Source organism: Narcine bancroftii, unplaced genomic scaffold (genome assembly GCF_036971445.1).
Source record: "Narcine bancroftii isolate sNarBan1 unplaced genomic scaffold, sNarBan1.hap1 Scaffold_205, whole genome shotgun sequence".
NCBI classification, from domain to species: domain Eukaryota; kingdom Metazoa; phylum Chordata; class Chondrichthyes; order Torpediniformes; family Narcinidae; genus Narcine; species Narcine bancroftii.
The window spans coordinates 33,764-105,852 of NW_027211940.1; positions in this window are offsets into that span (position 1 = coordinate 33,764).

Below are 72,089 nucleotides of genomic sequence, written 5' to 3' on the forward strand. Positions count from 1 at the left end.
ACTCGTGAATCAAGCTTTCGTGGAGCAACTCGTAAACCAAGCTAACCTACGAACGGCAATGCAGCAGAAGGACTGGGCAACTCATGAACCAAACGGACGTGGGGCAATTCGTGAACCAGGCAGACGTGGGGCAACTCGTGAACCAGACGGACAGGCAACTCGTGCATCAAGCTTTCGTGGGGCAACCCGTAAACCAAGCTGACCTACGAACGGCAATTAGTTAAGCAGAAGTGCCGGGCAACTCGTCAACCAAATGGACGTGGAGCAATTAGTGAAGCAAGCAGACCTGTGGCAACTCGTGAACCAGACGGCCAGGGAACTCGTGAATCAAGCTTTCGTGGAGCAACTCGTAAACCAAGCTGACCTACGAACGGCAATGCACCAGAAGGACTGGGCAACTCATGAACCAAACGGACGTGGGGCAATTCGTGAACCAGGCAGACCTGGGGCAACTCGTGAACCAGTCGGACAGGCAACTCGTGAACCAAGCAGACGTGGGGCAACTCGTGAACCAGACGGCCAGGGAACTCGTCAATCAAGCTTTCCTGGAGCAATTCGTAAACCAAGCTGACCTACGAACGGCAATTAGTTAAGCAGAAGGGCCGGGCAACTCGTCAACCAAATGGACGTGGGGCAATTCGTGAACCAAGCAGACGTGGGGCAACTCGTGAACCAGACGGCCAGGGAACTCGTGAATCAAGCTTTCGTGGAGCAACTCGTAAACCAAGCTGACGTACGAACGGCAATTCACCAGAAGGACTGGGCAACTCATGAACCAAATGGACGTGGGGCAATTCGTGAACCAGGCAGACGTGGGGCAACTCGTGAACCAGACGGACAGGCAACTCGTGAATCAAGCTTTCGTGGGGCAACTCGTAAACCAAGCTGACCTACGAACGGCAATTAGTTAAGCAGAAGTGCCGGGCAACTCGTCAACCAAATGGACGTGGAGCAATTAGTGAAGCAAGCAGACGTGGGGCAACTCGTGAACCAGACGGCCAGGGAACTCGTGAATCAAGCTTTCGTGGAGTAACTCGTAAACCAAGCTGACCTACGAACGGCAATGCACCAGAAGGACTGGGCAACTCATGAACCAAACGGACGTGGGGCAATTCGTGAACCAGGCAGACGTGGGGCAACTCGTGAACCAGACGGACAGGCAACTCGTGAGTCAAGCTTTCGTGGGGCAACCCGTAAACCAAGCTGACCTACGAACGGCAATTAGTTAAGCAGAAGTGCCGGGCAACTCGTCAACCAAATGGACGTGGAGCAATTAGTGAAGCAAGCAGACCTGGGGCAACTCGTGAACCAGACGGCCAGGGAACTCGTGAATCAAGCTTTCGTGGAGCAACTCGTAAACCAAGCTGACCTACGAACGGCAATTAGTTAAGCAGAAGGGCCGGGCAACTCGTCAACCAAACGAACGTGGGGCAACTCGTGAACCAAGCAGACGTGGGGCAACTCGTGAACCAGACGGCCAGGGAACTCGTGAATCAAGCTTTCCTGGAGCAATTCGTAAACCAAGCTGACGTACGAACGGCAATGCACCTGAAGGACTGGGCAACTCATGAACCAAATGGACGTGGGGCAATTCGTGAACCAGGCAGACGTGGGGCAACTCGTGAACCAGACGGACAGGCAACTCGTGAATCAAGCTTTCGTGGAGCAACTCGTAAACCAAGCTAACCTACGAACGGCAATGCACCAGAAGGACTGGGCAACTCATGAACCAAACGGACGTGGGGCAATTCGTGAACCAGGCAGACGTGGGGCAACTCGTGAACCAGACGGACAGGCAACTCGTGCATCAAGCTTTCGTGGGGCAACCCGTAAACCAAGCTGACCTACGAACGGCAATTAGTTAAGCAGAAGTGCCGGGCAACTCGTCAACCAAACGGACGTGGGGCAACTCGTGAAGCAAGCAGACGTGGGGCAACTCGTGAACCAGACGGCCAGGGAACTCGTGAATCAAGCTTTCGTGGAGCAACTCGTAAACCAAGCTAACCTACGAACGGCAATGCACCAGAAGGACTGGGCAACTCATGAACCAAACGGACGTGGGGCAATTCGTGAACCAGGCAGACGTGGGGCAACTCGTGAACCAGACGGACAGGCAACTCGTGCATCAAGCTTTCGTGGGGCAACCCGTAAACCAAGCTGACCTACGAACGGCAATTAGTTAAGCAGAAGTGCCGGGCAACTCGTCAACCAAACGGACGTGGGGCAACTCGTGAAGCAAGCAGACGTGGGGCAACTCGTGAACCAGACGGCCAGGGAACTCGTGAATCAAGCTTTCGTGGAGCAACTCGTAAACCAAGCTAACCTACGAACGGCAATGCACCAGAAGGACTGGGCAACTCATGAACCAAACGGACGTGGGGCAATTCGTGAACCAGGCAGACGTGGGGCAACTCGTGAACCAGACGGACAGGCAACTCGTGCGTCAAGCTTTCGTGGGGCAACCCGTAAACCAAGCTGACCTACGAACGGCAATTAGTTAAGCAGAAGTGCCGGGCAACTCGTCAACCAAACGGACGTGGGGCAACTCGTGAAGCAAGCAGACGTGGGGCAACTCGTGAACCAGACGGCCAGGGAACTCGTGAATCAAGCTTTCGTGGAGCAACTCGTAAACCAAGCTAACCTACGAACGGCAATGCACCAGAAGGACTGGGCAACTCATGAACCAAACGGACGTGGGGCAATTCGTGAACCAGGCAGACGTGGGGCAACTCGTGAACCAGACGGACAGGCAACTCGTGCATCAAGCTTTCGTGGGGCAACCCGTAAACCAAGCTGACCTACGAACGGCAATTAGTTAAGCAGAAGTGCCGGGCAACTCGTCAACCAAACGGACGTGGGGCAACTCGTGAAGCAAGCAGACGTGGGGCAACTCGTGAACCAGACGGCCAGGGAACTCGTGAATCAAGCTTTCGTGGAGCAACTCGTAAACCAAGCTAACCTACGAACGGCAATGCACCAGAAGGACTGGGCAACTCATGAACCAAACGGACGTGGGGCAATTCGTGAACCAGGCAGACGTGGGGCAACTCGTGAACCAGACGGACAGGCAACTCGTGCATCAAGCTTTCGTGGGGCAACCCGTAAACCAAGCTGACCTACGAACGGCAATTAGTTAAGCAGAAGTGCCGGGCAACTCGTCAACCAAATGGACGTGGAGCAATTAGTGAAGCAAGCAGACCTGTGGCAACTCGTGAACCAGACGGCCAGGGAACTCGTGAATCAAGCTTTCGTGGAGCAACTCGTAAACCAAGCTGACCTACGAACGGCAATGCACCAGAAGGACTGGGCAACTCATGAACCAAACGGACGTGGGGCAATTCGTGAACCAGGCAGACCTGGGGCAACTCGTGAACCAGTCGGACAGGCAACTCGTGAACCAAGCAGACGTGGGGCAACTCGTGAACCAGACGGCCAGGGAACTCGTCAATCAAGCTTTCGTGGGGCAACCCGTAAACCAAGCTGACCTACGAACGGCAATTAGTTAAGCAGAAGTGCCGGGCAACTCGTCAACCAAATGGACGTGGAGCAATTAGTGAAGCAAGCAGACCTGGGGCAACTCGTGAACCAGACGGCCAGGGAACTCGTGAATCAAGCTTTCGTGGAGCAACTCGTAAACCAAGCTGACCTACGAACGGCAATGCACCAGAAGGACTGGGCAACTCATGAACCAAACGGACGTGGGGCAATTCGTGAACCAGGCAGACCTGGGGCAACTCGTGAACCAGTCGGACAGGCATCTCGTGAACCAAGCAGACGTGGGGCAACCCGTAAACCAAGCTGACCTACGAACGGCAATTAGTTAAGCAGAAGTGCCGGGCAACTCGTCAACCAAATGGACGTGGAGCAATTAGTGAAGCAAGCAGACCTGGGGCAACTCGTGAACCAGACGGACAGGCAACTCATGAATCAAGCTTTCGGTGGGCAACTCGTAAACCAAGCTGACCTACGAAAGGCAATTAGTTAAGCAGAAGGGCCGGGCAACTCGTGAACCAAGCTCGCCGGAGCTTGACGAATCCAAATCCCAACTCTCACCCTTGCCTGACCTCTAAACCTGACCGATACGCTGCTGCCTGCCCAAATCCTGTCCCTAATGCCAAATCGAGACCAGGCCCTCACCTGAAGCCGAAGAATCAGCTTGCCGTCAACACCAGCCACAACCCTGAGTCTTATCCTAACCCTAACCCTAACCCTAATCGCTACCCCCACCTCATCCCTAACCCTAACCCCCACCCCAACCCTAACCCTAACCCCCACCCCAACCCTAACCCTAATCCAAACCCCAAACCGGAACCAAATATTAACTCTGAGCTTAAACGTACCCCTCACCCAAACCTTGTGTCTATCCCTAAACCTGACCCTAGCCTTCAACTCTCACTCTAACACTAACACTCTAAAACTAACCAGAGGCCTATCTTTTATGTGCTCACCCATTGCTGAAGCCCTAAGCTATCCCCATGCCCCTCAGCCCAGTGCAACACTCACCCTCAGCCACTGGACTGCACTTGGCCATTGCCTGCACAAGGTCACCCACTTCATCCTGGTGTGCAACACCTGATCCTAAACTAAGCTTTGACAAACGGACCTTAGGCACTGAAAGGAACCTGGGAACATACCCGACGGTTGGCTCCAGTGCTTTGGCCATATTCTGACGATCGACCTGCCGACTGAATCTAAAGATCACCGCGATGCACCCGTCATCACGCCAAGAGATGGGGACATCCATCTGGGCAAGGCATCGGAAAGTGCGTGTGACTCGATCCAAAGGGCAACAGAGAGAGAGAGAGAGAGAGAGAGAGAGAGAGAGAGAGAGAGAGAGAGAGAGAGAGAGAGAGAGAGAGAGAACAACTCGTAAACCAAGCTGACCTACGAACGGCAATTAGTTAAGCAGAAGGGCCGGGCAACTCGTCAACCAAATGGACGTGGGGCAATTCGTGAACCAAGCAGACGTGGGGCAACTCGTGAACCAGTCAGACAGGCAACTCGTGAACCAAGCAGACGTGGGGCAACTCGTGAACCAGACGGCCAGGGAACTCGTGAATCAAGCTTTCCTGGAGCAATTCGTAAACCAAGCTGACGTACGAACGGCAATGCACCTGAAGGACTGGGCAACTCATGAACCAAATGGACGTGGGGCAATTCGTGAACCAGGCAGACGTGGGGCAACTCGTGAACCAGACGGACAGGCAACTCGTGAATCAAGCTTTCGTGGAGCAACTCGTAAACCAAGCTAACCTACGAACGGCAATGCACCAGAAGGACTGGGCAACTCATGAACCAAACGGACGTGGGGCAATTCGTGAACCAGGCAGACGTGGGGCAACTCGTGAACCAGACGGACAGGCAACTCGTGCATCAAGCTTTCGTGGGGCAACCCGTAAACCAAGCTGACCTACGAACGGCAATTAGTTAAGCAGAAGTGCCGGGCAACTCGTCAACCAAACGGACGTGGGGCAACTCGTGAAGCAAGCAGACGTGGGGCAACTCGTGAACCAGACGGCCAGGGAACTCGTGAATCAAGCTTTCGTGGAGCAACTCGTAAACCAAGCTAACCTACGAACGGCAATGCACCAGAAGGACTGGGCAACTCATGAACCAAACGGACGTGGGGCAATTCGTGAACCAGGCAGACGTGGGGCAACTCGTGAACCAGACGGACAGGCAACTCGTGCGTCAAGCTTTCGTGGGGCAACCCGTAAACCAAGCTGACCTACGAACGGCAATTAGTTAAGCAGAAGTGCCGGGCAACTCGTCAACCAAACGGACGTGGGGCAACTCGTGAAGCAAGCAGACGTGGGGCAACTCGTGAACCAGACGGCCAGGGAACTCGTGAATCAAGCTTTCGTGGAGCAACTCGTAAACCAAGCTAACCTACGAACGGCAATGCACCAGAAGGACTGGGCAACTCATGAACCAAACGGACGTGGGGCAATTCGTGAACCAGGCAGACGTGGGGCAACTCGTGAACCAGACGGACAGGCAACTCGTGCATCAAGCTTTCGTGGGGCAACCCGTAAACCAAGCTGACCTACGAACGGCAATTAGTTAAGCAGAAGTGCCGGGCAACTCGTCAACCAAACGGACGTGGGGCAACTCGTGAAGCAAGCAGACGTGGGGCAACTCGTGAACCAGACGGCCAGGGAACTCGTGAATCAAGCTTTCGTGGAGCAACTCGTAAACCAAGCTAACCTACGAACGGCAATGCACCAGAAGGACTGGGCAACTCATGAACCAAACGGACGTGGGGCAATTCGTGAACCAGGCAGACGTGGGGCAACTCGTGAACCAGACGGACAGGCAACTCGTGCATCAAGCTTTCGTGGGGCAACCCGTAAACCAAGCTGACCTACGAACGGCAATTAGTTAAGCAGAAGTGCCGGGCAACTCGTCAACCAAATGGACGTGGAGCAATTAGTGAAGCAAGCAGACCTGTGGCAACTCGTGAACCAGACGGCCAGGGAACTCGTGAATCAAGCTTTCGTGGAGCAACTCGTAAACCAAGCTGACCTACGAACGGCAATGCACCAGAAGGACTGGGCAACTCATGAACCAAACGGACGTGGGGCAATTCGTGAACCAGGCAGACCTGGGGCAACTCGTGAACCAGTCGGACAGGCAACTCGTGAACCAAGCAGACGTGGGGCAACTCGTGAACCAGACGGCCAGGGAACTCGTCAATCAAGCTTTCGTGGGGCAACCCGTAAACCAAGCTGACCTACGAACGGCAATTAGTTAAGCAGAAGTGCCGGGCAACTCGTCAACCAAATGGACGTGGAGCAATTAGTGAAGCAAGCAGACCTGGGGCAACTCGTGAACCAGACGGCCAGGGAACTCGTGAATCAAGCTTTCGTGGAGCAACTCGTAAACCAAGCTGACCTACGAACGGCAATGCACCAGAAGGACTGGGCAACTCATGAACCAAACGGACGTGGGGCAATTCGTGAACCAGGCAGACCTGGGGCAACTCGTGAACCAGTCGGACAGGCATCTCGTGAACCAAGCAGACGTGGGGCAACCCGTAAACCAAGCTGACCTACGAACGGCAATTAGTTAAGCAGAAGTGCCGGGCAACTCGTCAACCAAATGGACGTGGAGCAATTAGTGAAGCAAGCAGACCTGGGGCAACTCGTGAACCAGACGGACAGGCAACTCATGAATCAAGCTTTCGGTGGGCAACTCGTAAACCAAGCTGACCTACGAAAGGCAATTAGTTAAGCAGAAGGGCCGGGCAACTCGTGAACCAAGCTCGCCGGAGCTTGACGAATCCAAATCCCAACTCTCACCCTTGCCTGACCTCTAAACCTGACCGATACGCTGCTGCCTGCCCAAATCCTGTCCCTAATGCCAAATCGAGACCAGGCCCTCACCTGAAGCCGAAGAATCAGCTTGCCGTCAACACCAGCCACAACCCTGAGTCTTATCCTAACCCTAACCCTAACCCTAATCGCTACCCCCACCTCATCCCTAACCCTAACCCCCACCCCAACCCTAACCCTAACCCCCACCCCAACCCTAACCCTAATCCCAACCCCAAACCGGAACCAAATATTAACTCTGAGCTTAAACGTACCCCTCACCCAAACCTTGTGTCTATCCCTAAACCTGACCCTAGCCTTCAACTCTCACTCTAACACTAACACTCTAAAACTAACCAGAGGCCTATCTTTTATGTGCTCACCCATTGCTGAAGCCCTAAGCTATCCCCATGCCCCTCAGCCCAGTGCAACACTCACCCTCAGCCACTGGACTGCACTTGGCCATTGCCTGCACAAGGTCACCCACTTCATCCTGGTGTGCAACACCTGATCCTAAACTAAGCTTTGACAAACGGACCTTAGGCACTGAAAGGAACCTGGGAACATACCCGACGGTTGGCTCCAGTGCTTTGGCCATATTCTGACGATCGACCTGCCGACTGAATCTAAAGATCACCGCGATGCACCCGTCATCACGCCAAGAGATGGGGACATCCATCTGGGCAAGGCATCGGAAAGTGCGTGTGACTCGATCCAAAGGGCAACAGAGAGAGAGAGAGAGAGAGAGAGAGAGAGAGAGAGAGAGAGAGAGAGAGAGAGAGAGAGAGAGAGAACAACTCGTAAACCAAGCTGACCTACGAACGGCAATTAGTTAAGCAGAAGGGCCGGGCAACTCGTCAACCAAATGGACGTGGGGCAATTCGTGAACCAAGCAGACGTGGGGCAACTCGTGAACCAGTCAGACAGGCAACTCGTGAACCAAGCAGACGTGGGGCAACTCGTGAACCAGACGGCCAGGGAACTCGTGAATCAAGCTTTCCTGGAGCAATTCGTAAACCAAGCTGACGTACGAACGGCAATGCACCTGAAGGACTGGGCAACTCATGAACCAAATGGACGTGGGGCAATTCGTGAACCAGGCAGACGTGGGGCAACTCGTGAACCAGACGGACAGGCAACTCGTGAATCAAGCTTTCGTGGAGCAACTCGTAAACCAAGCTAACCTACGAACGGCAATGCACCAGAAGGACTGGGCAACTCATGAACCAAACGGACGTGGGGCAATTCGTGAACCAGGCAGACGTGGGGCAACTCGTGAACCAGACGGACAGGCAACTCGTGCATCAAGCTTTCGTGGGGCAACCCGTAAACCAAGCTGACCTACGAACGGCAATTAGTTAAGCAGAAGTGCCGGGCAACTCGTCAACCAAACGGACGTGGGGCAACTCGTGAAGCAAGCAGACGTGGGGCAACTCGTGAACCAGACGGCCAGGGAACTCGTGAATCAAGCTTTCGTGGAGCAACTCGTAAACCAAGCTAACCTACGAACGGCAATGCACCAGAAGGACTGGGCAACTCATGAACCAAACGGACGTGGGGCAATTCGTGAACCAGGCAGACGTGGGGCAACTCGTGAACCAGACGGACAGGCAACTCGTGCGTCAAGCTTTCGTGGGGCAACCCGTAAACCAAGCTGACCTACGAACGGCAATTAGTTAAGCAGAAGTGCCGGGCAACTCGTCAACCAAACGGACGTGGGGCAACTCGTGAAGCAAGCAGACGTGGGGCAACTCGTGAACCAGACGGCCAGGGAACTCGTGAATCAAGCTTTCGTGGAGCAACTCGTAAACCAAGCTAACCTACGAACGGCAATGCAGCAGAAGGACTGGGCAACTCATGAACCAAACGGACGTGGGGCAATTCGTGAACCAGGCAGACGTGGGGCAACTCGTGAACCAGACGGACAGGCAACTCGTGCATCAAGCTTTCGTGGGGCAACCCGTAAACCAAGCTGACCTACGAACGGCAATTAGTTAAGCAGAAGTGCCGGGCAACTCGTCAACCAAATGGACGTGGAGCAATTAGTGAAGCAAGCAGACCTGTGGCAACTCGTGAACCAGACGGCCAGGGAACTCGTGAATCAAGCTTTCGTGGAGCAACTCGTAAACCAAGCTGACCTACGAACGGCAATGCACCAGAAGGACTGGGCAACTCATGAACCAAACGGACGTGGGGCAATTCGTGAACCAGGCAGACCTGGGGCAACTCGTGAACCAGTCGGACAGGCAACTCGTGAACCAAGCAGACGTGGGGCAACTCGTGAACCAGACGGCCAGGGAACTCGTCAATCAAGCTTTCCTGGAGCAATTCGTAAACCAAGCTGACCTACGAACGGCAATTAGTTAAGCAGAAGGGCCGGGCAACTCGTCAACCAAATGGACGTGGGGCAATTCGTGAACCAAGCAGACGTGGGGCAACTCGTGAACCAGACGGCCAGGGAACTCGTGAATCAAGCTTTCGTGGAGCAACTCGTAAACCAAGCTGACGTACGAACGGCAATTCACCAGAAGGACTGGGCAACTCATGAACCAAATGGACGTGGGGCAATTCGTGAACCAGGCAGACGTGGGGCAACTCGTGAACCAGACGGACAGGCAACTCGTGAATCAAGCTTTCGTGGGGCAACTCGTAAACCAAGCTGACCTACGAACGGCAATTAGTTAAGCAGAAGTGCCGGGCAACTCGTCAACCAAATGGACGTGGAGCAATTAGTGAAGCAAGCAGACGTGGGGCAACTCGTGAACCAGACGGCCAGGGAACTCGTGAATCAAGCTTTCGTGGAGTAACTCGTAAACCAAGCTGACCTACGAACGGCAATGCACCAGAAGGACTGGGCAACTCATGAACCAAACGGACGTGGGGCAATTCGTGAACCAGGCAGACGTGGGGCAACTCGTGAACCAGACGGACAGGCAACTCGTGAGTCAAGCTTTCGTGGGGCAACCCGTAAACCAAGCTGACCTACGAACGGCAATTAGTTAAGCAGAAGTGCCGGGCAACTCGTCAACCAAATGGACGTGGAGCAATTAGTGAAGCAAGCAGACCTGGGGCAACTCGTGAACCAGACGGCCAGGGAACTCGTGAATCAAGCTTTCGTGGAGCAACTCGTAAACCAAGCTGACCTACGAACGGCAATTAGTTAAGCAGAAGGGCCGGGCAACTCGTCAACCAAACGAACGTGGGGCAACTCGTGAACCAAGCAGACGTGGGGCAACTCGTGAACCAGACGGCCAGGGAACTCGTGAATCAAGCTTTCCTGGAGCAATTCGTAAACCAAGCTGACGTACGAACGGCAATGCACCTGAAGGACTGGGCAACTCATGAACCAAATGGACGTGGGGCAATTCGTGAACCAGGCAGACGTGGGGCAACTCGTGAACCAGACGGACAGGCAACTCGTGAATCAAGCTTTCGTGGAGCAACTCGTAAACCAAGCTAACCTACGAACGGCAATGCACCAGAAGGACTGGGCAACTCATGAACCAAACGGACGTGGGGCAATTCGTGAACCAGGCAGACGTGGGGCAACTCGTGAACCAGACGGACAGGCAACTCGTGCATCAAGCTTTCGTGGGGCAACCCGTAAACCAAGCTGACCTACGAACGGCAATTAGTTAAGCAGAAGTGCCGGGCAACTCGTCAACCAAACGGACGTGGGGCAACTCGTGAAGCAAGCAGACGTGGGGCAACTCGTGAACCAGACGGCCAGGGAACTCGTGAATCAAGCTTTCGTGGAGCAACTCGTAAACCAAGCTAACCTACGAACGGCAATGCACCAGAAGGACTGGGCAACTCATGAACCAAACGGACGTGGGGCAATTCGTGAACCAGGCAGACGTGGGGCAACTCGTGAACCAGACGGACAGGCAACTCGTGCATCAAGCTTTCGTGGGGCAACCCGTAAACCAAGCTGACCTACGAACGGCAATTAGTTAAGCAGAAGTGCCGGGCAACTCGTCAACCAAACGGACGTGGGGCAACTCGTGAAGCAAGCAGACGTGGGGCAACTCGTGAACCAGACGGCCAGGGAACTCGTGAATCAAGCTTTCGTGGAGCAACTCGTAAACCAAGCTAACCTACGAACGGCAATGCACCAGAAGGACTGGGCAACTCATGAACCAAACGGACGTGGGGCAATTCGTGAACCAGGCAGACGTGGGGCAACTCGTGAACCAGACGGACAGGCAACTCGTGCGTCAAGCTTTCGTGGGGCAACCCGTAAACCAAGCTAACCTACGAACGGCAATGCACCAGAAGGACTGGGCAACTCATGAACCAAACGGACGTGGGGCAATTCGTGAACCAGGCAGACGTGGGGCAACTCGTGAACCAGACGGACAGGCAACTCGTGCGTCAAGCTTTCGTGGGGCAACCCGTAAACCAAGCTGACCTACGAACGGCAATTAGTTAAGCAGAAGTGCCGGGCAACTCGTCAACCAAATGGACGTGGAGCAATTAGTGAAGCAAGCAGACCTGTGGCAACTCGTGAACCAGACGGCCAGGGAACTCGTGAATCAAGCTTTCGTGGAGCAACTCGTAAACCAAGCTGACCTACGAACGGCAATGCACCAGAAGGACTGGGCAACTCATGAACCAAACGGACGTGGGGCAATTCGTGAACCAGGCAGACCTGGGGCAACTCGTGAACCAGTCGGACAGGCAACTCGTGAACCAAGCAGACGTGGGGCAACTCGTGAACCAGACGGCCAGGGAACTCGTCAATCAAGCTTTCCTGGAGCAATTCGTAAACCAAGCTGACCTACGAACGGCAATTAGTTAAGCAGAAGGGCCGGGCAACTCGTCAACCAAATGGACGTGGGGCAATTCGTGAACCAAGCAGACGTGGGGCAACTCGTGAACCAGACGGCCAGGGAACTCGTGAATCAAGCTTTCGTGGAGCAACTCGTAAACCAAGCTGACGTACGAACGGCAATTCACCAGAAGGACTGGGCAACTCATGAACCAAATGGACGTGGGGCAATTCGTGAACCAGGCAGACGTGGGGCAACTCGTGAACCAGACGGACAGGCAACTCGTGAATCAAGCTTTCGTGGGGCAACTCGTAAACCAAGCTGACCTACGAACGGCAATTAGTTAAGCAGAAGTGCCGGGCAACTCGTCAACCAAATGGACGTGGAGCAATTAGTGAAGCAAGCAGACGTGGGGCAACTCGTGAACCAGACGGCCAGGGAACTCGTGAATCAAGCTTTCGTGGAGTAACTCGTAAACCAAGCTGACCTACGAACGGCAATGCACCAGAAGGACTGGGCAACTCATGAACCAAACGGACGTGGGGCAATTCGTGAACCAGGCAGACGTGGGGCAACTCGTGAACCAGACGGACAGGCAACTCGTGAGTCAAGCTTTCGTGGGGCAACCCGTAAACCAAGCTGACCTACGAACGGCAATTAGTTAAGCAGAAGTGCCGGGCAACTCGTCAACCAAATGGACGTGGAGCAATTAGTGAAGCAAGCAGACCTGGGGCAACTCGTGAACCAGACGGCCAGGGAACTCGTGAATCAAGCTTTCGTGGAGCAACTCGTAAACCAAGCTGACCTACGAACGGCAATTAGTTAAGCAGAAGGGCCGGGCAACTCGTCAACCAAACGAACGTGGGGCAACTCGTGAACCAAGCAGACGTGGGGCAACTCGTGAACCAGACGGCCAGGGAACTCGTGAATCAAGCTTTCCTGGAGCAATTCGTAAACCAAGCTGACGTACGAACGGCAATGCACCTGAAGGACTGGGCAACTCATGAACCAAATGGACGTGGGGCAATTCGTGAACCAGGCAGACGTGGGGCAACTCGTGAACCAGACGGACAGGCAACTCGTGAATCAAGCTTTCGTGGAGCAACTCGTAAACCAAGCTAACCTACGAACGGCAATGCACCAGAAGGACTGGGCAACTCATGAACCAAACGGACGTGGGGCAATTCGTGAACCAGGCAGACGTGGGGCAACTCGTGAACCAGACGGACAGGCAACTCGTGCATCAAGCTTTCGTGGGGCAACCCGTAAACCAAGCTGACCTACGAACGGCAATTAGTTAAGCAGAAGTGCCGGGCAACTCGTCAACCAAACGGACGTGGGGCAACTCGTGAAGCAAGCAGACGTGGGGCAACTCGTGAACCAGACGGCCAGGGAACTCGTGAATCAAGCTTTCGTGGAGCAACTCGTAAACCAAGCTAACCTACGAACGGCAATGCACCAGAAGGACTGGGCAACTCATGAACCAAACGGACGTGGGGCAATTCGTGAACCAGGCAGACGTGGGGCAACTCGTGAACCAGACGGACAGGCAACTCGTGCATCAAGCTTTCGTGGGGCAACCCGTAAACCAAGCTGACCTACGAACGGCAATTAGTTAAGCAGAAGTGCCGGGCAACTCGTCAACCAAACGGACGTGGGGCAACTCGTGAAGCAAGCAGACGTGGGGCAACTCGTGAACCAGACGGCCAGGGAACTCGTGAATCAAGCTTTCGTGGAGCAACTCGTAAACCAAGCTAACCTACGAACGGCAATGCACCAGAAGGACTGGGCAACTCATGAACCAAACGGACGTGGGGCAATTCGTGAACCAGGCAGACGTGGGGCAACTCGTGAACCAGACGGACAGGCAACTCGTGCGTCAAGCTTTCGTGGGGCAACCCGTAAACCAAGCTGACCTACGAACGGCAATTAGTTAAGCAGAAGTGCCGGGCAACTCGTCAACCAAACGGACGTGGGGCAACTCGTGAAGCAAGCAGACGTGGGGCAACTCGTGAACCAGACGGCCAGGGAACTCGTGAATCAAGCTTTCGTGGAGCAACTCGTAAACCAAGCTAACCTACGAACGGCAATGCACCAGAAGGACTGGGCAACTCATGAACCAAACGGACGTGGGGCAATTCGTGAACCAGGCAGACGTGGGGCAACTCGTGAACCAGACGGACAGGCAACTCGTGCATCAAGCTTTCGTGGGGCAACCCGTAAACCAAGCTGACCTACGAACGGCAATTAGTTAAGCAGAAGTGCCGGGCAACTCGTCAACCAAACGGACGTGGGGCAACTCGTGAAGCAAGCAGACGTGGGGCAACTCGTGAACCAGACGGCCAGGGAACTCGTGAATCAAGCTTTCGTGGAGCAACTCGTAAACCAAGCTAACCTACGAACGGCAATGCACCAGAAGGACTGGGCAACTCATGAACCAAACGGACGTGGGGCAATTCGTGAACCAGGCAGACGTGGGGCAACTCGTGAACCAGACGGACAGGCAACTCGTGCATCAAGCTTTCGTGGGGCAACCCGTAAACCAAGCTGACCTACGAACGGCAATTAGTTAAGCAGAAGTGCCGGGCAACTCGTCAACCAAATGGACGTGGAGCAATTAGTGAAGCAAGCAGACCTGTGGCAACTCGTGAACCAGACGGCCAGGGAACTCGTGAATCAAGCTTTCGTGGAGCAACTCGTAAACCAAGCTGACCTACGAACGGCAATGCACCAGAAGGACTGGGCAACTCATGAACCAAACGGACGTGGGGCAATTCGTGAACCAGGCAGACCTGGGGCAACTCGTGAACCAGTCGGACAGGCAACTCGTGAACCAAGCAGACGTGGGGCAACTCGTGAACCAGACGGCCAGGGAACTCGTCAATCAAGCTTTCGTGGGGCAACCCGTAAACCAAGCTGACCTACGAACGGCAATTAGTTAAGCAGAAGTGCCGGGCAACTCGTCAACCAAATGGACGTGGAGCAATTAGTGAAGCAAGCAGACCTGGGGCAACTCGTGAACCAGACGGCCAGGGAACTCGTGAATCAAGCTTTCGTGGAGCAACTCGTAAACCAAGCTGACCTACGAACGGCAATGCACCAGAAGGACTGGGCAACTCATGAACCAAACGGACGTGGGGCAATTCGTGAACCAGGCAGACCTGGGGCAACTCGTGAACCAGTCGGACAGGCATCTCGTGAACCAAGCAGACGTGGGGCAACCCGTAAACCAAGCTGACCTACGAACGGCAATTAGTTAAGCAGAAGTGCCGGGCAACTCGTCAACCAAATGGACGTGGAGCAATTAGTGAAGCAAGCAGACCTGGGGCAACTCGTGAACCAGACGGACAGGCAACTCATGAATCAAGCTTTCGGTGGGCAACTCGTAAACCAAGCTGACCTACGAAAGGCAATTAGTTAAGCAGAAGGGCCGGGCAACTCGTGAACCAAGCTCGCCGGAGCTTGACGAATCCAAATCCCAACTCTCACCCTTGCCTGACCTCTAAACCTGACCGATACGCTGCTGCCTGCCCAAATCCTGTCCCTAATGCCAAATCGAGACCAGGCCCTCACCTGAAGCCGAAGAATCAGCTTGCCGTCAACACCAGCCACAACCCTGAGTCTTATCCTAACCCTAACCCTAACCCTAATCGCTACCCCCACCTCATCCCTAACCCTAACCCCCACCCCAACCCTAACCCTAACCCCCACCCCAACCCTAACCCTAATCCCAACCCCAAACCGGAACCAAATATTAACTCTGAGCTTAAACGTACCCCTCACCCAAACCTTGTGTCTATCCCTAAACCTGACCCTAGCCTTCAACTCTCACTCTAACACTAACACTCTAAAACTAACCAGAGGCCTATCTTTTATGTGCTCACCCATTGCTGAAGCCCTAAGCTATCCCCATGCCCCTCAGCCCAGTGCAACACTCACCCTCAGCCACTGGACTGCACTTGGCCATTGCCTGCACAAGGTCACCCACTTCATCCTGGTGTGCAACACCTGATCCTAAACTAAGCTTTGACAAACGGACCTTAGGCACTGAAAGGAACCTGGGAACATACCCGACGGTTGGCTCCAGTGCTTTGGCCATATTCTGACGATCGACCTGCCGACTGAATCTAAAGATCACCGCGATGCACCCGTCATCACGCCAAGAGATGGGGACATCCATCTGGGCAAGGCATCGGAAAGTGCGTGTGACTCGATCCAAAGGGCAACAGAGAGAGAGAGAGAGAGAGAGAGAGAGAGAGAGAGAGAGAGAGAGAGAGAGAGAGAGAGAGAGAGAGAGAACAACTCGTAAACCAAGCTGACCTACGAACGGCAATTAGTTAAGCAGAAGGGCCGGGCAACTCGTCAACCAAATGGACGTGGGGCAATTCGTGAACCAAGCAGACGTGGGGCAACTCGTGAACCAGTCAGACAGGCAACTCGTGAACCAAGCAGACGTGGGGCAACTCGTGAACCAGACGGCCAGGGAACTCGTGAATCAAGCTTTCCTGGAGCAATTCGTAAACCAAGCTGACGTACGAACGGCAATGCACCTGAAGGACTGGGCAACTCATGAACCAAATGGACGTGGGGCAATTCGTGAACCAGGCAGACGTGGGGCAACTCGTGAACCAGACGGACAGGCAACTCGTGAATCAAGCTTTCGTGGAGCAACTCGTAAACCAAGCTAACCTACGAACGGCAATGCACCAGAAGGACTGGGCAACTCATGAACCAAACGGACGTGGGGCAATTCGTGAACCAGGCAGACGTGGGGCAACTCGTGAACCAGACGGACAGGCAACTCGTGCATCAAGCTTTCGTGGGGCAACCCGTAAACCAAGCTGACCTACGAACGGCAATTAGTTAAGCAGAAGTGCCGGGCAACTCGTCAACCAAACGGACGTGGGGCAACTCGTGAAGCAAGCAGACGTGGGGCAACTCGTGAACCAGACGGCCAGGGAACTCGTGAATCAAGCTTTCGTGGAGCAACTCGTAAACCAAGCTAACCTACGAACGGCAATGCACCAGAAGGACTGGGCAACTCATGAACCAAACGGACGTGGGGCAATTCGTGAACCAGGCAGACATGGGGCAACTCGTGAACCAGACGGACAGGCAACTCGTGCGTCAAGCTTTCGTGGGGCAACCCGTAAACCAAGCTGACCTACGAACGGCAATTAGTTAAGCAGAAGTGCCGGGCAACTCGTCAACCAAACGGACGTGGGGCAACTCGTGAAGCAAGCAGACGTGGGGCAACTCGTGAACCAGACGGCCAGGGAACTCGTGAATCAAGCTTTCGTGGAGCAACTCGTAAACCAAGCTAACCTACGAACGGCAATGCAGCAGAAGGACTGGGCAACTCATGAACCAAACGGACGTGGGGCAATTCGTGAACCAGGCAGACGTGGGGCAACTCGTGAACCAGACGGACAGGCAACTCGTGCATCAAGCTTTCGTGGGGCAACCCGTAAACCAAGCTGACCTACGAACGGCAATTAGTTAAGCAGAAGTGCCGGGCAACTCGTCAACCAAATGGACGTGGAGCAATTAGTGAAGCAAGCAGACCTGTGGCAACTCGTGAACCAGACGGCCAGGGAACTCGTGAATCAAGCTTTCGTGGAGCAACTCGTAAACCAAGCTGACCTACGAACGGCAATGCACCAGAAGGACTGGGCAACTCATGAACCAAACGGACGTGGGGCAATTCGTGAACCAGGCAGACCTGGGGCAACTCGTGAACCAGTCGGACAGGCAACTCGTGAACCAAGCAGACGTGGGGCAACTCGTGAACCAGACGGCCAGGGAACTCGTCAATCAAGCTTTCCTGGAGCAATTCGTAAACCAAGCTGACCTACGAACGGCAATTAGTTAAGCAGAAGGGCCGGGCAACTCGTCAACCAAATGGACGTGGGGCAATTCGTGAACCAAGCAGACGTGGGGCAACTCGTGAACCAGACGGCCAGGGAACTCGTGAATCAAGCTTTCGTGGAGCAACTCGTAAACCAAGCTGACGTACGAACGGCAATTCACCAGAAGGACTGGGCAACTCATGAACCAAATGGACGTGGGGCAATTCGTGAACCAGGCAGACGTGGGGCAACTCGTGAACCAGACGGACAGGCAACTCGTGAATCAAGCTTTCGTGGGGCAACTCGTAAACCAAGCTGACCTACGAACGGCAATTAGTTAAGCAGAAGTGCCGGGCAACTCGTCAACCAAATGGACGTGGAGCAATTAGTGAAGCAAGCAGACGTGGGGCAACTCGTGAACCAGACGGCCAGGGAACTCGTGAATCAAGCTTTCGTGGAGTAACTCGTAAACCAAGCTGACCTACGAACGGCAATGCACCAGAAGGACTGGGCAACTCATGAACCAAACGGACGTGGGGCAATTCGTGAACCAGGCAGACGTGGGGCAACTCGTGAACCAGACGGACAGGCAACTCGTGAGTCAAGCTTTCGTGGGGCAACCCGTAAACCAAGCTGACCTACGAACGGCAATTAGTTAAGCAGAAGTGCCGGGCAACTCGTCAACCAAATGGACGTGGAGCAATTAGTGAAGCAAGCAGACCTGGGGCAACTCGTGAACCAGACGGCCAGGGAACTCGTGAATCAAGCTTTCGTGGAGCAACTCGTAAACCAAGCTGACCTACGAACGGCAATTAGTTAAGCAGAAGGGCCGGGCAACTCGTCAACCAAACGAACGTGGGGCAACTCGTGAACCAAGCAGACGTGGGGCAACTCGTGAACCAGACGGCCAGGGAACTCGTGAATCAAGCTTTCCTGGAGCAATTCGTAAACCAAGCTGACGTACGAACGGCAATGCACCTGAAGGACTGGGCAACTCATGAACCAAATGGACGTGGGGCAATTCGTGAACCAGGCAGACGTGGGGCAACTCGTGAACCAGACGGACAGGCAACTCGTGAATCAAGCTTTCGTGGAGCAACTCGTAAACCAAGCTAACCTACGAACGGCAATGCACCAGAAGGACTGGGCAACTCATGAACCAAACGGACGTGGGGCAATTCGTGAACCAGGCAGACGTGGGGCAACTCGTGAACCAGACGGACAGGCAACTCGTGCATCAAGCTTTCGTGGGGCAACCCGTAAACCAAGCTGACCTACGAACGGCAATTAGTTAAGCAGAAGTGCCGGGCAACTCGTCAACCAAACGGACGTGGGGCAACTCGTGAAGCAAGCAGACGTGGGGCAACTCGTGAACCAGACGGCCAGGGAACTCGTGAATCAAGCTTTCGTGGAGCAACTCGTAAACCAAGCTAACCTACGAACGGCAATGCACCAGAAGGACTGGGCAACTCATGAACCAAACGGACGTGGGGCAATTCGTGAACCAGGCAGACGTGGGGCAACTCGTGAACCAGACGGACAGGCAACTCGTGCATCAAGCTTTCGTGGGGCAACCCGTAAACCAAGCTGACCTACGAACGGCAATTAGTTAAGCAGAAGTGCCGGGCAACTCGTCAACCAAACGGACGTGGGGCAACTCGTGAAGCAAGCAGACGTGGGGCAACTCGTGAACCAGACGGCCAGGGAACTCGTGAATCAAGCTTTCGTGGAGCAACTCGTAAACCAAGCTAACCTACGAACGGCAATGCACCAGAAGGACTGGGCAACTCATGAACCAAACGGACGTGGGGCAATTCGTGAACCAGGCAGACGTGGGGCAACTCGTGAACCAGACGGACAGGCAACTCGTGCGTCAAGCTTTCGTGGGGCAACCCGTAAACCAAGCTGACCTACGAACGGCAATTAGTTAAGCAGAAGTGCCGGGCAACTCGTCAACCAAACGGACGTGGGGCAACTCGTGAAGCAAGCAGACGTGGGGCAACTCGTGAACCAGACGGCCAGGGAACTCGTGAATCAAGCTTTCGTGGAGCAACTCGTAAACCAAGCTAACCTACGAACGGCAATGCACCAGAAGGACTGGGCAACTCATGAACCAAACGGACGTGGGGCAATTCGTGAACCAGGCAGACGTGGGGCAACTCGTGAACCAGACGGACAGGCAACTCGTGCATCAAGCTTTCGTGGGGCAACCCGTAAACCAAGCTGACCTACGAACGGCAATTAGTTAAGCAGAAGTGCCGGGCAACTCGTCAACCAAACGGACGTGGGGCAACTCGTGAAGCAAGCAGACGTGGGGCAACTCGTGAACCAGACGGCCAGGGAACTCGTGAATCAAGCTTTCGTGGAGCAACTCGTAAACCAAGCTAACCTACGAACGGCAATGCACCAGAAGGACTGGGCAACTCATGAACCAAACGGACGTGGGGCAATTCGTGAACCAGGCAGACGTGGGGCAACTCGTGAACCAGACGGACAGGCAACTCGTGCATCAAGCTTTCGTGGGGCAACCCGTAAACCAAGCTGACCTACGAACGGCAATTAGTTAAGCAGAAGTGCCGGGCAACTCGTCAACCAAATGGACGTGGAGCAATTAGTGAAGCAAGCAGACCTGTGGCAACTCGTGAACCAGACGGCCAGGGAACTCGTGAATCAAGCTTTCGTGGAGCAACTCGTAAACCAAGCTGACCTACGAACGGCAATGCACCAGAAGGACTGGGCAACTCATGAACCAAACGGACGTGGGGCAATTCGTGAACCAGGCAGACCTGGGGCAACTCGTGAACCAGTCGGACAGGCAACTCGTGAACCAAGCAGACGTGGGGCAACTCGTGAACCAGACGGCCAGGGAACTCGTCAATCAAGCTTTCGTGGGGCAACCCGTAAACCAAGCTGACCTACGAACGGCAATTAGTTAAGCAGAAGTGCCGGGCAACTCGTCAACCAAATGGACGTGGAGCAATTAGTGAAGCAAGCAGACCTGGGGCAACTCGTGAACCAGACGGCCAGGGAACTCGTGAATCAAGCTTTCGTGGAGCAACTCGTAAACCAAGCTGACCTACGAACGGCAATGCACCAGAAGGACTGGGCAACTCATGAACCAAACGGACGTGGGGCAATTCGTGAACCAGGCAGACCTGGGGCAACTCGTGAACCAGTCGGACAGGCATCTCGTGAACCAAGCAGACGTGGGGCAACCCGTAAACCAAGCTGACCTACGAACGGCAATTAGTTAAGCAGAAGTGCCGGGCAACTCGTCAACCAAATGGACGTGGAGCAATTAGTGAAGCAAGCAGACCTGGGGCAACTCGTGAACCAGACGGACAGGCAACTCATGAATCAAGCTTTCGGTGGGCAACTCGTAAACCAAGCTGACCTACGAAAGGCAATTAGTTAAGCAGAAGGGCCGGGCAACTCGTGAACCAAGCTCGCCGGAGCTTGACGAATCCAAATCCCAACTCTCACCCTTGCCTGACCTCTAAACCTGACCGATACGCTGCTGCCTGCCCAAATCCTGTCCCTAATGCCAAATCGAGACCAGGCCCTCACCTGAAGCCGAAGAATCAGCTTGCCGTCAACACCAGCCACAACCCTGAGTCTTATCCTAACCCTAACCCTAACCCTAATCGCTACCCCCACCTCATCCCTAACCCTAACCCCCACCCCAACCCTAACCCTAACCCCCACCCCAACCCTAACCCTAATCCCAACCCCAAACCGGAACCAAATATTAACTCTGAGCTTAAACGTACCCCTCACCCAAACCTTGTGTCTATCCCTAAACCTGACCCTAGCCTTCAACTCTCACTCTAACACTAACACTCTAAAACTAACCAGAGGCCTATCTTTTATGTGCTCACCCATTGCTGAAGCCCTAAGCTATCCCCATGCCCCTCAGCCCAGTGCAACACTCACCCTCAGCCACTGGACTGCACTTGGCCATTGCCTGCACAAGGTCACCCACTTCATCCTGGTGTGCAACACCTGATCCTAAACTAAGCTTTGACAAACGGACCTTAGGCACTGAAAGGAACCTGGGAACATACCCGACGGTTGGCTCCAGTGCTTTGGCCATATTCTGACGATCGACCTGCCGACTGAATCTAAAGATCACCGCGATGCACCCGTCATCACGCCAAGAGATGGGGACATCCATCTGGGCAAGGCATCGGAAAGTGCGTGTGACTCGATCCAAAGGGCAACAGAGAGAGAGAGAGAGAGAGAGAGAGAGAGAGAGAGAGAGAGAGAGAGAGAGAGAGAGAGAGAGAGAGAACAACTCGTAAACCAAGCTGACCTACGAACGGCAATTAGTTAAGCAGAAGGGCCGGGCAACTCGTCAACCAAATGGACGTGGGGCAATTCGTGAACCAAGCAGACGTGGGGCAACTCGTGAACCAGTCAGACAGGCAACTCGTGAACCAAGCAGACGTGGGGCAACTCGTGAACCAGACGGCCAGGGAACTCGTGAATCAAGCTTTCCTGGAGCAATTCGTAAACCAAGCTGACGTACGAACGGCAATGCACCTGAAGGACTGGGCAACTCATGAACCAAATGGACGTGGGGCAATTCGTGAACCAGGCAGACGTGGGGCAACTCGTGAACCAGACGGACAGGCAACTCGTGAATCAAGCTTTCGTGGAGCAACTCGTAAACCAAGCTAACCTACGAACGGCAATGCACCAGAAGGACTGGGCAACTCATGAACCAAACGGACGTGGGGCAATTCGTGAACCAGGCAGACGTGGGGCAACTCGTGAACCAGACGGACAGGCAACTCGTGCATCAAGCTTTCGTGGGGCAACCCGTAAACCAAGCTGACCTACGAACGGCAATTAGTTAAGCAGAAGTGCCGGGCAACTCGTCAACCAAACGGACGTGGGGCAACTCGTGAAGCAAGCAGACGTGGGGCAACTCGTGAACCAGACGGCCAGGGAACTCGTGAATCAAGCTTTCGTGGAGCAACTCGTAAACCAAGCTAACCTACGAACGGCAATGCACCAGAAGGACTGGGCAACTCATGAACCAAACGGACGTGGGGCAATTCGTGAACCAGGCAGACGTGGGGCAACTCGTGAACCAGACGGACAGGCAACTCGTGCGTCAAGCTTTCGTGGGGCAACCCGTAAACCAAGCTGACCTACGAACGGCAATTAGTTAAGCAGAAGTGCCGGGCAACTCGTCAACCAAACGGACGTGGGGCAACTCGTGAAGCAAGCAGACGTGGGGCAACTCGTGAACCAGACGGCCAGGGAACTCGTGAATCAAGCTTTCGTGGAGCAACTCGTAAACCAAGCTAACCTACGAACGGCAATGCAGCAGAAGGACTGGGCAACTCATGAACCAAACGGACGTGGGGCAATTCGTGAACCAGGCAGACGTGGGGCAACTCGTGAACCAGACGGACAGGCAACTCGTGCATCAAGCTTTCGTGGGGCAACCCGTAAACCAAGCTGACCTACGAACGGCAATTAGTTAAGCAGAAGTGCCGGGCAACTCGTCAACCAAATGGACGTGGAGCAATTAGTGAAGCAAGCAGACCTGTGGCAACTCGTGAACCAGACGGCCAGGGAACTCGTGAATCAAGCTTTCGTGGAGCAACTCGTAAACCAAGCTGACCTACGAACGGCAATGCACCAGAAGGACTGGGCAACTCATGAACCAAACGGACGTGGGGCAATTCGTGAACCAGGCAGACCTGGGGCAACTCGTGAACCAGTCGGACAGGCAACTCGTGAACCAAGCAGACGTGGGGCAACTCGTGAACCAGACGGCCAGGGAACTCGTCAATCAAGCTTTCCTGGAGCAATTCGTAAACCAAGCTGACCTACGAACGGCAATTAGTTAAGCAGAAGGGCCGGGCAACTCGTCAACCAAATGGACGTGGGGCAATTCGTGAACCAAGCAGACGTGGGGCAACTCGTGAACCAGACGGCCAGGGAACTCGTGAATCAAGCTTTCGTGGAGCAACTCGTAAACCAAGCTGACGTACGAACGGCAATTCACCAGAAGGACTGGGCAACTCATGAACCAAATGGACGTGGGGCAATTCGTGAACCAGGCAGACGTGGGGCAACTCGTGAACCAGACGGACAGGCAACTCGTGAATCAAGCTTTCGTGGGGCAACTCGTAAACCAAGCTGACCTACGAACGGCAATTAGTTAAGCAGAAGTGCCGGGCAACTCGTCAACCAAATGGACGTGGAGCAATTAGTGAAGCAAGCAGACGTGGGGCAACTCGTGAACCAGACGGCCAGGGAACTCGTGAATCAAGCTTTCGTGGAGTAACTCGTAAACCAAGCTGACCTACGAACGGCAATGCACCAGAAGGACTGGGCAACTCATGAACCAAACGGACGTGGGGCAATTCGTGAACCAGGCAGACGTGGGGCAACTCGTGAACCAGACGGACAGGCAACTCGTGAGTCAAGCTTTCGTGGGGCAACCCGTAAACCAAGCTGACCTACGAACGGCAATTAGTTAAGCAGAAGTGCCGGGCAACTCGTCAACCAAATGGACGTGGAGCAATTAGTGAAGCAAGCAGACCTGGGGCAACTCGTGAACCAGACGGCCAGGGAACTCGTGAATCAAGCTTTCGTGGAGCAACTCGTAAACCAAGCTGACCTACGAACGGCAATTAGTTAAGCAGAAGGGCCGGGCAACTCGTCAACCAAACGAACGTGGGGCAACTCGTGAACCAAGCAGACGTGGGGCAACTCGTGAACCAGACGGCCAGGGAACTCGTGAATCAAGCTTTCCTGGAGCAATTCGTAAACCAAGCTGACGTACGAACGGCAATGCACCTGAAGGACTGGGCAACTCATGAACCAAATGGACGTGGGGCAATTCGTGAACCAGGCAGACGTGGGGCAACTCGTGAACCAGACGGACAGGCAACTCGTGAATCAAGCTTTCGTGGAGCAACTCGTAAACCAAGCTAACCTACGAACGGCAATGCACCAGAAGGACTGGGCAACTCATGAACCAAACGGACGTGGGGCAATTCGTGAACCAGGCAGACGTGGGGCAACTCGTGAACCAGACGGACAGGCAACTCGTGCATCAAGCTTTCGTGGGGCAACCCGTAAACCAAGCTGACCTACGAACGGCAATTAGTTAAGCAGAAGTGCCGGGCAACTCGTCAACCAAACGGACGTGGGGCAACTCGTGAAGCAAGCAGACGTGGGGCAACTCGTGAACCAGACGGCCAGGGAACTCGTGAATCAAGCTTTCGTGGAGCAACTCGTAAACCAAGCTAACCTACGAACGGCAATGCACCAGAAGGACTGGGCAACTCATGAACCAAACGGACGTGGGGCAATTCGTGAACCAGGCAGACGTGGGGCAACTCGTGAACCAGACGGACAGGCAACTCGTGCATCAAGCTTTCGTGGGGCAACCCGTAAACCAAGCTGACCTACGAACGGCAATTAGTTAAGCAGAAGTGCCGGGCAACTCGTCAACCAAACGGACGTGGGGCAACTCGTGAAGCAAGCAGACGTGGGGCAACTCGTGAACCAGACGGCCAGGGAACTCGTGAATCAAGCTTTCGTGGAGCAACTCGTAAACCAAGCTAACCTACGAACGGCAATGCACCAGAAGGACTGGGCAACTCATGAACCAAACGGACGTGGGGCAATTCGTGAACCAGGCAGACGTGGGGCAACTCGTGAACCAGACGGACAGGCAACTCGTGCGTCAAGCTTTCGTGGGGCAACCCGTAAACCAAGCTGACCTACGAACGGCAATTAGTTAAGCAGAAGTGCCGGGCAACTCGTCAACCAAACGGACGTGGGGCAACTCGTGAAGCAAGCAGACGTGGGGCAACTCGTGAACCAGACGGCCAGGGAACTCGTGAATCAAGCTTTCGTGGAGCAACTCGTAAACCAAGCTAACCTACGAACGGCAATGCACCAGAAGGACTGGGCAACTCATGAACCAAACGGACGTGGGGCAATTCGTGAACCAGGCAGACGTGGGGCAACTCGTGAACCAGACGGACAGGCAACTCGTGCATCAAGCTTTCGTGGGGCAACCCGTAAACCAAGCTGACCTACGAACGGCAATTAGTTAAGCAGAAGTGCCGGGCAACTCGTCAACCAAACGGACGTGGGGCAACTCGTGAAGCAAGCAGACGTGGGGCAACTCGTGAACCAGACGGCCAGGGAACTCGTGAATCAAGCTTTCGTGGAGCAACTCGTAAACCAAGCTAACCTACGAACGGCAATGCACCAGAAGGACTGGGCAACTCATGAACCAAACGGACGTGGGGCAATTCGTGAACCAGGCAGACGTGGGGCAACTCGTGAACCAGACGGACAGGCAACTCGTGCATCAAGCTTTCGTGGGGCAACCCGTAAACCAAGCTGACCTACGAACGGCAATTAGTTAAGCAGAAGTGCCGGGCAACTCGTCAACCAAATGGACGTGGAGCAATTAGTGAAGCAAGCAGACCTGTGGCAACTCGTGAACCAGACGGCCAGGGAACTCGTGAATCAAGCTTTCGTGGAGCAACTCGTAAACCAAGCTGACCTACGAACGGCAATGCACCAGAAGGACTGGGCAACTCATGAACCAAACGGACGTGGGGCAATTCGTGAACCAGGCAGACCTGGGGCAACTCGTGAACCAGTCGGACAGGCAACTCGTGAACCAAGCAGACGTGGGGCAACTCGTGAACCAGACGGCCAGGGAACTCGTCAATCAAGCTTTCGTGGGGCAACCCGTAAACCAAGCTGACCTACGAACGGCAATTAGTTAAGCAGAAGTGCCGGGCAACTCGTCAACCAAATGGACGTGGAGCAATTAGTGAAGCAAGCAGACCTGGGGCAACTCGTGAACCAGACGGCCAGGGAACTCGTGAATCAAGCTTTCGTGGAGCAACTCGTAAACCAAGCTGACCTACGAACGGCAATGCACCAGAAGGACTGGGCAACTCATGAACCAAACGGACGTGGGGCAATTCGTGAACCAGGCAGACCTGGGGCAACTCGTGAACCAGTCGGACAGGCATCTCGTGAACCAAGCAGACGTGGGGCAACCCGTAAACCAAGCTGACCTACGAACGGCAATTAGTTAAGCAGAAGTGCCGGGCAACTCGTCAACCAAATGGACGTGGAGCAATTAGTGAAGCAAGCAGACCTGGGGCAACTCGTGAACCAGACGGACAGGCAACTCATGAATCAAGCTTTCGGTGGGCAACTCGTAAACCAAGCTGACCTACGAAAGGCAATTAGTTAAGCAGAAGGGCCGGGCAACTCGTGAACCAAGCTCGCCGGAGCTTGACGAATCCAAATCCCAACTCTCACCCTTGCCTGACCTCTAAACCTGACCGATACGCTGCTGCCTGCCCAAATCCTGTCCCTAATGCCAAATCGAGACCAGGCCCTCACCTGAAGCCGAAGAATCAGCTTGCCGTCAACACCAGCCACAACCCTGAGTCTTATCCTAACCCTAACCCTAACCCTAATCGCTACCCCCACCTCATCCCTAACCCTAACCCCCACCCCAACCCTAACCCTAACCCCCACCCCAACCCTAACCCTAATCCCAACCCCAAACCGGAACCAAATATTAACTCTGAGCTTAAACGTACCCCTCACCCAAACCTTGTGTCTATCCCTAAACCTGACCCTAGCCTTCAACTCTCACTCTAACACTAACACTCTAAAACTAACCAGAGGCCTATCTTTTATGTGCTCACCCATTGCTGAAGCCCTAAGCTATCCCCATGCCCCTCAGCCCAGTGCAACACTCACCCTCAGCCACTGGACTGCACTTGGCCATTGCCTGCACAAGGTCACCCACTTCATCCTGGTGTGCAACACCTGATCCTAAACTAAGCTTTGACAAACGGACCTTAGGCACTGAAAGGAACCTGGGAACATACCCGACGGTTGGCTCCAGTGCTTTGGCCATATTCTGACGATCGACCTGCCGACTGAATCTAAAGATCACCGCGATGCACCCGTCATCACGCCAAGAGATGGGGACATCCATCTGGGCAAGGCATCGGAAAGTGCGTGTGACTCGATCCAAAGGGCAACAGAGAGAGAGAGAGAGAGAGAGAGAGAGAGAGAGAGAGAGAGAGAGAGAGAGAGAGAGAGAGAGAGAGAGAACAACTCGTAAACCAAGCTGACCTACGAACGGCAATTAGTTAAGCAGAAGGGCCGGGCAACTCGTCAACCAAATGGACGTGGGGCAATTCGTGAACCAAGCAGACGTGGGGCAACTCGTGAACCAGTCAGACAGGCAACTCGTGAACCAAGCAGACGTGGGGCAACTCGTGAACCAGACGGCCAGGGAACTCGTGAATCAAGCTTTCCTGGAGCAATTCGTAAACCAAGCTGACGTACGAACGGCAATGCACCTGAAGGACTGGGCAACTCATGAACCAAATGGACGTGGGGCAATTCGTGAACCAGGCAGACGTGGGGCAACTCGTGAACCAGACGGACAGGCAACTCGTGAATCAAGCTTTCGTGGAGCAACTCGTAAACCAAGCTAACCTACGAACGGCAATGCACCAGAAGGACTGGGCAACTCATGAACCAAACGGACGTGGGGCAATTCGTGAACCAGGCAGACGTGGGGCAACTCGTGAACCAGACGGACAGGCAACTCGTGCATCAAGCTTTCGTGGGGCAACCCGTAAACCAAGCTGACCTACGAACGGCAATTAGTTAAGCAGAAGTGCCGGGCAACTCGTCAACCAAACGGACGTGGGGCAACTCGTGAAGCAAGCAGACGTGGGGCAACTCGTGAACCAGACGGCCAGGGAACTCGTGAATCAAGCTTTCGTGGAGCAACTCGTAAACCAAGCTAACCTACGAACGGCAATGCACCAGAAGGACTGGGCAACTCATGAACCAAACGGACGTGGGGCAATTCGTGAACCAGGCAGACATGGGGCAACTCGTGAACCAGACGGACAGGCAACTCGTGCGTCAAGCTTTCGTGGGGCAACCCGTAAACCAAGCTGACCTACGAACGGCAATTAGTTAAGCAGAAGTGCCGGGCAACTCGTCAACCAAACGGACGTGGGGCAACTCGTGAAGCAAGCAGACGTGGGGCAACTCGTGAACCAGACGGCCAGGGAACTCGTGAATCAAGCTTTCGTGGAGCAACTCGTAAACCAAGCTAACCTACGAACGGCAATGCAGCAGAAGGACTGGGCAACTCATGAACCAAACGGACGTGGGGCAATTCGTGAACCAGGCAGACGTGGGGCAACTCGTGAACCAGACGGACAGGCAACTCGTGCATCAAGCTTTCGTGGGGCAACCCGTAAACCAAGCTGACCTACGAACGGCAATTAGTTAAGCAGAAGTGCCGGGCAACTCGTCAACCAAATGGACGTGGAGCAATTAGTGAAGCAAGCAGACCTGTGGCAACTCGTGAACCAGACGGCCAGGGAACTCGTGAATCAAGCTTTCGTGGAGCAACTCGTAAACCAAGCTGACCTACGAACGGCAATGCACCAGAAGGACTGGGCAACTCATGAACCAAACGGACGTGGGGCAATTCGTGAACCAGGCAGACCTGGGGCAACTCGTGAACCAGTCGGACAGGCAACTCGTGAACCAAGCAGACGTGGGGCAACTCGTGAACCAGACGGCCAGGGAACTCGTCAATCAAGCTTTCCTGGAGCAATTCGTAAACCAAGCTGACCTACGAACGGCAATTAGTTAAGCAGAAGGGCCGGGCAACTCGTCAACCAAATGGACGTGGGGCAATTCGTGAACCAAGCAGACGTGGGGCAACTCGTGAACCAGACGGCCAGGGAACTCGTGAATCAAGCTTTCGTGGAGCAACTCGTAAACCAAGCTGACGTACGAACGGCAATTCACCAGAAGGACTGGGCAACTCATGAACCAAATGGACGTGGGGCAATTCGTGAACCAGGCAGACGTGGGGCAACTCGTGAACCAGACGGACAGGCAACTCGTGAATCAAGCTTTCGTGGGGCAACTCGTAAACCAAGCTGACCTACGAACGGCAATTAGTTAAGCAGAAGTGCCGGGCAACTCGTCAACCAAATGGACGTGGAGCAATTAGTGAAGCAAGCAGACGTGGGGCAACTCGTGAACCAGACGGCCAGGGAACTCGTGAATCAAGCTTTCGTGGAGTAACTCGTAAACCAAGCTGACCTACGAACGGCAATGCACCAGAAGGACTGGGCAACTCATGAACCAAACGGACGTGGGGCAATTCGTGAACCAGGCAGACGTGGGGCAACTCGTGAACCAGACGGACAGGCAACTCGTGAGTCAAGCTTTCGTGGGGCAACCCGTAAACCAAGCTGACCTACGAACGGCAATTAGTTAAGCAGAAGTGCCGGGCAACTCGTCAACCAAATGGACGTGGAGCAATTAGTGAAGCAAGCAGACCTGGGGCAACTCGTGAACCAGACGGCCAGGGAACTCGTGAATCAAGCTTTCGTGGAGCAACTCGTAAACCAAGCTGACCTACGAACGGCAATTAGTTAAGCAGAAGGGCCGGGCAACTCGTCAACCAAACGAACGTGGGGCAACTCGTGAACCAAGCAGACGTGGGGCAACTCGTGAACCAGACGGCCAGGGAACTCGTGAATCAAGCTTTCCTGGAGCAATTCGTAAACCAAGCTGACGTACGAACGGCAATGCACCTGAAGGACTGGGCAACTCATGAACCAAATGGACGTGGGGCAATTCGTGAACCAGGCAGACGTGGGGCAACTCGTGAACCAGACGGACAGGCAACTCGTGAATCAAGCTTTCGTGGAGCAACTCGTAAACCAAGCTAACCTACGAACGGCAATGCACCAGAAGGACTGGGCAACTCATGAACCAAACGGACGTGGGGCAATTCGTGAACCAGGCAGACGTGGGGCAACTCGTGAACCAGACGGACAGGCAACTCGTGCATCAAGCTTTCGTGGGGCAACCCGTAAACCAAGCTGACCTACGAACGGCAATTAGTTAAGCAGAAGTGCCGGGCAACTCGTCAACCAAACGGACGTGGGGCAACTCGTGAAGCAAGCAGACGTGGGGCAACTCGTGAACCAGACGGCCAGGGAACTCGTGAATCAAGCTTTCGTGGAGCAACTCGTAAACCAAGCTAACCTACGAACGGCAATGCACCAGAAGGACTGGGCAACTCATGAACCAAACGGACGTGGGGCAATTCGTGAACCAGGCAGACGTGGGGCAACTCGTGAACCAGACGGACAGGCAACTCGTGCATCAAGCTTTCGTGGGGCAACCCGTAAACCAAGCTGACCTACGAACGGCAATTAGTTAAGCAGAAGTGCCGGGCAACTCGTCAACCAAACGGACGTGGGGCAACTCGTGAAGCAAGCAGACGTGGGGCAACTCGTGAACCAGACGGCCAGGGAACTCGTGAATCAAGCTTTCGTGGAGCAACTCGTAAACCAAGCTAACCTACGAACGGCAATGCACCAGAAGGACTGGGCAACTCATGAACCAAACGGACGTGGGGCAATTCGTGAACCAGGCAGACGTGGGGCAACTCGTGAACCAGACGGACAGGCAACTCGTGCGTCAAGCTTTCGTGGGGCAACCCGTAAACCAAGCTGACCTACGAACGGCAATTAGTTAAGCAGAAGTGCCGGGCAACTCGTCAACCAAACGGACGTGGGGCAACTCGTGAAGCAAGCAGACGTGGGGCAACTCGTGAACCAGACGGCCAGGGAACTCGTGAATCAAGCTTTCGTGGAGCAACTCGTAAACCAAGCTAACCTACGAACGGCAATGCACCAGAAGGACTGGGCAACTCATGAACCAAACGGACGTGGGGCAATTCGTGAACCAGGCAGACGTGGGGCAACTCGTGAACCAGACGGACAGGCAACTCGTGCATCAAGCTTTCGTGGGGCAACCCGTAAACCAAGCTGACCTACGAACGGCAATTAGTTAAGCAGAAGTGCCGGGCAACTCGTCAACCAAACGGACGTGGGGCAACTCGTGAAGCAAGCAGACGTGGGGCAACTCGTGAACCAGACGGCCAGGGAACTCGTGAATCAAGCTTTCGTGGAGCAACTCGTAAACCAAGCTAACCTACGAACGGCAATGCACCAGAAGGACTGGGCAACTCATGAACCAAACGGACGTGGGGCAATTCGTGAACCAGGCAGACGTGGGGCAACTCGTGAACCAGACGGACAGGCAACTCGTGCATCAAGCTTTCGTGGGGCAACCCGTAAACCAAGCTGACCTACGAACGGCAATTAGTTAAGCAGAAGTGCCGGGCAACTCGTCAACCAAATGGACGTGGAGCAATTAGTGAAGCAAGCAGACCTGTGGCAACTCGTGAACCAGACGGCCAGGGAACTCGTGAATCAAGCTTTCGTGGAGCAACTCGTAAACCAAGCTGACCTACGAACGGCAATGCACCAGAAGGACTGGGCAACTCATGAACCAAACGGACGTGGGGCAATTCGTGAACCAGGCAGACCTGGGGCAACTCGTGAACCAGTCGGACAGGCAACTCGTGAACCAAGCAGACGTGGGGCAACTCGTGAACCAGACGGCCAGGGAACTCGTCAATCAAGCTTTCGTGGGGCAACCCGTAAACCAAGCTGACCTACGAACGGCAATTAGTTAAGCAGAAGTGCCGGGCAACTCGTCAACCAAATGGACGTGGAGCAATTAGTGAAGCAAGCAGACCTGGGGCAACTCGTGAACCAGACGGCCAGGGAACTCGTGAATCAAGCTTTCGTGGAGCAACTCGTAAACCAAGCTGACCTACGAACGGCAATGCACCAGAAGGACTGGGCAACTCATGAACCAAACGGACGTGGGGCAATTCGTGAACCAGGCAGACCTGGGGCAACTCGTGAACCAGTCGGACAGGCATCTCGTGAACCAAGCAGACGTGGGGCAACCCGTAAACCAAGCTGACCTACGAACGGCAATTAGTTAAGCAGAAGTGCCGGGCAACTCGTCAACCAAATGGACGTGGAGCAATTAGTGAAGCAAGCAGACCTGGGGCAACTCGTGAACCAGACGGACAGGCAACTCATGAATCAAGCTTTCGGTGGGCAACTCGTAAACCAAGCTGACCTACGAAAGGCAATTAGTTAAGCAGAAGGGCCGGGCAACTCGTGAACCAAGCTCGCCGGAGCTTGACGAATCCAAATCCCAACTCTCACCCTTGCCTGACCTCTAAACCTGACCGATACGCTGCTGCCTGCCCAAATCCTGTCCCTAATGCCAAATCGAGACCAGGCCCTCACCTGAAGCCGAAGAATCAGCTTGCCGTCAACACCAGCCACAACCCTGAGTCTTATCCTAACCCTAACCCTAACCCTAATCGCTACCCCCACCTCATCCCTAACCCTAACCCCCACCCCAACCCTAACCCTAACCCCCACCCCAACCCTAACCCTAATCCCAACCCCAAACCGGAACCAAATATTAACTCTGAGCTTAAACGTACCCCTCACCCAAACCTTGTGTCTATCCCTAAACCTGACCCTAGCCTTCAACTCTCACTCTAACACTAACACTCTAAAACTAACCAGAGGCCTATCTTTTATGTGCTCACCCATTGCTGAAGCCCTAAGCTATCCCCATGCCCCTCAGCCCAGTGCAACACTCACCCTCAGCCACTGGACTGCACTTGGCCATTGCCTGCACAAGGTCACCCACTTCATCCTGGTGTGCAACACCTGATCCTAAACTAAGCTTTGACAAACGGACCTTAGGCACTGAAAGGAACCTGGGAACATACCCGACGGTTGGCTCCAGTGCTTTGGCCATATTCTGACGATCGACCTGCCGACTGAATCTAAAGATCACCGCGATGCACCCGTCATCACGCCAAGAGATGGGGACATCCATCTGGGCAAGGCATCGGAAAGTGCGTGTGACTCGATCCAAAGGGCAACAGAGAGAGAGAGAGAGAGAGAGAGAGAGAGAGAGAGAGAGAGAGAGAGAGAGAGAGAGAGAGAGAGAGAACAACTCGTAAACCAAGCTGACCTACGAACGGCAATTAGTTAAGCAGAAGGGCCGGGCAACTCGTCAACCAAATGGACGTGGGGCAATTCGTGAACCAAGCAGACGTGGGGCAACTCGTGAACCAGTCAGACAGGCAACTCGTGAACCAAGCAGACGTGGGGCAACTCGTGAACCAGACGGCCAGGGAACTCGTGAATCAAGCTTTCCTGGAGCAATTCGTAAACCAAGCTGACGTACGAACGGCAATGCACCTGAAGGACTGGGCAACTCATGAACCAAATGGACGTGGGGCAATTCGTGAACCAGGCAGACGTGGGGCAACTCGTGAACCAGACGGACAGGCAACTCGTGAATCAAGCTTTCGTGGAGCAACTCGTAAACCAAGCTAACCTACGAACGGCAATGCACCAGAAGGACTGGGCAACTCATGAACCAAACGGACGTGGGGCAATTCGTGAACCAGGCAGACGTGGGGCAACTCGTGAACCAGACGGACAGGCAACTCGTGCATCAAGCTTTCGTGGGGCAACCCGTAAACCAAGCTGACCTACGAACGGCAATTAGTTAAGCAGAAGTGCCGGGCAACTCGTCAACCAAACGGACGTGGGGCAACTCGTGAAGCAAGCAGACGTGGGGCAACTCGTGAACCAGACGGCCAGGGAACTCGTGAATCAAGCTTTCGTGGAGCAACTCGTAAACCAAGCTAACCTACGAACGGCAATGCACCAGAAGGACTGGGCAACTCATGAACCAAACGGACGTGGGGCAATTCGTGAACCAGGCAGACGTGGGGCAACTCGTGAACCAGACGGACAGGCAACTCGTGCGTCAAGCTTTCGTGGGGCAACCCGTAAACCAAGCTGACCTACGAACGGCAATTAGTTAAGCAGAAGTGCCGGGCAACTCGTCAACCAAACGGACGTGGGGCAACTCGTGAAGCAAGCAGACGTGGGGCAACTCGTGAACCAGACGGCCAGGGAACTCGTGAATCAAGCTTTCGTGGAGCAACTCGTAAACCAAGCTAACCTACGAACGGCAATGCAGCAGAAGGACTGGGCAACTCATGAACCAAACGGACGTGGGGCAATTCGTGAACCAGGCAGACGTGGGGCAACTCGTGAACCAGACGGACAGGCAACTCGTGCATCAAGCTTTCGTGGGGCAACCCGTAAACCAAGCTGACCTACGAACGGCAATTAGTTAAGCAGAAGTGCCGGGCAACTCGTCAACCAAATGGACGTGGAGCAATTAGTGAAGCAAGCAGACCTGTGGCAACTCGTGAACCAGACGGCCAGGGAACTCGTGAATCAAGCTTTCGTGGAGCAACTCGTAAACCAAGCTGACCTACGAACGGCAATGCACCAGAAGGACTGGGCAACTCATGAACCAAACGGACGTGGGGCAATTCGTGAACCAGGCAGACCTGGGGCAACTCGTGAACCAGTCGGACAGGCAACTCGTGAACCAAGCAGACGTGGGGCAACTCGTGAACCAGACGGCCAGGGAACTCGTCAATCAAGCTTTCCTGGAGCAATTCGTAAACCAAGCTGACCTACGAACGGCAATTAGTTAAGCAGAAGGGCCGGGCAACTCGTCAACCAAATGGACGTGGGGCAATTCGTGAACCAAGCAGACGTGGGGCAACTCGTGAACCAGACGGCCAGGGAACTCGTGAATCAAGCTTTCGTGGAGCAACTCGTAAACCAAGCTGACGTACGAACGGCAATTCACCAGAAGGACTGGGCAACTCATGAACCAAATGGACGTGGGGCAATTCGTGAACCAGGCAGACGTGGGGCAACTCGTGAACCAGACGGACAGGCAACTCGTGAATCAAGCTTTCGTGGGGCAACTCGTAAACCAAGCTGACCTACGAACGGCAATTAGTTAAGCAGAAGTGCCGGGCAACTCGTCAACCAAATGGACGTGGAGCAATTAGTGAAGCAAGCAGACGTGGGGCAACTCGTGAACCAGACGGCCAGGGAACTCGTGAATCAAGCTTTCGTGGAGTAACTCGTAAACCAAGCTGACCTACGAACGGCAATGCACCAGAAGGACTGGGCAACTCATGAACCAAACGGACGTGGGGCAATTCGTGAACCAGGCAGACGTGGGGCAACTCGTGAACCAGACGGACAGGCAACTCGTGAGTCAAGCTTTCGTGGGGCAACCCGTAAACCAAGCTGACCTACGAACGGCAATTAGTTAAGCAGAAGTGCCGGGCAACTCGTCAACCAAATGGACGTGGAGCAATTAGTGAAGCAAGCAGACCTGGGGCAACTCGTGAACCAGACGGCCAGGGAACTCGTGAATCAAGCTTTCGTGGAGCAACTCGTAAACCAAGCTGACCTACGAACGGCAATTAGTTAAGCAGAAGGGCCGGGCAACTCGTCAACCAAACGAACGTGGGGCAACTCGTGAACCAAGCAGACGTGGGGCAACTCGTGAACCAGACGGCCAGGGAACTCGTGAATCAAGCTTTCCTGGAGCAATTCGTAAACCAAGCTGACGTACGAACGGCAATGCACCTGAAGGACTGGGCAACTCATGAACCAAATGGACGTGGGGCAATTCGTGAACCAGGCAGACGTGGGGCAACTCGTGAACCAGACGGACAGGCAACTCGTGAATCAAGCTTTCGTGGAGCAACTCGTAAACCAAGCTAACCTACGAACGGCAATGCACCAGAAGGACTGGGCAACTCATGAACCAAACGGACGTGGGGCAATTCGTGAACCAGGCAGACGTGGGGCAACTCGTGAACCAGACGGACAGGCAACTCGTGCATCAAGCTTTCGTGGGGCAACCCGTAAACCAAGCTGACCTACGAACGGCAATTAGTTAAGCAGAAGTGCCGGGCAACTCGTCAACCAAACGGACGTGGGGCAACTCGTGAAGCAAGCAGACGTGGGGCAACTCGTGAACCAGACGGCCAGGGAACTCGTGAATCAAGCTTTCGTGGAGCAACTCGTAAACCAAGCTAACCTACGAACGGCAATGCACCAGAAGGACTGGGCAACTCATGAACCAAACGGACGTGGGGCAATTCGTGAACCAGGCAGACGTGGGGCAACTCGTGAACCAGACGGACAGGCAACTCGTGCATCAAGCTTTCGTGGGGCAACCCGTAAACCAAGCTGACCTACGAACGGCAATTAGTTAAGCAGAAGTGCCGGGCAACTCGTCAACCAAACGGACGTGGGGCAACTCGTGAAGCAAGCAGACGTGGGGCAACTCGTGAACCAGACGGCCAGGGAACTCGTGAATCAAGCTTTCGTGGAGCAACTCGTAAACCAAGCTAACCTACGAACGGCAATGCACCAGAAGGACTGGGCAACTCATGAACCAAACGGACGTGGGGCAATTCGTGAACCAGGCAGACGTGGGGCAACTCGTGAACCAGACGGACAGGCAACTCGTGCGTCAAGCTTTCGTGGGGCAACCCGTAAACCAAGCTGACCTACGAACGGCAATTAGTTAAGCAGAAGTGCCGGGCAACTCGTCAACCAAACGGACGTGGGGCAACTCGTGAAGCAAGCAGACGTGGGGCAACTCGTGAACCAGACGGCCAGGGAACTCGTGAATCAAGCTTTCGTGGAGCAACTCGTAAACCAAGCTAACCTACGAACGGCAATGCAGCAGAAGGACTGGGCAACTCATGAACCAAACGGACGTGGGGCAATTCGTGAACCAGGCAGACGTGGGGCAACTCGTGAACCAGACGGACAGGCAACTCGTGCATCAAGCTTTCGTGGGGCAACCCGTAAACCAAGCTGACCTACGAACGGCAATTAGTTAAGCAGAAGTGCCGGGCAACTCGTCAACCAAATGGACGTGGAGCAATTAGTGAAGCAAGCAGACCTGTGGCAACTCGTGAACCAGACGGCCAGGGAACTCGTGAATCAAGCTTTCGTGGAGCAACTCGTAAACCAAGCTGACCTACGAACGGCAATGCACCAGAAGGACTGGGCAACTCATGAACCAAACGGACGTGGGGCAATTCGTGAACCAGGCAGACCTGGGGCAACTCGTGAACCAGTCGGACAGGCAACTCGTGAACCAAGCAGACGTGGGGCAACTCGTGAACCAGACGGCCAGGGAACTCGTCAATCAAGCTTTCCTGGAGCAATTCGTAAACCAAGCTGACCTACGAACGGCAATTAGTTAAGCAGAAGGGCCGGGCAACTCGTCAACCAAATGGACGTGGGGCAATTCGTGAACCAAGCAGACGTGGGGCAACTCGTGAACCAGACGGCCAGGGAACTCGTGAATCAAGCTTTCGTGGAGCAACTCGTAAACCAAGCTGACGTACGAACGGCAATTCACCAGAAGGACTGGGCAACTCATGAACCAAATGGACGTGGGGCAATTCGTGAACCAGGCAGACGTGGGGCAACTCGTGAACCAGACGGACAGGCAACTCGTGAATCAAGCTTTCGTGGGGCAACTCGTAAACCAAGCTGACCTACGAACGGCAATTAGTTAAGCAGAAGTGCCGGGCAACTCGTCAACCAAATGGACGTGGAGCAATTAGTGAAGCAAGCAGACGTGGGGCAACTCGTGAACCAGACGGCCAGGGAACTCGTGAATCAAGCTTTCGTGGAGTAACTCGTAAACCAAGCTGACCTACGAACGGCAATGCACCAGAAGGACTGGGCAACTCATGAACCAAACGGACGTGGGGCAATTCGTGAACCAGGCAGACGTGGGGCAACTCGTGAACCAGACGGACAGGCAACTCGTGAGTCAAGCTTTCGTGGGGCAACCCGTAAACCAAGCTGACCTACGAACGGCAATTAGTTAAGCAGAAGTGCCGGGCAACTCGTCAACCAAATGGACGTGGAGCAATTAGTGAAGCAAGCAGACCTGGGGCAACTCGTGAACCAGACGGCCAGGGAACTCGTGAATCAAGCTTTCGTGGAGCAACTCGTAAACCAAGCTGACCTACGAACGGCAATTAGTTAAGCAGAAGGGCCGGGCAACTCGTCAACCAAACGAACGTGGGGCAACTCGTGAACCAAGCAGACGTGGGGCAACTCGTGAACCAGACGGCCAGGGAACTCGTGAATCAAGCTTTCCTGGAGCAATTCGTAAACCAAGCTGACGTACGAACGGCAATGCACCTGAAGGACTGGGCAACTCATGAACCAAATGGACGTGGGGCAATTCGTGAACCAGGCAGACGTGGGGCAACTCGTGAACCAGACGGACAGGCAACTCGTGAATCAAGCTTTCGTGGAGCAACTCGTAAACCAAGCTAACCTACGAACGGCAATGCACCAGAAGGACTGGGCAACTCATGAACCAAACGGACGTGGGGCAATTCGTGAACCAGGCAGACGTGGGGCAACTCGTGAACCAGACGGACAGGCAACTCGTGCATCAAGCTTTCGTGGGGCAACCCGTAAACCAAGCTGACCTACGAACGGCAATTAGTTAAGCAGAAGTGCCGGGCAACTCGTCAACCAAACGGACGTGGGGCAACTCGTGAAGCAAGCAGACGTGGGGCAACTCGTGAACCAGACGGCCAGGGAACTCGTGAATCAAGCTTTCGTGGAGCAACTCGTAAACCAAGCTAACCTACGAACGGCAATGCACCAGAAGGACTGGGCAACTCATGAACCAAACGGACGTGGGGCAATTCGTGAACCAGGCAGACGTGGGGCAACTCGTGAACCAGACGGACAGGCAACTCGTGCATCAAGCTTTCGTGGGGCAACCCGTAAACCAAGCTGACCTACGAACGGCAATTAGTTAAGCAGAAGTGCCGGGCAACTCGTCAACCAAACGGACGTGGGGCAACTCGTGAAGCAAGCAGACGTGGGGCAACTCGTGAACCAGACGGCCAGGGAACTCGTGAATCAAGCTTTCGTGGAGCAACTCGTAAACCAAGCTAACCTACGAACGGCAATGCACCAGAAGGACTGGGCAACTCATGAACCAAACGGACGTGGGGCAATTCGTGAACCAGGCAGACGTGGGGCAACTCGTGAACCAGACGGACAGGCAACTCGTGCGTCAAGCTTTCGTGGGGCAACCCGTAAACCAAGCTGACCTACGAACGGCAATTAGTTAAGCAGAAGTGCCGGGCAACTCGTCAACCAAACGGACGTGGGGCAACTCGTGAAGCAAGCAGACGTGGGGCAACTCGTGAACCAGACGGCCAGGGAACTCGTGAATCAAGCTTTCGTGGAGCAACTCGTAAACCAAGCTAACCTACGAACGGCAATGCACCAGAAGGACTGGGCAACTCATGAACCAAACGGACGTGGGGCAATTCGTGAACCAGGCAGACGTGGGGCAACTCGTGAACCAGACGGACAGGCAACTCGTGCATCAAGCTTTCGTGGGGCAACCCGTAAACCAAGCTGACCTACGAACGGCAATTAGTTAAGCAGAAGTGCCGGGCAACTCGTCAACCAAACGGACGTGGGGCAACTCGTGAAGCAAGCAGACGTGGGGCAACTCGTGAACCAGACGGCCAGGGAACTCGTGAATCAAGCTTTCGTGGAGCAACTCGTAAACCAAGCTAACCTACGAACGGCAATGCACCAGAAGGACTGGGCAACTCATGAACCAAACGGACGTGGGGCAATTCGTGAACCAGGCAGACGTGGGGCAACTCGTGAACCAGACGGACAGGCAACTCGTGCATCAAGCTTTCGTGGGGCAACCCGTAAACCAAGCTGACCTACGAACGGCAATTAGTTAAGCAGAAGTGCCGGGCAACTCGTCAACCAAATGGACGTGGAGCAATTAGTGAAGCAAGCAGACCTGTGGCAACTCGTGAACCAGACGGCCAGGGAACTCGTGAATCAAGCTTTCGTGGAGCAACTCGTAAACCAAGCTGACCTACGAACGGCAATGCACCAGAAGGACTGGGCAACTCATGAACCAAACGGACGTGGGGCAATTCGTGAACCAGGCAGACCTGGGGCAACTCGTGAACCAGTCGGACAGGCAACTCGTGAACCAAGCAGACGTGGGGCAACTCGTGAACCAGACGGCCAGGGAACTCGTCAATCAAGCTTTCGTGGGGCAACCCGTAAACCAAGCTGACCTACGAACGGCAATTAGTTAAGCAGAAGTGCCGGGCAACTCGTCAACCAAATGGACGTGGAGCAATTAGTGAAGCAAGCAGACCTGTGGCAACTCGTGAACCAGACGGCCAGGGAACTCGTGAATCAAGCTTTCGTGGAGCAACTCGTAAACCAAGCTGACCTACGAACGGCAATGCACCAGAAGGACTGGGCAACTCATGAACCAAACGGACGTGGGGCAATTCGTGAACCAGGCAGACCTGGGGCAACTCGTGAACCAGTCGGACAGGCATCTCGTGAACCAAGCAGACGTGGGGCAACCCGTAAACCAAGCTGACCTACGAACGGCAATTAGTTAAGCAGAAGTGCCGGGCAACTCGTCAACCAAATGGACGTGGAGCAATTAGTGAAGCAAGCAGACCTGGGGCAACTCGTGAACCAGACGGACAGGCAACTCATGAATCAAGCTTTCGGTGGGCAACTCGTAAACCAAGCTGACCTACGAAAGGCAATTAGTTAAGCAGAAGGGCCGGGCAACTCGTGAACCAAGCTCGCCGGAGCTTGACGAATCCAAATCCCAACTCTCACCCTTGCCTGACCTCTAAACCTGACCGATACGCTGCTGCCTGCCCAAATCCTGTCCCTAATGCCAAATCGAGACCAGGCCCTCACCTGAAGCCGAAGAATCAGCTTGCCGTCAACACCAGCCACAACCCTGAGTCTTATCCTAACCCTAACCCTAACCCTAATCGCTACCCCCACCTCATCCCTAACCCTAACCCCCACCCCAACCCTAACCCTAACCCCCACCCCAACCCTAACCCTAATCCCAACCCCAAACCGGAACCAAATATTAACTCTGAGCTTAAACGTACCCCTCACCCAAACCTTGTGTCTATCCCTAAACCTGACCCTAGCCTTCAACTCTCACTCTAACACTAACACTCTAAAACTAACCAGAGGCCTATCTTTTATGTGCTCACCCATTGCTGAAGCCCTAAGCTATCCCCATGCCCCTCAGCCCAGTGCAACACTCACCCTCAGCCACTGGACTGCACTTGGCCATTGCCTGCACAAGGTCACCCACTTCATCCTGGTGTGCAACACCTGATCCTAAACTAAGCTTTGACAAACGGACCTTAGGCACTGAAAGGAACCTGGGAACATACCCGACGGTTGGCTCCAGTGCTTTGGCCATATTCTGACGATCGACCTGCCGACTGAATCTAAAGATCACCGCGATGCACCCGTCATCACGCCAAGAGATGGGGACATCCATCTGGGCAAGGCATCGGAAAGTGCGTGTGACTCGATCCAAAGGGCAACAGAGAGAGAGAGAGAGAGAGAGAGAGAGAGAGAGAGAGAGAGAGAGAGAGAGAGAGAGAGAGAGAGAGAACAACTCGTAAACCAAGCTGACCTACGAACGGCAATTAGTTAAGCAGAAGGGCCGGGCAACTCGTCAACCAAATGGACGTGGGGCAATTCGTGAACCAAGCAGACGTGGGGCAACTCGTGAACCAGTCAGACAGGCAACTCGTGAACCAAGCAGACGTGGGGCAACTCGTGAACCAGACGGCCAGGGAACTCGTGAATCAAGCTTTCCTGGAGCAATTCGTAAACCAAGCTGACGTACGAACGGCAATGCACCTGAAGGACTGGGCAACTCATGAACCAAATGGACGTGGGGCAATTCGTGAACCAGGCAGACGTGGGGCAACTCGTGAACCAGACGGACAGGCAACTCGTGAATCAAGCTTTCGTGGAGCAACTCGTAAACCAAGCTAACCTACGAACGGCAATGCACCAGAAGGACTGGGCAACTCATGAACCAAACGGACGTGGGGCAATTCGTGAACCAGGCAGACGTGGGGCAACTCGTGAACCAGACGGACAGGCAACTCGTGCATCAAGCTTTCGTGGGGCAACCCGTAAACCAAGCTGACCTACGAACGGCAATTAGTTAAGCAGAAGTGCCGGGCAACTCGTCAACCAAACGGACGTGGGGCAACTCGTGAAGCAAGCAGACGTGGGGCAACTCGTGAACCAGACGGCCAGGGAACTCGTGAATCAAGCTTTCGTGGAGCAACTCGTAAACCAAGCTAACCTACGAACGGCAATGCACCAGAAGGACTGGGCAACTCATGAACCAAACGGACGTGGGGCAATTCGTGAACCAGGCAGACGTGGGGCAACTCGTGAACCAGACGGACAGGCAACTCGTGCGTCAAGCTTTCGTGGGGCAACCCGTAAACCAAGCTGACCTACGAACGGCAATTAGTTAAGCAGAAGTGCCGGGCAACTCGTCAACCAAACGGACGTGGGGCAACTCGTGAAGCAAGCAGACGTGGGGCAACTCGTGAACCAGACGGCCAGGGAACTCGTGAATCAAGCTTTCGTGGAGCAACTCGTAAACCAAGCTAACCTACGAACGGCAATGCAGCAGAAGGACTGGGCAACTCATGAACCAAACGGACGTGGGGCAATTCGTGAACCAGGCAGACGTGGGGCAACTCGTGAACCAGACGGACAGGCAACTCGTGCATCAAGCTTTCGTGGGGCAACCCGTAAACCAAGCTGACCTACGAACGGCAATTAGTTAAGCAGAAGTGCCGGGCAACTCGTCAACCAAATGGACGTGGAGCAATTAGTGAAGCAAGCAGACCTGTGGCAACTCGTGAACCAGACGGCCAGGGAACTCGTGAATCAAGCTTTCGTGGAGCAACTCGTAAACCAAGCTGACCTACGAACGGCAATGCACCAGAAGGACTGGGCAACTCATGAACCAAACGGACGTGGGGCAATTCGTGAACCAGGCAGACCTGGGGCAACTCGTGAACCAGTCGGACAGGCAACTCGTGAACCAAGCAGACGTGGGGCAACTCGTGAACCAGACGGCCAGGGAACTCGTCAATCAAGCTTTCCTGGAGCAATTCGTAAACCAAGCTGACCTACGAACGGCAATTAGTTAAGCAGAAGGGCCGGGCAACTCGTCAACCAAATGGACGTGGGGCAATTCGTGAACCAAGCAGACGTGGGGCAACTCGTGAACCAGACGGCCAGGGAACTCGTGAATCAAGCTTTCGTGGAGCAACTCGTAAACCAAGCTGACGTACGAACGGCAATTCACCAGAAGGACTGGGCAACTCATGAACCAAATGGACGTGGGGCAATTCGTGAACCAGGCAGACGTGGGGCAACTCGTGAACCAGACGGACAGGCAACTCGTGAATCAAGCTTTCGTGGGGCAACTCGTAAACCAAGCTGACCTACGAACGGCAATTAGTTAAGCAGAAGTGCCGGGCAACTCGTCAACCAAATGGACGTGGAGCAATTAGTGAAGCAAGCAGACGTGGGGCAACTCGTGAACCAGACGGCCAGGGAACTCGTGAATCAAGCTTTCGTGGAGTAACTCGTAAACCAAGCTGACCTACGAACGGCAATGCACCAGAAGGACTGGGCAACTCATGAACCAAACGGACGTGGGGCAATTCGTGAACCAGGCAGACGTGGGGCAACTCGTGAACCAGACGGACAGGCAACTCGTGAGTCAAGCTTTCGTGGGGCAACCCGTAAACCAAGCTGACCTACGAACGGCAATTAGTTAAGCAGAAGTGCCGGGCAACTCGTCAACCAAATGGACGTGGAGCAATTAGTGAAGCAAGCAGACCTGGGGCAACTCGTGAACCAGACGGCCAGGGAACTCGTGAATCAAGCTTTCGTGGAGCAACTCGTAAACCAAGCTGACCTACGAACGGCAATTAGTTAAGCAGAAGGGCCGGGCAACTCGTCAACCAAACGAACGTGGGGCAACTCGTGAACCAAGCAGACGTGGGGCAACTCGTGAACCAGACGGCCAGGGAACTCGTGAATCAAGCTTTCCTGGAGCAATTCGTAAACCAAGCTGACGTACGAACGGCAATGCACCTGAAGGACTGGGCAACTCATGAACCAAATGGACGTGGGGCAATTCGTGAACCAGGCAGACGTGGGGCAACTCGTGAACCAGACGGACAGGCAACTCGTGAATCAAGCTTTCGTGGAGCAACTCGTAAACCAAGCTAACCTACGAACGGCAATGCACCAGAAGGACTGGGCAACTCATGAACCAAACGGACGTGGGGCAATTCGTGAACCAGGCAGACGTGGGGCAACTCGTGAACCAGACGGACAGGCAACTCGTGCATCAAGCTTTCGTGGGGCAACCCGTAAACCAAGCTGACCTACGAACGGCAATTAGTTAAGCAGAAGTGCCGGGCAACTCGTCAACCAAACGGACGTGGGGCAACTCGTGAAGCAAGCAGACGTGGGGCAACTCGTGAACCAGACGGCCAGGGAACTCGTGAATCAAGCTTTCGTGGAGCAACTCGTAAACCAAGCTAACCTACGAACGGCAATGCACCAGAAGGACTGGGCAACTCATGAACCAAACGGACGTGGGGCAATTCGTGAACCAGGCAGACGTGGGGCAACTCGTGAACCAGACGGACAGGCAACTCGTGCATCAAGCTTTCGTGGGGCAACCCGTAAACCAAGCTGACCTACGAACGGCAATTAGTTAAGCAGAAGTGCCGGGCAACTCGTCAACCAAACGGACGTGGGGCAACTCGTGAAGCAAGCAGACGTGGGGCAACTCGTGAACCAGACGGCCAGGGAACTCGTGAATCAAGCTTTCGTGGAGCAACTCGTAAACCAAGCTAACCTACGAACGGCAATGCACCAGAAGGACTGGGCAACTCATGAACCAAACGGACGTGGGGCAATTCGTGAACCAGGCAGACGTGGGGCAACTCGTGAACCAGACGGACAGGCAACTCGTGCGTCAAGCTTTCGTGGGGCAACCCGTAAACCAAGCTGACCTACGAACGGCAATTAGTTAAGCAGAAGTGCCGGGCAACTCGTCAACCAAACGGACGTGGGGCAACTCGTGAAGCAAGCAGACGTGGGGCAACTCGTGAACCAGACGGCCAGGGAACTCGTGAATCAAGCTTTCGTGGAGCAACTCGTAAACCAAGCTAACCTACGAACGGCAATGCAGCAGAAGGACTGGGCAACTCATGAACCAAACGGACGTGGGGCAATTCGTGAACCAGGCAGACGTGGGGCAACTCGTGAACCAGACGGACAGGCAACTCGTGCATCAAGCTTTCGTGGGGCAACCCGTAAACCAAGCTGACCTACGAACGGCAATTAGTTAAGCAGAAGTGCCGGGCAACTCGTCAACCAAATGGACGTGGAGCAATTAGTGAAGCAAGCAGACCTGTGGCAACTCGTGAACCAGACGGCCAGGGAACTCGTGAATCAAGCTTTCGTGGAGCAACTCGTAAACCAAGCTGACCTACGAACGGCAATGCACCAGAAGGACTGGGCAACTCATGAACCAAACGGACGTGGGGCAATTCGTGAACCAGGCAGACCTGGGGCAACTCGTGAACCAGTCGGACAGGCAACTCGTGAACCAAGCAGACGTGGGGCAACTCGTGAACCAGACGGCCAGGGAACTCGTCAATCAAGCTTTCCTGGAGCAATTCGTAAACCAAGCTGACCTACGAACGGCAATTAGTTAAGCAGAAGGGCCGGGCAACTCGTCAACCAAATGGACGTGGGGCAATTCGTGAACCAAGCAGACGTGGGGCAACTCGTGAACCAGACGGCCAGGGAACTCGTGAATCAAGCTTTCGTGGAGCAACTCGTAAACCAAGCTGACGTACGAACGGCAATTCACCAGAAGGACTGGGCAACTCATGAACCAAATGGACGTGGGGCAATTCGTGAACCAGGCAGACGTGGGGCAACTCGTGAACCAGACGGACAGGCAACTCGTGAATCAAGCTTTCGTGGGGCAACTCGTAAACCAAGCTGACCTACGAACGGCAATTAGTTAAGCAGAAGTGCCGGGCAACTCGTCAACCAAATGGACGTGGAGCAATTAGTGAAGCAAGCAGACGTGGGGCAACTCGTGAACCAGACGGCCAGGGAACTCGTGAATCAAGCTTTCGTGGAGTAACTCGTAAACCAAGCTGACCTACGAACGGCAATGCACCAGAAGGACTGGGCAACTCATGAACCAAACGGACGTGGGGCAATTCGTGAACCAGGCAGACGTGGGGCAACTCGTGAACCAGACGGACAGGCAACTCGTGAGTCAAGCTTTCGTGGGGCAACCCGTAAACCAAGCTGACCTACGAACGGCAATTAGTTAAGCAGAAGTGCCGGGCAACTCGTCAACCAAATGGACGTGGAGCAATTAGTGAAGCAAGCAGACCTGGGGCAACTCGTGAACCAGACGGCCAGGGAACTCGTGAATCAAGCTTTCGTGGAGCAACTCGTAAACCAAGCTGACCTACGAACGGCAATTAGTTAAGCAGAAGGGCCGGGCAACTCGTCAACCAAACGAACGTGGGGCAACTCGTGAACCAAGCAGACGTGGGGCAACTCGTGAACCAGACGGCCAGGGAACTCGTGAATCAAGCTTTCCTGGAGCAATTCGTAAACCAAGCTGACGTACGAACGGCAATGCACCTGAAGGACTGGGCAACTCATGAACCAAATGGACGTGGGGCAATTCGTGAACCAGGCAGACGTGGGGCAACTCGTGAACCAGACGGACAGGCAACTCGTGAATCAAGCTTTCGTGGAGCAACTCGTAAACCAAGCTAACCTACGAACGGCAATGCACCAGAAGGACTGGGCAACTCATGAACCAAACGGACGTGGGGCAATTCGTGAACCAGGCAGACGTGGGGCAACTCGTGAACCAGACGGACAGGCAACTCGTGCATCAAGCTTTCGTGGGGCAACCCGTAAACCAAGCTGACCTACGAACGGCAATTAGTTAAGCAGAAGTGCCGGGCAACTCGTCAACCAAACGGACGTGGGGCAACTCGTGAAGCAAGCAGACGTGGGGCAACTCGTGAACCAGACGGCCAGGGAACTCGTGAATCAAGCTTTCGTGGAGCAACTCGTAAACCAAGCTAACCTACGAACGGCAATGCACCAGAAGGACTGGGCAACTCATGAACCAAACGGACGTGGGGCAATTCGTGAACCAGGCAGACGTGGGGCAACTCGTGAACCAGACGGACAGGCAACTCGTGCATCAAGCTTTCGTGGGGCAACCCGTAAACCAAGCTGACCTACGAACGGCAATTAGTTAAGCAGAAGTGCCGGGCAACTCGTCAACCAAACGGACGTGGGGCAACTCGTGAAGCAAGCAGACGTGGGGCAACTCGTGAACCAGACGGCCAGGGAACTCGTGAATCAAGCTTTCGTGGAGCAACTCGTAAACCAAGCTAACCTACGAACGGCAATGCACCAGAAGGACTGGGCAACTCATGAACCAAACGGACGTGGGGCAATTCGTGAACCAGGCAGACGTGGGGCAACTCGTGAACCAGACGGACAGGCAACTCGTGCGTCAAGCTTTCGTGGGGCAACCCGTAAACCAAGCTGACCTACGAACGGCAATTAGTTAAGCAGAAGTGCCGGGCAACTCGTCAACCAAACGGACGTGGGGCAACTCGTGAAGCAAGCAGACGTGGGGCAACTCGTGAACCAGACGGCCAGGGAACTCGTGAATCAAGCTTTCGTGGAGCAACTCGTAAACCAAGCTAACCTACGAACGGCAATGCACCAGAAGGACTGGGCAACTCATGAACCAAACGGACGTGGGGCAATTCGTGAACCAGGCAGACGTGGGGCAACTCGTGAACCAGACGGACAGGCAACTCGTGCATCAAGCTTTCGTGGGGCAACCCGTAAACCAAGCTGACCTACGAACGGCAATTAGTTAAGCAGAAGTGCCGGGCAACTCGTCAACCAAACGGACGTGGGGCAACTCGTGAAGCAAGCAGACGTGGGGCAACTCGTGAACCAGACGGCCAGGGAACTCGTGAATCAAGCTTTCGTGGAGCAACTCGTAAACCAAGCTAACCTACGAACGGCAATGCACCAGAAGGACTGGGCAACTCATGAACCAAACGGACGTGGGGCAATTCGTGAACCAGGCAGACGTGGGGCAACTCGTGAACCAGACGGACAGGCAACTCGTGCATCAAGCTTTCGTGGGGCAACCCGTAAACCAAGCTGACCTACGAACGGCAATTAGTTAAGCAGAAGTGCCGGGCAACTCGTCAACCAAATGGACGTGGAGCAATTAGTGAAGCAAGCAGACCTGTGGCAACTCGTGAACCAGACGGCCAGGGAACTCGTGAATCAAGCTTTCGTGGAGCAACTCGTAAACCAAGCTGACCTACGAACGGCAATGCACCAGAAGGACTGGGCAACTCATGAACCAAACGGACGTGGGGCAATTCGTGAACCAGGCAGACCTGGGGCAACTCGTGAACCAGTCGGACAGGCAACTCGTGAACCAAGCAGACGTGGGGCAACTCGTGAACCAGACGGCCAGGGAACTCGTCAATCAAGCTTTCGTGGGGCAACCCGTAAACCAAGCTGACCTACGAACGGCAATTAGTTAAGCAGAAGTGCCGGGCAACTCGTCAACCAAATGGACGTGGAGCAATTAGTGAAGCAAGCAGACCTGGGGCAACTCGTGAACCAGACGGCCAGGGAACTCGTGAATCAAGCTTTCGTGGAGCAACTCGTGAACCAGACGGCCAGGGAACTCGTCAATCAAGCTTTCCTGGAGCAATTCGTAAACCAAGCTGACCTACGAACGGCAATTAGTTAAGCAGAAGGGCCGGGCAACTCGTCAACCAAATGGACGTGGGGCAATTCGTGAAGCAAGCAGACGTGGGGCAACTCGTGAACCAGACGGCCAGGGAACTCGTGAATCAAGCTTTCGTGGAGCAACTCGTAAACCAAGCTGACGTACGAACGGCAATTCACCAGAAGGACTGGGCAACTCATGAACCAAATGGACGTGGGGCAATTCGTGAACCAGGCAGACGTGGGGCAACTCGTGAACCAGACGGACAGGCAACTCGTGAATCAAGCTTTCGTGGGGCAACTCGTAAACCAAGCTGACCTACGAACGGCAATTAGTTAAGCAGAAGTGCCGGGCAACTCGTCAACCAAATGGACGTGGAGCAATTAGTGAAGCAAGCAGACGTGGGGCAACTCGTGAACCAGACGGCCAGGGAACTCGTGAATCAAGCTTTCGTGGAGTAACTCGTAAACCAAGCTGACCTACGAACGGCAATGCACCAGAAGGACTGGGCAACTCATGAACCAAACGGACGTGGGGCAATTCGTGAACCAGGCAGACGTGGGGCAACTCGTGAACCAGACGGACAGGCAACTCGTGAGTCAAGCTTTCGTGGGGCAACCCGTAAACCAAGCTGACCTACGAACGGCAATTAGTTAAGCAGAAGTGCCGGGCAACTCGTCAACCAAATGGACGTGGAGCAATTAGTGAAGCAAGCAGACCTGGGGCAACTCGTGAACCAGACGGCCAGGGAACTCGTGAATCAAGCTTTCGTGGAGCAACTCGTAAACCAAGCTGACCTACGAACGGCAATTAGTTAAGCAGAAGGGCCGGGCAACTCGTCAACCAAACGAACGTGGGGCAACTCGTGAACCAAGCAGACGTGGGGCAACTCGTGAACCAGACGGCCAGGGAACTCGTGAATCAAGCTTTCCTGGAGCAATTCGTAAACCAAGCTGACGTACGAACGGCAATGCACCTGAAGGACTGGGCAACTCATGAACCAAATGGACGTGGGGCAATTCGTGAACCAGGCAGACGTGGGGCAACTCGTGAACCAGACGGACAGGCAACTCGTGAATCAAGCTTTCGTGGAGCAACTCGTAAACCAAGCTAACCTACGAACGGCAATGCACCAGAAGGACTGGGCAACTCATGAACCAAACGGACGTGGGGCAATTCGTGAACCAGGCAGACGTGGGGCAACTCGTGAACCAGACGGACAGGCAACTCGTGCATCAAGCTTTCGTGGGGCAACCCGTAAACCAAGCTGACCTACGAACGGCAATTAGTTAAGCAGAAGTGCCGGGCAACTCGTCAACCAAACGGACGTGGGGCAACTCGTGAAGCAAGCAGACGTGGGGCAACTCGTGAACCAGACGGCCAGGGAACTCGTGAATCAAGCTTTCGTGGAGCAACTCGTAAACCAAGCTAACCTACGAACGGCAATGCACCAGAAGGACTGGGCAACTCATGAACCAAACGGACGTGGGGCAATTCGTGAACCAGGCAGACGTGGGGCAACTCGTGAACCAGACGGACAGGCAACTCGTGCATCAAGCTTTCGTGGGGCAACCCGTAAACCAAGCTGACCTACGAACGGCAATTAGTTAAGCAGAAGTGCCGGGCAACTCGTCAACCAAACGGACGTGGGGCAACTCGTGAAGCAAGCAGACGTGGGGCAACTCGTGAACCAGACGGCCAGGGAACTCGTGAATCAAGCTTTCGTGGAGCAACTCGTAAACCAAGCTAACCTACGAACGGCAATGCACCAGAAGGACTGGGCAACTCATGAACCAAACGGACGTGGGGCAATTCGTGAACCAGGCAGACGTGGGGCAACTCGTGAACCAGACGGACAGGCAACTCGTGCGTCAAGCTTTCGTGGGGCAACCCGTAAACCAAGCTGACCTACGAACGGCAATTAGTTAAGCAGAAGTGCCGGGCAACTCGTCAACCAAACGGACGTGGGGCAACTCGTGAAGCAAGCAGACGTGGGGCAACTCGTGAACCAGACGGCCAGGGAACTCGTGAATCAAGCTTTCGTGGAGCAACTCGTAAACCAAGCTAACCTACGAACGGCAATGCAGCAGAAGGACTGGGCAACTCATGAACCAAACGGACGTGGGGCAATTCGTGAACCAGGCAGACGTGGGGCAACTCGTGAACCAGACGGACAGGCAACTCGTGCATCAAGCTTTCGTGGGGCAACCCGTAAACCAAGCTGACCTACGAACGGCAATTAGTTAAGCAGAAGTGCCGGGCAACTCGTCAACCAAATGGACGTGGAGCAATTAGTGAAGCAAGCAGACCTGTGGCAACTCGTGAACCAGACGGCCAGGGAACTCGTGAATCAAGCTTTCGTGGAGCAACTCGTAAACCAAGCTGACCTACGAACGGCAATGCACCAGAAGGACTGGGCAACTCATGAACCAAACGGACGTGGGGCAATTCGTGAACCAGGCAGACCTGGGGCAACTCGTGAACCAGTCGGACAGGCAACTCGTGAACCAAGCAGACGTGGGGCAACTCGTGAACCAGACGGCCAGGGAACTCGTCAATCAAGCTTTCCTGGAGCAATTCGTAAACCAAGCTGACCTACGAACGGCAATTAGTTAAGCAGAAGGGCCGGGCAACTCGTCAACCAAATGGACGTGGGGCAATTCGTGAACCAAGCAGACGTGGGGCAACTCGTGAACCAGACGGCCAGGGAACTCGTGAATCAAGCTTTCGTGGAGCAACTCGTAAACCAAGCTGACGTACGAACGGCAATTCACCAGAAGGACTGGGCAACTCATGAACCAAATGGACGTGGGGCAATTCGTGAACCAGGCAGACGTGGGGCAACTCGTGAACCAGACGGACAGGCAACTCGTGAATCAAGCTTTCGTGGGGCAACTCGTAAACCAAGCTGACCTACGAACGGCAATTAGTTAAGCAGAAGTGCCGGGCAACTCGTCAACCAAATGGACGTGGAGCAATTAGTGAAGCAAGCAGACGTGGGGCAACTCGTGAACCAGACGGCCAGGGAACTCGTGAATCAAGCTTTCGTGGAGTAACTCGTAAACCAAGCTGACCTACGAACGGCAATGCACCAGAAGGACTGGGCAACTCATGAACCAAACGGACGTGGGGCAATTCGTGAACCAGGCAGACGTGGGGCAACTCGTGAACCAGACGGACAGGCAACTCGTGAGTCAAGCTTTCGTGGGGCAACCCGTAAACCAAGCTGACCTACGAACGGCAATTAGTTAAGCAGAAGTGCCGGGCAACTCGTCAACCAAATGGACGTGGAGCAATTAGTGAAGCAAGCAGACCTGGGGCAACTCGTGAACCAGACGGCCAGGGAACTCGTGAATCAAGCTTTCGTGGAGCAACTCGTAAACCAAGCTGACCTACGAACGGCAATTAGTTAAGCAGAAGGGCCGGGCAACTCGTCAACCAAACGAACGTGGGGCAACTCGTGAACCAAGCAGACGTGGGGCAACTCGTGAACCAGACGGCCAGGGAACTCGTGAATCAAGCTTTCCTGGAGCAATTCGTAAACCAAGCTGACGTACGAACGGCAATGCACCTGAGGGACTGGGCAACTCATGAACCAAATGGACGTGGGGCAATTCGTGAACCAGGCAGACGTGGGGCAACTCGTGAACCAGACGGACAGGCAACTCGTGAATCAAGCTTTCGTGGAGCAACTCGTAAACCAAGCTAACCTACGAACGGCAATGCACCAGAAGGACTGGGCAACTCATGAACCAAACGGACGTGGGGCAATTCGTGAACCAGGCAGACGTGGGGCAACTCGTGAACCAGACGGACAGGCAACTCGTGCATCAAGCTTTCGTGGGGCAACCCGTAAACCAAGCTGACCTACGAACGGCAATTAGTTAAGCAGAAGTGCCGGGCAACTCGTCAACCAAACGGACGTGGGGCAACTCGTGAAGCAAGCAGACGTGGGGCAACTCGTGAACCAGACGGCCAGGGAACTCGTGAATCAAGCTTTCGTGGAGCAACTCGTAAACCAAGCTAACCTACGAACGGCAATGCACCAGAAGGACTGGGCAACTCATGAACCAAACGGACGTGGGGCAATTCGTGAACCAGGCAGACGTGGGGCAACTCGTGAACCAGACGGACAGGCAACTCGTGCATCAATCTTTCGTGGGGCAACCCGTAAACCAAGCTGACCTACGAACGGCAATTAGTTAAGCAGAAGTGCCGGGCAACTCGTCAACCAAACGGACGTGGGGCAACTCGTGAAGCAAGCAGACGTGGGGCAACTCGTGAACCAGACGGCCAGGGAACTCGTGAATCAAGCTTTCGTGGAGCAACTCGTAAACCAAGCTAACCTACGAACGGCAATGCACCAGAAGGACTGGGCAACTCATGAACCAAACGGACGTGGGGCAATTCGTGAACCAGGCAGACGTGGGGCAACTCGTGAACCAGACGGACAGGCAACTCGTGCGTCAAGCTTTCGTGGGGCAACCCGTAAACCAAGCTGACCTACGAACGGCAATTAGTTAAGCAGAAGTGCCGGGCAACTCGTCAACCAAACGGACGTGGGGCAACTCGTGAAGCAAGCAGACGTGGGGCAACTCGTGAACCAGACGGCCAGGGAACTCGTGAATCAAGCTTTCGTGGAGCAACTCGTAAACCAAGCTAACCTACGAACGGCAATGCACCAGAAGGACTGGGCAACTCATGAACCAAACGGACGTGGGGCAATTCGTGAACCAGGCAGACGTGGGGCAACTCGTGAACCAGACGGACAGGCAACTCGTGCATCAAGCTTTCGTGGGGCAACCCGTAAACCAAGCTGACCTACGAACGGCAATTAGTTAAGCAGAAGTGCCGGGCAACTCGTCAACCAAACGGACGTGGGGCAACTCGTGAAGCAAGCAGACGTGGGGCAACTCGTGAACCAGACGGCCAGGGAACTCGTGAATCAAGCTTTCGTGGAGCAACTCGTAAACCAAGCTAACCTACGAACGGCAATGCACCAGAAGGACTGGGCAACTCATGAACCAAACGGACGTGGGGCAATTCGTGAACCAGGCAGACGTGGGGCAACTCGTGAACCAGACGGACAGGCAACTCGTGCATCAAGCTTTCGTGGGGCAACCCGTAAACCAAGCTGACCTACGAACGGCAATTAGTTAAGCAGAAGTGCCGGGCAACTCGTCAACCAAATGGACGTGGAGCAATTAGTGAAGCAAGCAGACCTGTGGCAACTCGTGAACCAGACGGCCAGGGAACTCGTGAATCAAGCTTTCGTGGAGCAACTCGTAAACCAAGCTGACCTACGAACGGCAATGCACCAGAAGGACTGGGCAACTCATGAACCAAACGGACGTGGGGCAATTCGTGAACCAGGCAGACCTGGGGCAACTCGTGAACCAGTCGGACAGGCAACTCGTGAACCAAGCAGACGTGGGGCAACTCGTGAACCAGACGGCCAGGGAACTCGTCAATCAAGCTTTCGTGGGGCAACCCGTAAACCAAGCTGACCTACGAACGGCAATTAGTTAAGCAGAAGTGCCGGGCAACTCGTCAACCAAATGGACGTGGAGCAATTAGTGAAGCAAGCAGACCTGGGGCAACTCGTGAACCAGACGGCCAGGGAACTCGTGAATCAAGCTTTCGTGGAGCAACTCGTAAACCAAGCTGACCTACGAACGGCAATGCACCAGAAGGACTGGGCAACTCATGAACCAAACGGACGTGGGGCAATTCGTGAACCAGGCAGACCTGGGGCAACTCGTGAACCAGTCGGACAGGCATCTCGTGAACCAAGCAGACGTGGGGCAACCCGTAAACCAAGCTGACCTACGAACGGCAATTAGTTAAGCAGAAGTGCCGGGCAACTCGTCAACCAAATGGACGTGGAGCAATTAGTGAAGCAAGCAGACCTGGGGCAACTCGTGAACCAGACGGACAGGCAACTCATGAATCAAGCTTTCGGTGGGCAACTCGTAAACCAAGCTGACCTACGAAAGGCAATTAGTTAAGCAGAAGGGCCGGGCAACTCGTGAACCAAGCTCGCCGGAGCTTGACGAATCCAAATCCCAACTCTCACCCTTGCCTGACCTCTAAACCTGACCGATACGCTGCTGCCTGCCCAAATCCTGTCCCTAATGCCAAATCGAGACCAGGCCCTCACCTGAAGCCGAAGAATCAGCTTGCCGTCAACACCAGCCACAACCCTGAGTCTTATCCTAACCCTAACCCTAACCCTAATCGCTACCCCCACCTCATCCCTAACCCTAACCCCCACCCCAACCCTAACCCTAACCCCCACCCCAACCCTAACCCTAATCCCAACCCCAAACCGGAACCAAATATTAACTCTGAGCTTAAACGTACCCCTCACCCAAACCTTGTGTCTATCCCTAAACCTGACCCTAGCCTTCAACTCTCACTCTAACACTAACACTCTAAAACTAACCAGAGGCCTATCTTTTATGTGCTCACCCATTGCTGAAGCCCTAAGCTATCCCCATGCCCCTCAGCCCAGTGCAACACTCACCCTCAGCCACTGGACTGCACTTGGCCATTGCCTGCACAAGGTCACCCACTTCATCCTGGTGTGCAACACCTGATCCTAAACTAAGCTTTGACAAACGGACCTTAGGCACTGAAAGGAACCTGGGAACATACCCGACGGTTGGCTCCAGTGCTTTGGCCATATTCTGACGATCGACCTGCCGACTGAATCTAAAGATCACCGCGATGCACCCGTCATCACGCCAAGAGATGGGGACATCCATCTGGGCAAGGCATCGGAAAGTGCGTGTGACTCGATCCAAAGGGCAACAGAGAGAGAGAGAGAGAGAGAGAGAGAGAGAGAGAGAGAGAGAGAGAGAGAGAGAGAGAGAGAGAGAGAGAACAACTCGTAAACCAAGCTGACCTACGAACGGCAATTAGTTAAGCAGAAGGGCCGGGCAACTCGTCAACCAAATGGACGTGGGGCAATTCGTGAACCAAGCAGACGTGGGGCAACTCGTGAACCAGTCAGACAGGCAACTCGTGAACCAAGCAGACGTGGGGCAACTCGTGAACCAGACGGCCAGGGAACTCGTGAATCAAGCTTTCCTGGAGCAATTCGTAAACCAAGCTGACGTACGAACGGCAATGCACCTGAAGGACTGGGCAACTCATGAACCAAATGGACGTGGGGCAATTCGTGAACCAGGCAGACGTGGGGCAACTCGTGAACCAGACGGACAGGCAACTCGTGAATCAAGCTTTCGTGGAGCAACTCGTAAACCAAGCTAACCTACGAACGGCAATGCACCAGAAGGACTGGGCAACTCATGAACCAAACGGACGTGGGGCAATTCGTGAACCAGGCAGACGTGGGGCAACTCGTGAACCAGACGGACAGGCAACTCGTGCATCAAGCTTTCGTGGGGCAACCCGTAAACCAAGCTGACCTACGAACGGCAATTAGTTAAGCAGAAGTGCCGGGCAACTCGTCAACCAAACGGACGTGGGGCAACTCGTGAAGCAAGCAGACGTGGGGCAACTCGTGAACCAGACGGCCAGGGAACTCGTGAATCAAGCTTTCGTGGAGCAACTCGTAAACCAAGCTAACCTACGAACGGCAATGCACCAGAAGGACTGGGCAACTCATGAACCAAACGGACGTGGGGCAATTCGTGAACCAGGCAGACATGGGGCAACTCGTGAACCAGACGGACAGGCAACTCGTGCGTCAAGCTTTCGTGGGGCAACCCGTAAACCAAGCTGACCTACGAACGGCAATTAGTTAAGCAGAAGTGCCGGGCAACTCGTCAACCAAACGGACGTGGGGCAACTCGTGAAGCAAGCAGACGTGGGGCAACTCGTGAACCAGACGGCCAGGGAACTCGTGAATCAAGCTTTCGTGGAGCAACTCGTAAACCAAGCTAACCTACGAACGGCAATGCAGCAGAAGGACTGGGCAACTCATGAACCAAACGGACGTGGGGCAATTCGTGAACCAGGCAGACGTGGGGCAACTCGTGAACCAGACGGACAGGCAACTCGTGCATCAAGCTTTCGTGGGGCAACCCGTAAACCAAGCTGACCTACGAACGGCAATTAGTTAAGCAGAAGTGCCGGGCAACTCGTCAACCAAATGGACGTGGAGCAATTAGTGAAGCAAGCAGACCTGTGGCAACTCGTGAACCAGACGGCCAGGGAACTCGTGAATCAAGCTTTCGTGGAGCAACTCGTAAACCAAGCTGACCTACGAACGGCAATGCACCAGAAGGACTGGGCAACTCATGAACCAAACGGACGTGGGGCAATTCGTGAACCAGGCAGACCTGGGGCAACTCGTGAACCAGTCGGACAGGCAACTCGTGAACCAAGCAGACGTGGGGCAACTCGTGAACCAGACGGCCAGGGAACTCGTCAATCAAGCTTTCCTGGAGCAATTCGTAAACCAAGCTGACCTACGAACGGCAATTAGTTAAGCAGAAGGGCCGGGCAACTCGTCAACCAAATGGACGTGGGGCAATTCGTGAACCAAGCAGACGTGGGGCAACTCGTGAACCAGACGGCCAGGGAACTCGTGAATCAAGCTTTCGTGGAGCAACTCGTAAACCAAGCTGACGTACGAACGGCAATTCACCAGAAGGACTGGGCAACTCATGAACCAAATGGACGTGGGGCAATTCGTGAACCAGGCAGACGTGGGGCAACTCGTGAACCAGACGGACAGGCAACTCGTGAATCAAGCTTTCGTGGGGCAACTCGTAAACCAAGCTGACCTACGAACGGCAATTAGTTAAGCAGAAGTGCCGGGCAACTCGTCAACCAAATGGACGTGGAGCAATTAGTGAAGCAAGCAGACGTGGGGCAACTCGTGAACCAGACGGCCAGGGAACTCGTGAATCAAGCTTTCGTGGAGTAACTCGTAAACCAAGCTGACCTACGAACGGCAATGCACCAGAAGGACTGGGCAACTCATGAACCAAACGGACGTGGGGCAATTCGTGAACCAGGCAGACGTGGGGCAACTCGTGAACCAGACGGACAGGCAACTCGTGAGTCAAGCTTTCGTGGGGCAACCCGTAAACCAAGCTGACCTACGAACGGCAATTAGTTAAGCAGAAGTGCCGGGCAACTCGTCAACCAAATGGACGTGGAGCAATTAGTGAAGCAAGCAGACCTGGGGCAACTCGTGAACCAGACGGCCAGGGAACTCGTGAATCAAGCTTTCGTGGAGCAACTCGTAAACCAAGCTGACCTACGAACGGCAATTAGTTAAGCAGAAGGGCCGGGCAACTCGTCAACCAAACGAACGTGGGGCAACTCGTGAACCAAGCAGACGTGGGGCAACTCGTGAACCAGACGGCCAGGGAACTCGTGAATCAAGCTTTCCTGGAGCAATTCGTAAACCAAGCTGACGTACGAACGGCAATGCACCTGAAGGACTGGGCAACTCATGAACCAAATGGACGTGGGGCAATTCGTGAACCAGGCAGACGTGGGGCAACTCGTGAACCAGACGGACAGGCAACTCGTGAATCAAGCTTTCGTGGAGCAACTCGTAAACCAAGCTAACCTACGAACGGCAATGCACCAGAAGGACTGGGCAACTCATGAACCAAACGGACGTGGGGCAATTCGTGAACCAGGCAGACGTGGGGCAACTCGTGAACCAGACGGACAGGCAACTCGTGCATCAAGCTTTCGTGGGGCAACCCGTAAACCAAGCTGACCTACGAACGGCAATTAGTTAAGCAGAAGTGCCGGGCAACTCGTCAACCAAACGGACGTGGGGCAACTCGTGAAGCAAGCAGACGTGGGGCAACTCGTGAACCAGACGGCCAGGGAACTCGTGAATCAAGCTTTCGTGGAGCAACTCGTAAACCAAGCTAACCTACGAACGGCAATGCACCAGAAGGACTGGGCAACTCATGAACCAAACGGACGTGGGGCAATTCGTGAACCAGGCAGACGTGGGGCAACTCGTGAACCAGACGGACAGGCAACTCGTGCATCAAGCTTTCGTGGGGCAACCCGTAAACCAAGCTGACCTACGAACGGCAATTAGTTAAGCAGAAGTGCCGGGCAACTCGTCAACCAAACGGACGTGGGGCAACTCGTGAAGCAAGCAGACGTGGGGCAACTCGTGAACCAGACGGCCAGGGAACTCGTGAATCAAGCTTTCGTGGAGCAACTCGTAAACCAAGCTAACCTACGAACGGCAATGCACCAGAAGGACTGGGCAACTCATGAACCAAACGGACGTGGGGCAATTCGTGAACCAGGCAGACGTGGGGCAACTCGTGAACCAGACGGACAGGCAACTCGTGCGTCAAGCTTTCGTGGGGCAACCCGTAAACCAAGCTGACCTACGAACGGCAATTAGTTAAGCAGAAGTGCCGGGCAACTCGTCAACCAAACGGACGTGGGGCAACTCGTGAAGCAAGCAGACGTGGGGCAACTCGTGAACCAGACGGCCAGGGAACTCGTGAATCAAGCTTTCGTGGAGCAACTCGTAAACCAAGCTAACCTACGAACGGCAATGCACCAGAAGGACTGGGCAACTCATGAACCAAACGGACGTGGGGCAATTCGTGAACCAGGCAGACGTGGGGCAACTCGTGAACCAGACGGACAGGCAACTCGTGCATCAAGCTTTCGTGGGGCAACCCGTAAACCAAGCTGACCTACGAACGGCAATTAGTTAAGCAGAAGTGCCGGGCAACTCGTCAACCAAACGGACGTGGGGCAACTCGTGAAGCAAGCAGACGTGGGGCAACTCGTGAACCAGACGGCCAGGGAACTCGTGAATCAAGCTTTCGTGGAGCAACTCGTAAACCAAGCTAACCTACGAACGGCAATGCACCAGAAGGACTGGGCAACTCATGAACCAAACGGACGTGGGGCAATTCGTGAACCAGGCAGACGTGGGGCAACTCGTGAACCAGACGGACAGGCAACTCGTGCATCAAGCTTTCGTGGGGCAACCCGTAAACCAAGCTGACCTACGAACGGCAATTAGTTAAGCAGAAGTGCCGGGCAACTCGTCAACCAAATGGACGTGGAGCAATTAGTGAAGCAAGCAGACCTGTGGCAACTCGTGAACCAGACGGCCAGGGAACTCGTGAATCAAGCTTTCGTGGAGCAACTCGTAAACCAAGCTGACCTACGAACGGCAATGCACCAGAAGGACTGGGCAACTCATGAACCAAACGGACGTGGGGCAATTCGTGAACCAGGCAGACCTGGGGCAACTCGTGAACCAGTCGGACAGGCAACTCGTGAACCAAGCAGACGTGGGGCAACTCGTGAACCAGACGGCCAGGGAACTCGTCAATCAAGCTTTCGTGGGGCAACCCGTAAACCAAGCTGACCTACGAACGGCAATTAGTTAAGCAGAAGTGCCGGGCAACTCGTCAACCAAATGGACGTGGAGCAATTAGTGAAGCAAGCAGACCTGGGGCAACTCGTGAACCAGACGGCCAGGGAACTCGTGAATCAAGCTTTCGTGGAGCAACTCGTAAACCAAGCTGACCTACGAACGGCAATGCACCAGAAGGACTGGGCAACTCATGAACCAAACGGACGTGGGGCAATTCGTGAACCAGGCAGACCTGGGGCAACTCGTGAACCAGTCGGACAGGCATCTCGTGAACCAAGCAGACGTGGGGCAACCCGTAAACCAAGCTGACCTACGAACGGCAATTAGTTAAGCAGAAGTGCCGGGCAACTCGTCAACCAAATGGACGTGGAGCAATTAGTGAAGCAAGCAGACCTGGGGCAACTCGTGAACCAGACGGACAGGCAACTCATGAATCAAGCTTTCGGTGGGCAACTCGTAAACCAAGCTGACCTACGAAAGGCAATTAGTTAAGCAGAAGGGCCGGGCAACTCGTGAACCAAGCTCGCCGGAGCTTGACGAATCCAAATCCCAACTCTCACCCTTGCCTGACCTCTAAACCTGACCGATACGCTGCTGCCTGCCCAAATCCTGTCCCTAATGCCAAATCGAGACCAGGCCCTCACCTGAAGCCGAAGAATCAGCTTGCCGTCAACACCAGCCACAACCCTGAGTCTTATCCTAACCCTAACCCTAACCCTAATCGCTACCCCCACCTCATCCCTAACCCTAACCCCCACCCCAACCCTAACCCTAACCCCCACCCCAACCCTAACCCTAATCCCAACCCCAAACCGGAACCAAATATTAACTCTGAGCTTAAACGTACCCCTCACCCAAACCTTGTGTCTATCCCTAAACCTGACCCTAGCCTTCAACTCTCACTCTAACACTAACACTCTAAAACTAACCAGAGGCCTATCTTTTATGTGCTCACCCATTGCTGAAGCCCTAAGCTATCCCCATGCCCCTCAGCCCAGTGCAACACTCACCCTCAGCCACTGGACTGCACTTGGCCATTGCCTGCACAAGGTCACCCACTTCATCCTGGTGTGCAACACCTGATCCTAAACTAAGCTTTGACAAACGGACCTTAGGCACTGAAAGGAACCTGGGAACATACCCGACGGTTGGCTCCAGTGCTTTGGCCATATTCTGACGATCGACCTGCCGACTGAATCTAAAGATCACCGCGATGCACCCGTCATCACGCCAAGAGATGGGGACATCCATCTGGGCAAGGCATCGGAAAGTGCGTGTGACTCGATCCAAAGGGCAACAGAGAGAGAGAGAGAGAGAGAGAGAGAGAGAGAGAGAGAGAGAGAGAGAGAGAGAGAGAGAGAGAGAGAACAACTCGTAAACCAAGCTGACCTACGAACGGCAATTAGTTAAGCAGAAGGGCCGGGCAACTCGTCAACCAAATGGACGTGGGGCAATTCGTGAACCAAGCAGACGTGGGGCAACTCGTGAACCAGTCAGACAGGCAACTCGTGAACCAAGCAGACGTGGGGCAACTCGTGAACCAGACGGCCAGGGAACTCGTGAATCAAGCTTTCCTGGAGCAATTCGTAAACCAAGCTGACGTACGAACGGCAATGCACCTGAAGGACTGGGCAACTCATGAACCAAATGGACGTGGGGCAATTCGTGAACCAGGCAGACGTGGGGCAACTCGTGAACCAGACGGACAGGCAACTCGTGAATCAAGCTTTCGTGGAGCAACTCGTAAACCAAGCTAACCTACGAACGGCAATGCACCAGAAGGACTGGGCAACTCATGAACCAAACGGACGTGGGGCAATTCGTGAACCAGGCAGACGTGGGGCAACTCGTGAACCAGACGGACAGGCAACTCGTGCATCAAGCTTTCGTGGGGCAACCCGTAAACCAAGCTGACCTACGAACGGCAATTAGTTAAGCAGAAGTGCCGGGCAACTCGTCAACCAAACGGACGTGGGGCAACTCGTGAAGCAAGCAGACGTGGGGCAACTCGTGAACCAGACGGCCAGGGAACTCGTGAATCAAGCTTTCGTGGAGCAACTCGTAAACCAAGCTAACCTACGAACGGCAATGCACCAGAAGGACTGGGCAACTCATGAACCAAACGGACGTGGGGCAATTCGTGAACCAGGCAGACGTGGGGCAACTCGTGAACCAGACGGACAGGCAACTCGTGCGTCAAGCTTTCGTGGGGCAACCCGTAAACCAAGCTGACCTACGAACGGCAATTAGTTAAGCAGAAGTGCCGGGCAACTCGTCAACCAAACGGACGTGGGGCAACTCGTGAAGCAAGCAGACGTGGGGCAACTCGTGAACCAGACGGCCAGGGAACTCGTGAATCAAGCTTTCGTGGAGCAACTCGTAAACCAAGCTAACCTACGAACGGCAATGCAGCAGAAGGACTGGGCAACTCATGAACCAAACGGACGTGGGGCAATTCGTGAACCAGGCAGACGTGGGGCAACTCGTGAACCAGACGGACAGGCAACTCGTGCATCAAGCTTTCGTGGGGCAACCCGTAAACCAAGCTGACCTACGAACGGCAATTAGTTAAGCAGAAGTGCCGGGCAACTCGTCAACCAAATGGACGTGGAGCAATTAGTGAAGCAAGCAGACCTGTGGCAACTCGTGAACCAGACGGCCAGGGAACTCGTGAATCAAGCTTTCGTGGAGCAACTCGTAAACCAAGCTGACCTACGAACGGCAATGCACCAGAAGGACTGGGCAACTCATGAACCAAACGGACGTGGGGCAATTCGTGAACCAGGCAGACCTGGGGCAACTCGTGAACCAGTCGGACAGGCAACTCGTGAACCAAGCAGACGTGGGGCAACTCGTGAACCAGACGGCCAGGGAACTCGTCAATCAAGCTTTCCTGGAGCAATTCGTAAACCAAGCTGACCTACGAACGGCAATTAGTTAAGCAGAAGGGCCGGGCAACTCGTCAACCAAATGGACGTGGGGCAATTCGTGAACCAAGCAGACGTGGGGCAACTCGTGAACCAGACGGCCAGGGAACTCGTGAATCAAGCTTTCGTGGAGCAACTCGTAAACCAAGCTGACGTACGAACGGCAATTCACCAGAAGGACTGGGCAACTCATGAACCAAATGGACGTGGGGCAATTCGTGAACCAGGCAGACGTGGGGCAACTCGTGAACCAGACGGACAGGCAACTCGTGAATCAAGCTTTCGTGGGGCAACTCGTAAACCAAGCTGACCTACGAACGGCAATTAGTTAAGCAGAAGTGCCGGGCAACTCGTCAACCAAATGGACGTGGAGCAATTAGTGAAGCAAGCAGACGTGGGGCAACTCGTGAACCAGACGGCCAGGGAACTCGTGAATCAAGCTTTCGTGGAGTAACTCGTAAACCAAGCTGACCTACGAACGGCAATGCACCAGAAGGACTGGGCAACTCATGAACCAAACGGACGTGGGGCAATTCGTGAACCAGGCAGACGTGGGGCAACTCGTGAACCAGACGGACAGGCAACTCGTGAGTCAAGCTTTCGTGGGGCAACCCGTAAACCAAGCTGACCTACGAACGGCAATTAGTTAAGCAGAAGTGCCGGGCAACTCGTCAACCAAATGGACGTGGAGCAATTAGTGAAGCAAGCAGACCTGGGGCAACTCGTGAACCAGACGGCCAGGGAACTCGTGAATCAAGCTTTCGTGGAGCAACTCGTAAACCAAGCTGACCTACGAACGGCAATTAGTTAAGCAGAAGGGCCGGGCAACTCGTCAACCAAACGAACGTGGGGCAACTCGTGAACCAAGCAGACGTGGGGCAACTCGTGAACCAGACGGCCAGGGAACTCGTGAATCAAGCTTTCCTGGAGCAATTCGTAAACCAAGCTGACGTACGAACGGCAATGCACCTGAAGGACTGGGCAACTCATGAACCAAATGGACGTGGGGCAATTCGTGAACCAGGCAGACGTGGGGCAACTCGTGAACCAGACGGACAGGCAACTCGTGAATCAAGCTTTCGTGGAGCAACTCGTAAACCAAGCTAACCTACGAACGGCAATGCACCAGAAGGACTGGGCAACTCATGAACCAAACGGACGTGGGGCAATTCGTGAACCAGGCAGACGTGGGGCAACTCGTGAACCAGACGGACAGGCAACTCGTGCATCAAGCTTTCGTGGGGCAACCCGTAAACCAAGCTGACCTACGAACGGCAATTAGTTAAGCAGAAGTGCCGGGCAACTCGTCAACCAAACGGACGTGGGGCAACTCGTGAAGCAAGCAGACGTGGGGCAACTCGTGAACCAGACGGCCAGGGAACTCGTGAATCAAGCTTTCGTGGAGCAACTCGTAAACCAAGCTAACCTACGAACGGCAATGCACCAGAAGGACTGGGCAACTCATGAACCAAACGGACGTGGGGCAATTCGTGAACCAGGCAGACGTGGGGCAACTCGTGAACCAGACGGACAGGCAACTCGTGCATCAAGCTTTCGTGGGGCAACCCGTAAACCAAGCTGACCTACGAACGGCAATTAGTTAAGCAGAAGTGCCGGGCAACTCGTCAACCAAACGGACGTGGGGCAACTCGTGAAGCAAGCAGACGTGGGGCAACTCGTGAACCAGACGGCCAGGGAACTCGTGAATCAAGCTTTCGTGGAGCAACTCGTAAACCAAGCTAACCTACGAACGGCAATGCACCAGAAGGACTGGGCAACTCATGAACCAAACGGACGTGGGGCAATTCGTGAACCAGGCAGACGTGGGGCAACTCGTGAACCAGACGGACAGGCAACTCGTGCGTCAAGCTTTCGTGGGGCAACCCGTAAACCAAGCTGACCTACGAACGGCAATTAGTTAAGCAGAAGTGCCGGGCAACTCGTCAACCAAACGGACGTGGGGCAACTCGTGAAGCAAGCAGACGTGGGGCAACTCGTGAACCAGACGGCCAGGGAACTCGTGAATCAAGCTTTCGTGGAGCAACTCGTAAACCAAGCTAACCTACGAACGGCAATGCAGCAGAAGGACTGGGCAACTCATGAACCAAACGGACGTGGGGCAATTCGTGAACCAGGCAGACGTGGGGCAACTCGTGAACCAGACGGACAGGCAACTCGTGCATCAAGCTTTCGTGGGGCAACCCGTAAACCAAGCTGACCTACGAACGGCAATTAGTTAAGCAGAAGTGCCGGGCAACTCGTCAACCAAATGGACGTGGAGCAATTAGTGAAGCAAGCAGACCTGTGGCAACTCGTGAACCAGACGGCCAGGGAACTCGTGAATCAAGCTTTCGTGGAGCAACTCGTAAACCAAGCTGACCTACGAACGGCAATGCACCAGAAGGACTGGGCAACTCATGAACCAAACGGACGTGGGGCAATTCGTGAACCAGGCAGACCTGGGGCAACTCGTGAACCAGTCGGACAGGCAACTCGTGAACCAAGCAGACGTGGGGCAACTCGTGAACCAGACGGCCAGGGAACTCGTCAATCAAGCTTTCCTGGAGCAATTCGTAAACCAAGCTGACCTACGAACGGCAATTAGTTAAGCAGAAGGGCCGGGCAACTCGTCAACCAAATGGACGTGGGGCAATTCGTGAACCAAGCAGACGTGGGGCAACTCGTGAACCAGACGGCCAGGGAACTCGTGAATCAAGCTTTCGTGGAGCAACTCGTAAACCAAGCTGACGTACGAACGGCAATTCACCAGAAGGACTGGGCAACTCATGAACCAAATGGACGTGGGGCAATTCGTGAACCAGGCAGACGTGGGGCAACTCGTGAACCAGACGGACAGGCAACTCGTGAATCAAGCTTTCGTGGGGCAACTCGTAAACCAAGCTGACCTACGAACGGCAATTAGTTAAGCAGAAGTGCCGGGCAACTCGTCAACCAAATGGACGTGGAGCAATTAGTGAAGCAAGCAGACGTGGGGCAACTCGTGAACCAGACGGCCAGGGAACTCGTGAATCAAGCTTTCGTGGAGTAACTCGTAAACCAAGCTGACCTACGAACGGCAATGCACCAGAAGGACTGGGCAACTCATGAACCAAACGGACGTGGGGCAATTCGTGAACCAGGCAGACGTGGGGCAACTCGTGAACCAGACGGACAGGCAACTCGTGAGTCAAGCTTTCGTGGGGCAACCCGTAAACCAAGCTGACCTACGAACGGCAATTAGTTAAGCAGAAGTGCCGGGCAACTCGTCAACCAAATGGACGTGGAGCAATTAGTGAAGCAAGCAGACCTGGGGCAACTCGTGAACCAGACGGCCAGGGAACTCGTGAATCAAGCTTTCGTGGAGCAACTCGTAAACCAAGCTGACCTACGAACGGCAATTAGTTAAGCAGAAGGGCCGGGCAACTCGTCAACCAAACGAACGTGGGGCAACTCGTGAACCAAGCAGACGTGGGGCAACTCGTGAACCAGACGGCCAGGGAACTCGTGAATCAAGCTTTCCTGGAGCAATTCGTAAACCAAGCTGACGTACGAACGGCAATGCACCTGAAGGACTGGGCAACTCATGAACCAAATGGACGTGGGGCAATTCGTGAACCAGGCAGACGTGGGGCAACTCGTGAACCAGACGGACAGGCAACTCGTGAATCAAGCTTTCGTGGAGCAACTCGTAAACCAAGCTAACCTACGAACGGCAATGCACCAGAAGGACTGGGCAACTCATGAACCAAACGGACGTGGGGCAATTCGTGAACCAGGCAGACGTGGGGCAACTCGTGAACCAGACGGACAGGCAACTCGTGCATCAAGCTTTCGTGGGGCAACCCGTAAACCAAGCTGACCTACGAACGGCAATTAGTTAAGCAGAAGTGCCGGGCAACTCGTCAACCAAACGGACGTGGGGCAACTCGTGAAGCAAGCAGGCGTGGGGCAACTCGTGAACCAGACGGCCAGGGAACTCGTGAATCAAGCTTTCGTGGAGCAACTCGTAAACCAAGCTAACCTACGAACGGCAATGCACCAGAAGGACTGGGCAACTCATGAACCAAACGGACGTGGGGCAATTCGTGAACCAGGCAGACGTGGGGCAACTCGTGAACCAGACGGACAGGCAACTCGTGCATCAAGCTTTCGTGGGGCAACCCGTAAACCAAGCTGACCTACGAACGGCAATTAGTTAAGCAGAAGTGCCGGGCAACTCGTCAACCAAACGGACGTGGGGCAACTCGTGAAGCAAGCAGACGTGGGGCAACTCGTGAACCAGACGGCCAGGGAACTCGTGAATCAAGCTTTCGTGGAGCAACTCGTAAACCAAGCTAACCTACGAACGGCAATGCACCAGAAGGACTGGGCAACTCATGAACCAAACGGACGTGGGGCAATTCGTGAACCAGGCAGACGTGGGGCAACTCGTGAACCAGACGGACAGGCAACTCGTGCGTCAAGCTTTCGTGGGGCAACCCGTAAACCAAGCTGACCTACGAACGGCAATTAGTTAAGCAGAAGTGCCGGGCAACTCGTCAACCAAACGGACGTGGGGCAACTCGTGAAGCAAGCAGACGTGGGGCAACTCGTGAACCAGACGGCCAGGGAACTCGTGAATCAAGCTTTCGTGGAGCAACTCGTAAACCAAGCTAACCTACGAACGGCAATGCACCAGAAGGACTGGGCAACTCATGAACCAAACGGACGTGGGGCAATTCGTGAACCAGGCAGACGTGGGGCAACTCGTGAACCAGACGGACAGGCAACTCGTGCATCAAGCTTTCGTGGGGCAACCCGTAAACCAAGCTGACCTACGAACGGCAATTAGTTAAGCAGAAGTGCCGGGCAACTCGTCAACCAAACGGACGTGGGGCAACTCGTGAAGCAAGCAGACGTGGGGCAACTCGTGAACCAGACGGCCAGGGAACTCGTGAATCAAGCTTTCGTGGAGCAACTCGTAAACCAAGCTAACCTACGAACGGCAATGCACCAGAAGGACTGGGCAACTCATGAACCAAACGGACGTGGGGCAATTCGTGAACCAGGCAGACGTGGGGCAACTCGTGAACCAGACGGACAGGCAACTCGTGCATCAAGCTTTCGTGGGGCAACCCGTAAACCAAGCTGACCTACGAACGGCAATTAGTTAAGCAGAAGTGCCGGGCAACTCGTCAACCAAATGGACGTGGAGCAATTAGTGAAGCAAGCAGACCTGTGGCAACTCGTGAACCAGACGGCCAGGGAACTCGTGAATCAAGCTTTCGTGGAGCAACTCGTAAACCAAGCTGACCTACGAACGGCAATGCACCAGAAGGACTGGGCAACTCATGAACCAAACGGACGTGGGGCAATTCGTGAACCAGGCAGACCTGGGGCAACTCGTGAACCAGTCGGACAGGCAACTCGTGAACCAAGCAGACGTGGGGCAACTCGTGAACCAGACGGCCAGGGAACTCGTCAATCAAGCTTTCGTGGGGCAACCCGTAAACCAAGCTGACCTACGAACGGCAATTAGTTAAGCAGAAGTGCCGGGCAACTCGTCAACCAAATGGACGTGGAGCAATTAGTGAAGCAAGCAGACCTGGGGCAACTCGTGAACCAGACGGCCAGGGAACTCGTGAATCAAGCTTTCGTGGAGCAACTCGTAAACCAAGCTGACCTACGAACGGCAATGCACCAGAAGGACTGGGCAACTCATGAACCAAACGGACGTGGGGCAATTCGTGAACCAGGCAGACCTGGGGCAACTCGTGAACCAGTCGGACAGGCATCTCGTGAACCAAGCAGACGTGGGGCAACCCGTAAACCAAGCTGACCTACGAACGGCAATTAGTTAAGCAGAAGTGCCGGGCAACTCGTCAACCAAATGGACGTGGAGCAATTAGTGAAGCAAGCAGACCTGGGGCAACTCGTGAACCAGACGGACAGGCAACTCATGAATCAAGCTTTCGGTGGGCAACTCGTAAACCAAGCTGACCTACGAAAGGCAATTAGTTAAGCAGAAGGGCCGGGCAACTCGTGAACCAAGCTCGCCGGAGCTTGACGAATCCAAATCCCAACTCTCACCCTTGCCTGACCTCTAAACCTGACCGATACGCTGCTGCCTGCCCAAATCCTGTCCCTAATGCCAAATCGAGACCAGGCCCTCACCTGAAGCCGAAGAATCAGCTTGCCGTCAACACCAGCCACAACCCTGAGTCTTATCCTAACCCTAACCCTAACCCTAATCGCTACCCCCACCTCATCCCTAACCCTAACCCCCACCCCAACCCTAACCCTAACCCCCACCCCAACCCTAACCCTAATCCCAACCCCAAACCGGAACCAAATATTAACTCTGAGCTTAAACGTACCCCTCACCCAAACCTTGTGTCTATCCCTAAACCTGACCCTAGCCTTCAACTCTCACTCTAACACTAACACTCTAAAACTAACCAGAGGCCTATCTTTTATGTGCTCACCCATTGCTGAAGCCCTAAGCTATCCCCATGCCCCTCAGCCCAGTGCAACACTCACCCTCAGCCACTGGACTGCACTTGGCCATTGCCTGCACAAGGTCACCCACTTCATCCTGGTGTGCAACACCTGATCCTAAACTAAGCTTTGACAAACGGACCTTAGGCACTGAAAGGAACCTGGGAACATACCCGACGGTTGGCTCCAGTGCTTTGGCCATATTCTGACGATCGACCTGCCGACTGAATCTAAAGATCACCGCGATGCACCCGTCATCACGCCAAGAGATGGGGACATCCATCTGGGCAAGGCATCGGAAAGTGCGTGTGACTCGATCCAAAGGGCAACAGAGAGAGAGAGAGAGAGAGAGAGAGAGAGAGAGAGAGAGAGAGAGAGAGAGAGAGAGAGAGAGAGAGAGAACAACTCGTAAACCAAGCTGACCTACGAACGGCAATTAGTTAAGCAGAAGGGCCGGGCAACTCGTCAACCAAATGGACGTGGGGCAATTCGTGAACCAAGCAGACGTGGGGCAACTCGTGAACCAGTCAGACAGGCAACTCGTGAACCAAGCAGACGTGGGGCAACTCGTGAACCAGACGGCCAGGGAACTCGTGAATCAAGCTTTCCTGGAGCAATTCGTAAACCAAGCTGACGTACGAACGGCAATGCACCTGAAGGACTGGGCAACTCATGAACCAAATGGACGTGGGGCAATTCGTGAACCAGGCAGACGTGGGGCAACTCGTGAACCAGACGGACAGGCAACTCGTGAATCAAGCTTTCGTGGAGCAACTCGTAAACCAAGCTAACCTACGAACGGCAATGCACCAGAAGGACTGGGCAACTCATGAACCAAACGGACGTGGGGCAATTCGTGAACCAGGCAGACGTGGGGCAACTCGTGAACCAGACGGACAGGCAACTCGTGCATCAAGCTTTCGTGGGGCAACCCGTAAACCAAGCTGACCTACGAACGGCAATTAGTTAAGCAGAAGTGCCGGGCAACTCGTCAACCAAACGGACGTGGGGCAACTCGTGAAGCAAGCAGACGTGGGGCAACTCGTGAACCAGACGGCCAGGGAACTCGTGAATCAAGCTTTCGTGGAGCAACTCGTAAACCAAGCTAACCTACGAACGGCAATGCACCAGAAGGACTGGGCAACTCATGAACCAAACGGACGTGGGGCAATTCGTGAACCAGGCAGACATGGGGCAACTCGTGAACCAGACGGACAGGCAACTCGTGCGTCAAGCTTTCGTGGGGCAACCCGTAAACCAAGCTGACCTACGAACGGCAATTAGTTAAGCAGAAGTGCCGGGCAACTCGTCAACCAAACGGACGTGGGGCAACTCGTGAAGCAAGCAGACGTGGGGCAACTCGTGAACCAGACGGCCAGGGAACTCGTGAATCAAGCTTTCGTGGAGCAACTCGTAAACCAAGCTAACCTACGAACGGCAATGCAGCAGAAGGACTGGGCAACTCATGAACCAAACGGACGTGGGGCAATTCGTGAACCAGGCAGACGTGGGGCAACTCGTGAACCAGACGGACAGGCAACTCGTGCATCAAGCTTTCGTGGGGCAACCCGTAAACCAAGCTGACCTACGAACGGCAATTAGTTAAGCAGAAGTGCCGGGCAACTCGTCAACCAAATGGACGTGGAGCAATTAGTGAAGCAAGCAGACCTGTGGCAACTCGTGAACCAGACGGCCAGGGAACTCGTGAA